Raw genomic sequence first — 70,653 nt, 5'->3', positions numbered from 1 at the left:
TGAATAACATGAAGGGCCATGCTTCCATCCAAGATGGGACGTATGTTATGAATATTGAGGGTAATATGATACATCCATAACACTGACGCTAAATGTCGCAAGACTAAAAGAATACCACACAAGTGTGGCACTACATTTGGTCACATTGGAGAAACCCGCATGGAAAATTCCATTATGATGGATTTTGAAGTCTTTTTGATTTTGAATCATCTGACACTTGCAACTTTCCTTTGAAAAGTGAAGTGACTAAAATACCGTTCACAGGCAATAAGGAACGAACAACAAACTTATTAGTGATCATACATTTGATGTGTGTAGTCCGATAAGTGTTGTTAGTGGTGGATTTATTTATCTTCAGAAATGACTCAAGTAGATATATGGATATTTACTTGATGAGACGTAAGTCTGGATCTTTTGAAATCATTCAAAAGGTTTTCAAAAATGAAGTAGAAGTTATTGTAACAAGAAAATTATGTTTCTGCAATTTGATTGCACAAAGGAATATTTGAGTTACATGTTTAGCGAATGTCTGATGAGTTGTGAAAGGGGTTTCATAACTTGCACCTCCCGGAACACCACTGCAAGTGAAAAGTCCGTGGAGATGTAATCTAACCATTTATGACATGGTAAGGTCAAAGATGACATAAATAAATTTGCCATTATCCTTTTTAAAGTGATGCTTTAGAGACTGCGGCTTTTACACTGAAAAGAGCTACATCGGGTCTATTGAAATGAAGCCATGGTATGGTACGCCCAACCATGTTATATCTTTTCTTAACATTTGGAATATGGGGCTTGTGTAAAAGGTTACAAACCTATTCCAAATCAGACAAGTGCTACTTTGTAGGTTATACCAAAATGTTGGGTATTCCTCCCTCACTATACCGAGGCAAATAGTTTTGCCACGAAACGGTGTGCTTTTAAAGAGAATGGTTCTTTCAAAAAGGTGAGTGGGAGAATAGTGCAACTCGACGAGATAAACAGTATCTAAGTCATCAGATCAAAGGAAAGAGACCTTGGAAGTAATTCCAGAGTTTCCTACTGCGACTGATACGGAAGTCTCTACAATAAAATGTATGAACTTCGGTCGAACTTGCAGCTGAACCACGTAGGCAAGGCTCGTGCAAACCTCTCAGGTGCGCAAACGAGATATTGTTGTTAGACAACATTATACCTATGATACACAAGGAAGCGTTGATGGGCCCTGACTCCGGAATTGGCTAAATGCCAATACAACCCAAGTTAGTTTCCATATAAGTGATTCAAGATTAAAACCTTGATACACCTTTCGGAAGACTTAGAGTCTAACGAATATTTATGGAACTTAAAACTGATATGGATAAAAATGTTTTATCCATAAAGCTCGACTTGTTGAAATAACAAGTTCAAGAGTTGACTACGATGAGGTTGTTTTCATCGTAGCGATGCTTAAAGTCGGTTCGGGTTGAACTAGCAATTAATACATATTTCAATCATGAGATATGAAACATGGATGATAAAAGGATTTCCATCTGATGGAAATGAAAGCTAGGACTTGTATATGATACAGTCCAAAGTAATTTGTCGATCCAGAGGATGCTAGTAGGTATGCCAACTTCAGAGTTCCAGCAATGGACAGAAGAGAGCAAAATGGAGTTGGAATCTTCGTGTTTTGATGAAATGGTCAAAGGGGTTTTGACTTCATCAATGGGTAACGAAGATGCTTGTAATTCAAGAAAGTAAGTGGGAGCGTAATAATATTTCTAAAAACCTTATGTGCTTGGCACATTGGTAATTGGAAATAAATTTCTTGACACGAATTAGGACTTCATTTGAAAATAGTTTTTCGATGAAGTGCTTAGGCTAAATAGCCTCAATATTAGGCATGATGATCTATGGAGATAGATTTACCTAATGGGGCTAAGCAATGAATACATATTGACAAGATGCTAAAACCTTTTAGCATTTAAAACGCCAAGGAGTGATTCTTGCCAAAGTCACATGGAAGGAGTTTTTGCAAGACTCGGTGTCCCAAAACACTGATGAGTAAAATACATGATGCAGATTCCACACACTTTTGTGTTTGGATTGATCATGTATTCCATGGTATGTAAAACAACCAGATATGTCCGATACTCCCAAGGTGTTGCGAGTATGGATACTAAAGTGATCAAAGTACTGATCGTGGGACAACAGTGAAAGATGTCATTGAGTACTAGAGTAAGTACTGATGATATGTTTTATTGCAAGCGGAGATCATGAAGAGTTCGTTGTAAAATGTTACATCGATAGTCTTCATCTTTTCACCGTGCGATTTTCGATTTAAGTTAAGGGTTTTGTGTAACACACAATGTGGTGGCACAGTTAGTTGGAATTTGTTCAAACTAGTTACTGTGGCGAATTCTATAACAAGGGCTAAGTATGTTGACGCTTTAGAAGCGACAAAGAAGATGTTGAATCATATAGTTCATTCATGAACTTAGTATAGTTCCAAGATGGCTTTTGACAATGGGACACTACTGCACGTAGTTGCTCCATAACTCAGTCTGAGGAATCCAGGTTCGACCTGTGATTCACATACATACAAAGCCAAGTCCACACAAAATATGAATTTTGTGAAAACGTGAAAACGCGAGGACATGCAAAGATACACACGGAACTGAAGTCGTCAGATCCGTTGGACATCAGGCTATACCACAAGCGAAGCATATTTACACCGGTGTGCCACAGGTGTAAAGTGCATTAGCATTAACTAGATTATTGACTCTAGTGCAAGTGGGAGTCTGTAAGAGATATGCCCTAGAGGCAATAATAAATGATATTATTTATCTCCGAGTTCATAATTATGTTTATGTCCCATGCTATAACTGTTATGGTTCTCGAGTCTGCAATAACCACGAGGCTCGGAGGAAGACTCATATGCACGTGTGGAATAATAAACGGTAAAATGTATTCCTAGTCTGGCCTCTAAGACTAGCTCAGGTGTTGCATGATGGTTATGTTTTCCTGATCATGGGCATGTCTATGTCAGCAACCTTGAGGGCACAATGTTAAGAGAACATTTGTGTTGAATCGACCCGGATTGATGTTATGCTATGAGATTCATTCGTCACAAGTTTATTGGTACATAACACAGAGATGGTTAACGTTTGCATGATTCCTTAGACCATGAGAGTATCGAGTTTCTTCATGCTTGCTTCATGAACTTTGGGGTTTGTTAAACGTCATCCGTAAATGGGTGGCTATTACGGCAGCTTACGGGTTCATGGAAAAGTGTGTCAAGTAACTTGATAGCTCAAAATTGGGATTTGCTCCTCCGACGATGGAGAGATATCTCTGGGCCCTCTCGGTGTTACGGTATCCATCATCGTCTGGCCAGACACTTTGTGATTTGATCACGGGGATGCCGGAACACGATAACGAGAAAAGAGAACAATACCGGTAACGAGGTAACTAGCATAGTGGACAAGTTGTTGATCCACGGGAATGCCAACATGTCTCACCTCGGGTATTTGTAACATATCGCGAAGCAACAGGAATAGCACACGGCAACTGGAGGTTCACTCGAATATTTATTCGTGTGGGTATAGGGGTCAATATGGGTGTCCACGGCTCCGATGTTGATCATTGATCGGAAGGGGTTCCGGGTCATGTCTATACTTCACCGAACCTATAGGGTCACACGCTTAAGGGTCATCTATCTGCTGAATACTAGACAGGGAGTCTGAGAGAAAATCACCGGAAAAGTTTCGGACACCGAAAAGTTTCGGACAGCGGAATCGTACCGCAGAGAGAGGTCATCGGATAAGTTTCGATGATACCGAAAAGTTGTTTCGGGATACACCATTAAGTCAAATTGGTTTCGGCACATGCCTGATAATTCTTGGAGGATGCCAGAATCATTCTGGAAGCTTTTTGGAATTTTCTGAGATAAAAACCGGAAATGTTCCGGAGCTGCCGGAGCCACTTCAGATGCGTTTCGCAGATGAAAATCACTAAGACCGGAATTGTTTCGGAACGCGTTGAAAATCATTTTAGTGGGTACTGGAAATGTTCTTAGCCCACATAAATATTTTCAGTTCGATCAGACGCTGAAAAATGTCGTCGTGAATAGTGAAAATCAGCTTTATGGTTACTTTATGGAAAGCCACCTTTTGGGGCTTTGCTCCAAAAGATCTTGGGGATGAAATGGATGGATAGGAGCCATTTTTTGGGCCCCTCATGGGGGTGTGGCCGGCCACATGGGGTATCCCCCCTTGGGGACCCTCTTGTTCCTTGGTTTCACTCCTAGGTCCTTGTGGAAGGACTTCATTCATGTGCATTTTGGGTTTTTTGTGAAACTACCCTACCCCCTTGGGATTTCCTATAAATAGATGTGGAGGGGCAGCCCTCCACACTCATCCCTTGCTCTCGTAGACATGCCATGCATTATCTGGCTTCTTCTCTCCCTCCCACGAAAAGAGTTTCGTAGAGCCGTAAGGCTGTCTGGGTTCCGGCAGGAACTAGTTCTGGACGGCGAAGCCCTGCCGGATAGATGACACCGTATGTGTGCAACTCTGTAGAGAGATCGTAGTTTCGGTCTTAGTTCGTGAGTGCCTCCCGAAGGGCTGTCCGTGTGACCGTCCGAGTTTTGAAGGTCCTCCCGAAGGGCTGTCCGAGTGACCGTTCGAGTTTCGAAGGTCCTCCCGAAGGGCTGTCCGCGACACCGTCCGGGGGGCTGTTCGACCGCCTCCTGGAGGGCTGTCTGAGGAGCAGATGAGGGTATACATCCTCGCGGTTGGGAGGTTGTAAATCCTAGCTGCGGGGATCTGCACCGCCGATCGTCATCGACTCTACTTCCCGCTGCGCTACGAGTCGGTAACGAAAAAGATCAAACCATGTATGCAGTCTACATAGTGGTCCTGGGCTGGTGCGTAGGTCGGAAAATTTTTGTTTTCTGCTGCGTTCCCCTACAACCATTACGCTGTGGTGATTCAGGAGACGTGAGTTGTGAAACAATTCTACATTGCTTTAAATGATGGCCAAACTCGTAACTCAAATATTCGCCTCCGCGATCAGATTGTAGAAACTTTATTTTCTTTTTACTATGAATCTCCACTTCACTCTGAAATTCTTTCAACTTTTCAAATGTTTCAGACTTGTGTTTCATCAAGTAGATATACCCATACCTACTCAAATCATCTGTGAAGCTCAGAAAATAACGATACATGCCGCGTGCTTCAACACTCATCGGACCACATACATCGGTATGTATTATTTTCACTAAGTCATTAGCTTGCTCCATTGTTCGGAGAACGGAGTTTTAGTCATCTTGCACATGAAGCATGGTTCGCAAGTATCAAATGATTCATAATCAATTGATTCCAAAAGTCCATCTACATGGAGTTTCTTCATGCGCTTTACACCAATATGACCTAAACGGCAGTGCCACAAATATGTTGCACTATCATTATCAACTTTGCATCTTTTGGCATCAATATTATGAATATGTGTATCACTACGATCGAGATTCAATAAACCATTCACATTGGGTGTATGACCATAGAAGGTTTTATTCATGTATACAGAACAACAATTATTCTTTGACTTAAATGAATAAACATATTGCAATAAACATGATCTAATCATATTCATGCTCAACGCAAACATCAAATAACAGTTATTTAGGTTCAACACTAATCCCGAAGGTAGAGGGAGTGTGCGATGGTGATCATATCAACCTTGGAATCATTTCCAACACACATCGTCACCTTGCTTTTAACTAGTCTCTGCAACTCCTGTTTCGAGTTACTAATCTTAGCAACTGAACCGGTACCAAATACCTAGGGGTTACTATGAACGCTAGTAAAATACACATCAATAACATGTATATCAAATATAGCTTTGTTCACTTTGCCATTCTTCTTATTTGCCAAGTATTTGGGGAAGTTCCACTTCCAGAGACCATTTCTTTTGAAGTAGAAGCACTCAGTTTCAGGCTTGGGTCCAGCTTTGGGCTTCTTCACGGGAGTGGCAACTTGCTTGCCATTCTTCTTGAAGTTCCCTTTCTTTCCCTCACCATTTTTCTTGAAACTAGTGGTCTTGTTAACCATCAACACTTGATGCTCTTTCTTGATTTCTACCTTCGCCGATTTCAGCATCACGCAGAGCTTGGGAATCATTTTTGTCATCCCTTGCATATTATAGTTCATCACGAAGTTCTAGTACACCTTGGTGATAGTGACTCGAGAACTCTGTCAATCACTATCTTATCTATAAGATTAACTCCCACTTGATTCAAGCGATTGTAGTACCCAGACATTCTGAGTATATGCTCACTGGCTGAGCTATTCTCCTCCATATTGTACGCAAAGTACTTGTCAGCGGTCTCATACCTCTCGACACGGGCATGAATCTGAAATACCAATTTTCAGCTCTTGGAACATCTCATATGCTCCGTGGCGTTCAAAACATTTTTGAAGTCCCGGTTCTAAGCCGTAAAGCATGGCACACTAAACTATCAAGTAGTCATCATATCGAGCTTGCAAAAATGTTCATAATGTCTGCATTTGCTCCTGCAATAGGTCTGTCACCTAGCGGTACATCAAGGACATAATTCTTTTGTGCAGCAATGAGGATAATCCTGAGATCATGGACCCAGTCTGCATCATTGCTACTATGATCTTTCAACTTAGTTTTCTCTATGACCATATCAAAAATATAGGGGAGCTATATCGTGAGCTATAGATCTACAACATAGATATGCAAAACTATTAAGACTAAGTTCATGATAAATTAAGTTCAATTAATCAAATTACTAAAGAACTCCCACTTAAAAAAACATCCCTCAAGTTATCTAAGTGATGCGTGATCCAAATCAACTAACCCATGTCCGATCATCACGTGAGATGGGGTAGTCACCAATGGCAAACATCTCTATGTTGATCATATCTACTATATAACTCACGTTCGACCTTTCGGTCTCCAGTGTTCCGAGACCATGTCTATACATGCTAGGCTCGTCAAGTTTAACCCAAGTATTCAGCACGTGCAAAACTGTCTTACACCCGTTGTATGTAAACGTAGAGTCTATCACACCCGATCATCATGTGGTGTCTCGAAACGATGAATTGTAGCAACGGTGCATACTCAGGGAGAACACTTTTATCTTGAAATTAAGTGAAGGGATCATCTTATAATGCTACTGCTGTTCTAAGCAAAACAAGATGCATAAAAGATAAACATCAAATGAAATCAAAATATGTGACATGATATGGCCATCATCATCTTGTGCTTTTTGATCTCCGTATCTAAATCATCATCATGATCTCCATCGTCACAGGCTCGACACCTTGATCTCCATTGTTGCGTCGTGGTCGTCTTGCCAACTATTGCTTCTACAACTATTTCTAACGCATAGCGATAAAGTAAAGCAATTACATGACGTTTGCATTTCAGACAGTAAAGAGACAACCATAAGGCTCCTGCCGGTTGCCGATAATTTACAAAACATGATCGTCTCATACAATAATGTATATCACATCATGTCTTGACCATATCACGTCACAACAAGGCCTGCAAAAACAAGTTAGACGTCCTATACTTTGTTGTTGCAAGTTTTACATGGCTGCTACGGGCTTCTAGCAAGAACCGTTCTTACCTATAGCAAAAACCACAATGGTGTTTCATCAAGTTTGTTGTTTTAACCTTCTTCAAGGACCGGCTATAGTCAAATTCGATTCAACTAAAGTAGGAGAAACAGACACCCGCCATCCGCCTTTATGCAAAACTAGTTGCATGTCAGTCGGTGGAACCGGTCTCATGTGCGTGGACATGTAAGGTTGGTCCGGGCTGCTTCATCCCAAAATACCGCCGAATCAAAATAAGACGTTGGTGGTACTTAAGCAGTATGACTATCACCGCCCACAACTCTTTGTGTTCTACTCGTGCATATCATCTACGCATAGACCTCGCTCTGATGCCACTGTTGGGAATCGTTGCATGGAAAACAAAAAAATTCTACGCACACGCAATGTTCCATCCATGGAGATGCATAGCAACAAGGGGGAGAGTGTGTCTACGTACCCTCGTAGACCGTAAGCGGAAGCGTTTCATAACGCGGTTGATGTAGTCAAACTTTTCGCGCTTCAACCGATCAAGTACCAAACGCACGGCACCTCCGCGTTCTACACACGTTTAGCTCAGTGACGTCCCTCGCCTTCTTGATCCAGCAAGACGTCGAGGTAGTAAATGAATTCCGTCAACGATGGCGTGGTGACGGTCATGGTGAAGTGATCTTCGCAGGGCTTCGCCTAAGCACTACGAAAATATGACCGGGGGTGTAAACGGTGGAGGGGGGCGCCGCACATGGCTAGGCAATTGTCTGTTGTGTGCTAGGTGGCCCCCTCCCACATATATATATAGGTGAGATGGAGAGAGGAGTAGCCAAAGGAGGCGCCCAAGTAGGAGTAATCCTACTTGGGGTCCCTCCCAGGCCGCGGCCCCCTCTATCCTTATTTGGAGTGCGGGGAAAGGCAGGGGAGGGTGGCGCCCCCCCCCCCCTTTTCCTTTGTCCCATGAGAGGGAAAGGCAAGAGGGGCTAGCCCTCCCTCTTTTCCTTCCCTAGGGCTGGCCAAACAAGGAAGCGGGCACACCAGCCCCTCTGTGGGCTGGTCTATCCCCTCCTTTGGCCCATAAGGCCCATAACTTGCCAGGGGGTGCCCGGAACCCCTTCCGGTGACCCGATTCCTTCCCGGTACATCCCGAAAGACTTCAGGTGTCCAAATACCATCGTCCTATATATCAATCTTTACCTCTCGACCATTTCAAGAATCCTCGTCATGTCCGTGATGTCATCCGGGACTCCGAACAACATTCGTTCACCAAAACATATAACTCATATAACACTATATCGTCAACGAACGTTAAGCGTGCGGACCCTACGGGTTCGAGAACTATGTAGACATGACCGAGACACCTCTCCGGTCAATAACCAATAGCGGAACCTATATGCCCATATTGGCTCCTACATATTATACGAAGATCTATATCGGTCGAACCGTTATGACAACATACGTAATTCCCTTTGTCCATCGGTATGTTACTTGCCCGAGATTCGATCGTCGGTATCTTCATACCTAGTTCAATCTCGTTACCGGCAAGTCTCTTTACTCGTTCCGTAATACATCACCTCGTGACTAACTCCTTAGTCATTTGCTTGCAAGCTTGTGATGTGTATTACCGAGAGGGCCCAGAGATACCTCTCCGATACCCGGAGTGACAAATCCTAATCTCGATATATGCCAACTCAACAAACACCTTTGGAGATACCTGTAGAGCATCTTTATAATCACCCAGTTATGTTGTGACGTTTGATAGCACACAAGGTATTCCTCCGGTATCCGGGAGTTGCATAATCTCATAGTCGAAGGAATATGTATTTGACACGAAGAAAGCAATAGCAATAAACTGAACGATCATTATGCTAAGCTAACGGATGGGTCTTGTCCATCACATCATTCTCCTAATGGTGTGATCCCGTTATAAAATGACAACACATGTCTATGGTTAGGAAACCTTAACCATCTTTGATCAACGAGCTAGTCTATTAGATGCATACTAGAGACACACTATTTGTTTATGTATTCACACATGTATTTAAGTTTCCGATCAATACAATTCTAGCATGAATAATAAATCTTTATCATGAATAAGGAATTATAATATAAAATAACAACTTTATTATTGCCTCTAGCGCATATTTCCTTCAGCAGCGCCTTTTTGCACGAACGCGCTACTGCTAGTGGCTTACCTGTAGCGCCGGTCTTAGCCACACGTTACTGTTAAGTAGCAGTAGCGCCTGTTTATAACCCGTGCTACTGATAAGCCTCCACGTATAAGTTTTCCCTAGTAATGAGCCCTAGGATATGAATTTCAATGTCCTCCATACCTAGCAGTAGCAGGTACTCCGGGACTGCTTCTCCTTCTTGGTCAATCAAGCAAGCTCTTTTAATAACGTCATGTAGACCGGGTTGCCTCCAAACTACCATCGTCCTTGCACATTCAAAGATGAAGTGTCTGATATCCACATGTAGGGCAGTGATCCTTCACCTTCACATGATTGGCAGTAAGAATGGCTCTGCCAGGAATAACACTATGTAGCTAGGGATCTCAAAATGAAAATTCTCATCTTTGCTAGGCACTGGAGATTTCAAAACGAATTCCAAATTTCATTCGAGCTTGAAGACCCCGAGGTAGTTTCGATCTTATGTCCAAATTGGCCCTCCCACTCTAATTGGCAAGCCAAGTGAAACGAGAAAATGCCAATCTTGGTAGGGTTCCAAGCAATAAATCTGTCATTTCATGCAGCGGTAGCGGAATGGCTAGTATCCTTTGGGCATCAACTTGCCAAAAAAATGATTCATCAATTGTGTGTCCCTATCTCCAGTCGAAGGTTCAATAAGATCACAAACCCGAGAGAGAAGGTTGTTACCCTAGTAGTTAACACTTTTTCGAGGGTGATTAGAATAGTTGCACATGATGAATCTAGTTTGTCGATGAGACGTCACGCTTGTCTCGCCAGGAGTGCTAGATTAAAGCAGTGAATACCCCTAAACCCCGTTCCTCCTTTCTTCTTTGTATGCACATCTTCCACTGGGCAAACCAAGGTATCTTTCTTTGAGTTGTATCATCACCCCACCAAAAACAAGACATCACATCTGTGATTATTTTGCAATTTGTATTGAAGTTTGAAGATGGACATCACATAAGTTCGTATTGCTTGCGCTACTGATTTCAAGAGCACCTCTTTCCCACTTGAAGATAAGCATCTTTCTTTCCATCCTATCAGTCTCTGAACGAGATGATCAATCAAGTATTGAAACTATCGCTTTTGTCGATACCTAAGGATGACGGTCGGCCCAAGTATATGTCATTCAAGGCTTTTGTCATAATATCCAGTGTTTAGCATACCTGAGCTTTAATATTAAGATCTATACTTGGACCAAAAAATACTTGATTTTTCAACACTCACAAGCTGACCTGAAGCAGAATAGTAAAGATCCAGAACGGATTTTTAGGCATGCCGCATTTGTAACATTGGTCTTCGTCAGAACTAAAGAATCGACTCCAAAAAGAAGATTCATCGTTGCAGCTGCGTCACGACAAAATTTAACTCCCATAAGGTCTCCAGTTTGCTCGCCTTTGAAAGTAGAGTTGTAAGCGCCCCCTCCCCCGCCCCCTACAAAGCAAAAATAGATAAGATGAAAGAGGATCCCTCTGACGCAGTCCTGTTGATGGTTTAAAAGCTTCTGTTTCTGTTGAGTTAAGCCGCACTTTGTATTCCACAAAAGAAACAGATAACATAATCATCTTAATCCAAGCTGCATGGAATCCAAGCATTATGAGAATAGCTTCCAGAAACACCCACTCAACTCGATTGTAGGATTTGTGCATATCAAGCTTGTCCGCACACCATCCTTCCTTCCCTACCTTCTTTTGTTTGATCGTATGTAATCTCGCATAAGCAATAAGTACATTTTCATTTATGTCTCCCAGGAACGAACGTGCTCTAGGTTGGGCTAATGATCTCAGGCAAAAAAACTTTAAGTCCGGCAGCCATCATTTTTTAGATTACCTTGTACACCACATTGCACGGACAGATCGGCCTAAACTGTGAAACTTTCTCTGGGGTAATAACCTTTGTAATCATGAAAATTGCAGTATCAATCCAACCTTGTGGCATAGATTTAGAATTAACAACATGTAATACATATGAAATAAGATCACCAAGCATCGACCAAAAACGCTTGTGAAAGATAGCATAGAGCCTGCCCGATTAGGGGTTTTAAAGTCACCAATGGCAAATAGGGCCCTCTTCGCCTCCTGGGACGTGTATGGGGCAATGAGGATATCATTCATGGCATACGTCACCCTTACTATGCACTTGAGCTATCACATCATATTTGGCTCATGAACTTTTGAGAGGTAAACAACTCAGTAAAGTATCCATAGATGAAACCCCATCCGTTCTTTTATGTCAAGTGTATTTTTTCGGCATGGTGACCAAGGCATAGAATTATAGAGAATTTAGGAATAAATTACCCTTGACTAATTCACTGGTCAGCAGCAAATAAATCACTTAGACCAGGAAGGGAACAGTTACAGGCAATCAGGAGAGATATACTTTCCCTTTTTTTTCTAGAAGGAGATATACAGGCAAGCGGGAGAGAGATAGTTTCCTTTATTTTGGAGGATAGGAAAAGGAATTACGGGGAATTAGAAGAAAAAATGCACCTAACGTTATGGAATTTTATCAGAAACAAACACACCATATGTGAAGGAGGAGGGAGTAGTATTGATCTCATCCATACCTTCCTTCCAAACCCCTGTGTCATCTAAAAGCCTCTTAATACAGTTCCTCTTTTTTCTGTGCTGTTGCCACTTTATGAAAGATTGATGTATTCCGGTCTCCGTGAAGCAGCCGGTTAGCACGTGCACGCTGTAGCCAGATAAGCTCCTCCTGATCCAGGAGATTTTCAATCAAAGTTTGCATGCACTTACTTGATTTTCTTCCTAGAATCACTTATCAACTTCTCACCCCGTAACTTTTCCATCTACTTTCTAAGTTTGTTGATCATTTTGTTTGGCCCCTTAAGAGTGTCCCGATCATCCATTATTAGTTGTATATAACATGTTTCCCTGAAAAATGTTGTATAAGATTCGACGATGGGAGACTGGTTCCGGGAACTACTAGAATCTAGAATGTATTACTCACATAATGCAGCACCAGAATGGCAGCAAGCCCGCAAGATCATTTCTCGCACGATTCAATAGCTTAAGAACCACTAATCCAACACTTCCATCAATCCGAGTGAAAAACATTGTACATACAGGTAGTTCACTAGTTTTGTTTCAAATATAAGTTTAGCAGCAAAACATAGTTTATCAGTAAGTAACAACCGGTTTTGTTCCAAATATCCCTTAAACGTCTGAATACTCTTCTTACCCCCACTGACTATGAGGGTCCCCAGGTTAGTTTGGGATTGCAGCGCTAAGTTCTTCTTGGTGTTGGTACTGTGCTATCAGGAGCTGAGCTCTGTAGATGTGCACCTTGATGGTGTCCTCGGCGATGAGCTCGAAGACGCAAACATCGAACTTCTCCAGATTGTTGCCGATCGAGAACTGGCTCCAGCCTCTGCTGAAAGCGCCGGCGGAACGATGGCTGCAGTAGACGTAGTCAACTTGCCAGGGCGTTGCTTGCGGATCCCACAGGGTCAACTTCTTGCTGGTGTGGGGGAGATGCTCCCTGACAAATTCAGATGGGATGACCTGCAAGACAAGGAAGTGTGTCAGGGAAATGGTAATCTGTGGTACAATGAAATTCTGCCTATTCTGGGACGAGTACTAGTTACTTTTCCCTACATAATATACTTGCGAAGGAAGCGAATTATTTTCAAAGTTGGCTATAAGGCAACATGTAATTAACCATGCAATTATGTGGCATCACTAATCACTAAAATACCAAGAGCATCTGAAAAATAATTGTTTATCTAATATGAGGTTAATTAATTCAATCTAGGTTACTGCCGCATTACTACATCAACAACGAGGTTATGTTTCCAAAAGTGCAAGGAAATGCAGCACACCTGGATTTATCACAACAATCTGATTCTCTAGTCTATTCACACATGGAACAACAAAGCGGATACTTTAGTACTTGAGTTATCACGTCATCAATGGTAATCCCATATACGAAGATCAGCAGTAATGATGCAAATGGATGTTCAAATGAAATGAATTGGCTCGTGACTTTATCAAGCAAAACAATCAAGGAAATTCTCTAACACTGAGCCAAAAACGAAAAAAGGATATTGAGAGAAATAATCATGTTCGATATGCCCAACTAAACAATCATGTTCATGCAGACAGCAAAAAGGAACAGTTGTGAACTTCGTGTAAGTAGTGAAATATGGGGGGGAAGTAATATTACCATGAAAAATGAGTTGTAGGCACTAGCCGCCTTAATTACTTGCAGAGTTGAAGGGTACTTAGATGTAAATATCTCTGCCCTTTGAAGAGCGTACTTCTTCTGCCCTTCACTTACCGGCAACCTTTGTGATACTATTGCATGTTGCCTTTGAACTTTCATGACAGCTAGATAGTGCAGTATCATTGGATTATTTACAGAACTTGATTCTGAAAACTCCAAATAAATACAATTTTTAATTAAAGGAGGTTTTACCGTCATTACTTTTAATGCTTGTTCGCGCTGATCTGCAAGCTCCAGCAACCTCCAAGCTTTCTGATGGGTCAGCTGCATTCTTGTTCCTCTTCTGTCTTGTTGCTGACACATTACAAGTACCAACCAAAGATTCAGGCATTTTTTGCTTACCCTTAACTGATGCATTAGAACACTTCTTCAACGTAGAGCCATCTGCGTAAATTTCTCCAGTCGGCTTCTTTGTGGTTCCATTATTCTCTTCTTGGGGAGCTACTCCATTGTCATCTTCATCACTCTCTTCTTTAAAATCCTTTGAAGGCTTAGCATGAAGAGCTGATGGCTTCTCAACACACATTCCATTAAATATATTAACTGAGAACTGTCCGTATCCATCATAACAGAATAATAAGAGGTTTCCTTCCCCAATGGAATGATCTATACCAAATTCCTTCCACCCACGTCTAAAGAAAAATCCTTCGGTGTCTGAAGCAAGTTCCACAAGCCATTTATTCCCACTTTGACCTCTTAGTATAACCGACCCAGTTCGTTGATTCTGAAGGTACTGACTGAATGATTGTGGAATTCTCTACACAGTGTCACATTATCAGTATATAAAGAATTGTTATCTATTTTTCTAGATTACATATGAAAGCTTGTCGGCAATGTGAAAGATATGTGCAATACAATCACAGCTCTAAGACAAAACTATCAAGCAAATATGATATTCTATTTCATGTTAAATACCAGAAGATTGGATTAAAACTTTAAAAATGTATTGATTGTTTGGGTATATATGGCTGAGAAAAATGAAAGACTTTAAACAACATAAAAATTAAAACCCTCTCCAAGAACAGCCAGTAAATTATCATTTTTATTTAAAATCAACAATTATATCAGAGCATAAGGTGCATTAAATAAAAAAATTAATACACAGAAATGTCACTTGTTCCATCCAATATATGACACAATAATAATTCTACATATGGTGTATTGACAAATGATTCTATCTTTTACCAGACAAAATAATAATGAACACCAAATGATTTCCATATACAGGTCCTTATATTTTGTGAAAATTGTTTAACACACCATTAGCACAGCCTATTTAATTATCATAAAGATTCGAATGAGTTCCGAAAAGGGTAAAATGTCGCTCGACTTGGTCCCTCTACTTTGGGATTGGTCAAGAGATTAAAGAGGCAATGATAATATAAGGAGCCAGACTATTTTTAATTCCCTGAAAACCCCTGATTTAACTTTAGGCAATTGTTTGAGATTATATGGATACCATATGATATGCATCCCATTAGCAGGTTGCCTCTTCTGGTAGCTATCGAAGTTACTGTAACTATACCCATCTCTTCTCATTATTATGAATAAAATATGAGGTGCTTCTATGTTGTACTAATTAATAACGTTAGGCTGAGTTTGTAATGAAGAAGAGAGAATATGTAATAGAAGCACATATCTGTCGATGTTGCAGAAATACTAAGCCCAAAATGAAATCGCAAAACACTAAGTGTGCAATTATTTCTACTAAACGCACACAAACTATACCACCTTTTTTTGCGCTGTCATAATTTTGGCATACCGGCCCGACGGCTTGAGGATGTTATGTGAACGAGAGTGGATTTTGTACACCTATGTCTATTGCACCCCTTATCCTACCGGCCATCACTGCGATGGGATATGTGCCAACCAACTAAATTACTATCCAAACGATCCTACTATTAAACTTTTACTCTAAAGGTTAGAGAAAATTACCAACATATGTCATTACGTGAAAACGACATGGAATCTTGTGTAACCCTAGAAAATTTTCCACACAAAACAACCAATTTTTGTCCTGGTCATTTTTTCTCATGCCGTTCATCATCGCAGTACATGCAACCGCCCTCTCTGGCCTCGAGTATGGCTGGCCGACGTGAGGTGGCATCCCCGTCTTTGTACCATGCGAGACGTCCTCGGCGTCTAGACTCTAGCGTCCTCTTCGTACAGTCGGTGTCCAGGTTAAGATATTTATATGTGCTATAATTTTTGCAGCTAATTTACATATAATAGCATTAAATTTCTTTTAAATTTGTATTTTTGGCAGTCAACTAATTTCTACCTCTTCTCAATTTACGGAGTAACAACACCAATATATGAAAATGGACAGGATTTAAAAGATAGACTACAAGATGCAAGCGCAATATTTAAAAGAGCCTGTGATGCTACCTTGAGAACTTATATTATTTGTTTCCCAGGTTCAAACAAATAAGTATACATCTTTACAGGTACAGGGATCGCAACTATGGTTTCGCCTACAAGGATCGATTACATCAAAACTGACCAACACGTACACGCATGAAAATTTGTAGTCAAGGTCACTTGTTGTACCCTTATTTTCTTTATTTATTTTTATCAAATCCCACAGTTACTGTCTCATGATCTGGCTATCCTTATATATACAAGCATTTGACGCAGCACAACCTAAACCTGCTGGTACCTGGTCTTGAAACCAAGCCAAAGTCCACTTAACCTGGACACCTATGATCCGCTAGTACTACACGAGGACTCATGACATAATTAGACTAGATTCACAAAAACATAAAAAAAAAACGTGAATCAAAGACTAGTATAAAAACTCATTTTATGACGCGGACTACACCTAACACAGCGGAAACGGCAACCTACTATTACTAACGCATGAAAGACTTCGATTCACGTTGCATGTCAACGTGCAAGGACTTTGACACTTAGCAACTAATTAGTCAAGAATGTTTCTAACAGGACACCGATCAAACTAGTGTCCTTGCCCTAAACTATTGACCATAACAGATGCTGCAGAAAAATGTTGGTAATGCTCCCTTTCTGCCGCCTCCGTCTCGGGTTAGATTTATTTCTTTATCATGCTTATAAGATGTGCTAATTTGTGTAAATAAATTACTACGTTGTTGCCAACCTTTTCTCGAAGATTCACCTGACATGTAATCCTAACATATGGAAACATAATTAGCGTGGACACGTCATGTTTGTCTATTCACTAAAATGAACATAGAAAATATTGGAGAAATGCAGGCTTTGTACCACTTAGCTTTCCTGTCCTTTCATAGCGACTAGCAAGGATCAGATCACAGAAGATAATTAAATGACATGCTAGTTTCTGGTTGATCAATTTACAAAGTTTCTAGCACAGTTCAGATGCATGTATTTTAGATTGTGCCACATGTTTTTCTTAGACCTATTGCCTTCAGTTCATTAAAATATTTTCCTTCTCCTCCAGCATCCATTCATACATGCCGTAAACAATCATGCAGGACAATTTTATATTTTTATGGTTTTCATATATGAGACAACATGGTATGTTAGCTGCTCTCCGATTGTGTACCTTTTCCTGCAATAACTACGTAAGGATAACATGGAGAATTCAAAACTCTAATTATTATTAGCTGTTACTGAGTTTGTGCATAACTAGCTCAATCAATCATTGCTATTAGTTCAGATAACCAATTTTTGGTGTCCAACCTTCTGTAAATCATACACGATGATGTTATTCCATATTTTCTTCATTTTTTGCCCTTCATTCCCAAAAAGCCAGCAAGAGGTGGTTCTATGAAGTGTTGTGCCCATTAAAATACCCTTATATGAAAAATATGAATAATTATATGTTTCAGTTTTCATCATTCTGATGTGATATCAGTCGCTTTCGAGTGGCAGGGTTTCTTTGGAGCATGAATTTCTGCCCCTTCAACAAATCCTTCACCAGATACTCAGATGCTCCTAAGCTTTGATCCACACAAGGGTCATAGTCATGAAAATTCAACTTCTGAGTGAATCAAGATTTCTAGCTCACCAGTTAAACCACTCACAGATATAAGAAGGGATTGCCTATAAGAAATATGAGTGGCATATAAGCTTCAACAGGACCGAACGTACGTAACAGCAAACACCACAGAATAGAAACTATCCTCCTTGATGTCCCCAAGGACCACAATTTCCTATATATCATTGCCACGGCTGTAATAAAAGATAATTTTTATGGGAAATAAGAGGTCTGTTTTGATCATAAACATTTGTATGTAATTAGAGCTAATTATGCATGGTCCATCCATGCATAATCTATCTATTAGTTACATACTATTTATTCAACATATTGATTCAATAAACTAGACTTATTATCTGTCAAAAAAGATAGTACTGACTTATTGTCGAGGCTTGACTTAGCTTTACGTTATCTTCAATAATATATATGCATCGACTACCAATACTTGTGCACTAGAATGGCGGCTGTCGACTGAGTGTTTTGTTGTCGAGGCTTGACTTAGCTTTATGTTATCAAGAAGTTTCAGGGGTCGGGAAAGCTGGAGCCAAACAACCCACAAATGATTATTACACATCAGTGTGGGTTGTTTGTATGATTCCTATGTATGGCAAACAATAATATGGTTTCCTTTACACACATTATTTTGAAACATACATCCGGTCGGATATTCCCGGCCATGGTCTTTAATTTCGTTTTTTTCATATAACCAGATTCAGCTTTTTGTAGTAGTGGTTCTATTGGCTTCAGTGAATTGGTGTGGTTAAAATCCGAAGGGGGTATGGTATTTTCACCTATCAGGTATACCCATAAATTATACATCTATCACTCAAATCATTTGTACATGGGGTGTATTGTTGTAACATGCCTAGAAAAAAGGGCTAGGCTGCCGCAATGCAGCTGTCCTTAGAAACTAACTCCTTGCCAAATTCGCAAAATCGTGTTAGCTTGCATAATGAAGGAATATGGTATAAAGTCGCATTAGACATGGAGACGACATCGACAAGACCTGCTATCGCTGTTAGGACTGCAACCTTGAATGATGGCAGAGACATTGCTGTGAAGGCAACATATCTGGATATGTCACACATACCAAGAAAAAAGGGCTATGCCACAATGCAGGTATTTTGAGAAACCAATTCCTTGGCAGGTTCACAAAATAGGGATAGAGATCAGACAATGAAGGAATATGCTACAAATATAGGTGAAGAATATGAACGAGAAAGATTGAGTGAAGAAATGTACTCCACGTATTGGTTAATCCAGAAATAGAGTAAATAATTATTTTCTTATATTCAGACAATGCATCAAGTCATCAACACATCGTGTTTTTTTGAACCGAAATGGCAGGAGCTCTGTCTACGCATTAAATACTAGGAATGCGACACATCGTATTGCCTTTCTTATTCATTCTAGGTACTCCAAAATTTAAATCATCTTAGAAATTACCAATGAATCTACATGGAAACTAGATGTTTGAAGTTCATATTTTCAACCTTCATAACAACACTAGTGTATTTTGAATGCTATAGGACGTATTGGTCTACAAAGCATAATATTTCTAGATGATTGAGAAACGAATAAATAGTTTCTCCTTCTAGTTTAACCAAGATGCAAGGGTCTCACCAATCGCTCCCCGTATTTGAATACCCTGATGAATTTCTGCCCAAACTTCATTACTTCCCCCTCCTCCACTTTCACGTTCACCCTCACAGCCATGTCCGTAAGGTTCCTGCATAATTAGGAGTTAAGATTCGAGCAGTGGCCAGAAAAAATTGGCGGTGGGAGACAGAAGAAGAGGATGAGGCACCCAGACGTCAGGCACAAGCCGAGCCAGGAAGCGGTATATATCCCTGGCGACTGGCGGACAAACCTGGTTTTGTGTCCGGGAATTCCAGCCAGCGGTACAAACTTTGAGGACACGTGGTTTGAGGAATGAGAATCTGTGACACGAAAAGTAAATTAGGAGGGAAATCATATAAATCCATAGTATTTCTAGTACACATACTAGGTACAACAGTAATGGACAAAAATTTAGCTGCACCAATTAATTGGTGTTTTCTACACCAATTAATTGTTTAATACAATATATGGAGGAGGCCTCTTAAATTATGACAATGCATGGCAACCAATCAAGAATACAAGTAATGTAATGTACTGCAACTGAAAGAATGGGGAAAGTTATTTATGCAACATCATATTGCCGGCTTGTCGTTAACAATTTAAATAAAGGTGTTGTACATAAACTCAATTCTGAACAAGTCCAAATATTACCAATTTTTAATTTAAAGGAGGTTTTTACCTTTAGTACTTTTAAGGTTTCCTGGCGCTGACTTGTAAGCTCCAGGACCCGCTGTGTTGCCCTTTTTTGAGCCATCTGCATCAATTTCTCTAATCCGCTTCCTTGAGGTTCCATTTTCATGAATCTCTAATTTTTCTGATGAGTCAGCTGCATTCATGTTCCTCTTCTGACTTGTTGCTGACACCTTAGAAGTGCCAACAAAAGCTTCAGGTATTTTTCTCTTAACCTTAAAAAGTACAAAATAATACCCATCTATAGACCATTATATTTTGGGGAATTTGTTCAGCAGATCACTAGTACAGTCCACTTAACACCAAGATTCAAGTAAGTTCCGAAGCCATCCCTCTACATTGGTATCGGTCAAGAGATTAAAGAGGCAATGATAAGAAAAGAACCAAACTCTTTTTATGTCCATGAAAACCTCTGATTTACTTCAGGCAATTATTGAGATTATCTGGATACCATATCACATGCATCCCATTGGCGGGCTGCCTCTTCTGGTAGGTTAATTAGTAACCCTAGCTATTCAAGTTACAGTAACTATACCCATGTCCATGTGTGCTCATTATTATGAATAAAATATGAGGTGCATCCTACCTTGTAATAAAGGGTGCCTGAGTTAATTTGGAATGAATACAAGCGAACATGTAATTAATAAACAGTTTTATATATCATCATTTTTATCTTATTTGTGAATAAAAGCACGCATCCGTTGATGTAACAAGATATTAAGCCAAAAAATGAAAGCAGAGATATAATCTATAGTTTCACACAAAACATCAAGTGTACTGTCTATATATTCACACTAAACCACTTTTTGTTGTGCTATCTAAATTTTGGCATGACGGCCCAAGGACTTGAGAGGAGGCTTAAAAACACTGCTATGGGGGACTTGCATTTTCCACAACAATCCCCACTGGTAGAACTAATGGTTGCACCGCCTGTTGGATGCACCATATCTGCGTGCCGGCGTGCATTGCACAGGCTGTACTAGCTGACTGTAATCCGGTTTGTGAGTCGCACCAGTAAAACTTAAAAATAAAAAAAATACTAGCACAACACTCCATGGGCCAAAGCACTTGCCGGCACCAACTTGCTCCGCGGCATTCAATCTAATCTTCTATTAGAGAGTGGTAGCTTCTGACATACATCGATCTCATATGAAAATCGATCGATAACTTTCTGACATGCACCAAGTTGCTATCCCGAGGTCGGCAACTCAAGCCAATAGCAGAAACTACTGTTGAGACAGACCAGACTGGATAGATATAACTCAACCCCAAGGCCACCTCTTTCTCAAGAAAAATAACAATCAAAGACGGCTGAAAATCCTGCAGAATTTAACAAAAGATTGAGCAATCCTCACCCGTCGCTCCCCGGATTCTGGTGCAAAGGTCACCCGTCGCTCATCCTTCCCCCTCCCCTTCCCCTTCACCTTCTTCATCCCTGCCGTGACCATGAGATCCCTGCAAAATTGCGGCAGTGGAGAGTCAAGTAGCGGCCAGAGAAATCAAGTGGCGGCGTCACCGGTGACGGGCGGCAAACATGGTGTCGTGCGCAGGAGGGGGGACTTACGGGGAGCTTTCTCTCGGCGGAGCACGGGCGAAGTCCTCTGTCCAGGCCGTCGCCGCAGATCGATCAGATCTTGGTCGGGCTCCGGCAGTTACTGGTTCGGCGACAATGAGCTGTGGGTTGGTTGGGGAAATCGAGAGTTAAAAAGAAGACGAATGGGAAGAAAAATCTTATTAGTGAATAGAAGCACGCATCCGTCAATGTTACAAGAATACTAAGCCAAAAATGAAAGCAAAGATATAATCTATATATATTCACAGAAAACATCAAGTGTAAAACTGTTATAATCTATATATATTCACACTAAACCACTTTTTGTTGTGCTATCCGAATTTTGGCATGACGGCCCAAGGACTTGAGGAAGCTTAAAAACACAGCTATGGGTTGCATTTTCCGCAACAATCCCCACTGGTAGAACTAATGGTTGGTCCTACTGTCGATGCACCATATCTGCGTGCCGGCGTGCATTGCACAGGCTGTACTAGCTGACTGTAATCCGGTTTGTGAGGAGTAAAACTTGCGCCCGTAAAAAAAATACTAGCGCAACATTCCACGGGCCAAAGCACTTGCCGGCACAAGTCCTGATCTGGGCCATTAGTGTTGCTCTGTGGCATTCAATCTAATCTTCTATTAGAGAGTGATAGCTTCTGACATACATCGATCTCATATGAAAATCGATTGATAACTTTCTGACATGCACCAAGTTGCTATCCCGAGGTCGGCAACTCAAGCCAATAGCAGAAACTACTGTTGAGACGGACCAGACTGGATAGATATAAATCAATCCCAAGGCCACCTCTTTCTCAAGAAAAATAACAATCAAAGACGGCTGAAAATCCTGCAGAATTTAACAAAAGATTGAGCAATCCTCACCCATCGCTCCCCGGATTCCGGTGCAAAGGTCACCCGTCGCTCCTCCTTCCCCCTCCCCTTTCCCTTCCCCTTCTTCAGCCCTGCCATGACCGTGAGATCCCTGCAAAACTGCGGCAGTGGAGAGTCAAGTAGCGGCCAGAGAAATCAAGCGGCGGCGTCACCGGTGACGGGCGGCAAACCTGGTGTCGTGCGCGGGAGGGAGGGGCTTACGGGGAGCTTCCTCCTTCCTCTCGGCGGAGCACGGGCGAACTCCTTCGTCCAGGCCGTCGCCGCAGATCGATCAGATCTTGGTCGGGCTCCGGCAGTTACTGGTTCGGGGACAATGAGCTGTGGTTGGTGGGAGAAATCGAGAGTTCAAAAGAAGACGAGTGGAAAAAAAACTAGATTTTTTTAGGGATAAAAAGAAAATCTAGAGTTCAAACGAAACGAGAGGGGATTTTTTTTTAGGGAAAGTATACTGCTACGTTTTTTTTTAGGATATCAGGTTTGCCCATCAACTAGCTCTACTAGTGTTGCAATCAGATACTGCATAGCGCAGTCCGTCTCCAACAGCACACGGTCCAGCGACACACTGCGAGCCTGTCTCTCAGGCCAAAATATAGTGCCTGAGCTTCTGATTCCTCTTCATCCTTGCAACCCTGAATGTGACAGCCTACCGAGAAAATCACGACACATATATTGTCTCTCCAATGGTGCCCACTGCAGCCAATCCCGATTGTTAGTTATGAAGAATGAGATTGCACGAATCGATAATCATTGATCGTGTGCATGGTGCACATATATAGGTATAGGGTGGACCGGCCTCTACTTGTCTCCCAAGATATACAAATATACGGGGGGAGAGAGAGATACAACGGTATAAATACAGACCCTAGTCCTATACATATGCAGTGTACAACGTACGCTCAACCCCCCCCCCCCCCCCCCCCCGCAGTCGAAGCGTCGCCCGAGACACAGAGACTGGACCGAAACTCCTCAAAGACTGGGGTCGGTAGTCCCTTAGTCATGACATCGGCAAACTGCTGAGTGGTAGGAACGTGTAGAACACGAACCTTCCAAAGAGCCACCTGCTCGCGAACGAAGTGAATGTCGAGCTCAATATGCTTCGTACGGCGATGGTGTACGGGGTTGGCGGAGAGGTAGACGGCGGAGATGTTGTCATAGTAGACGATCGTGGCCTTGGGAACCACACAGAGCAACTCCTGAAGAAGCTGACGGAGCCAAGAGCACTCAGCAACGGCGTTAGCCACCGCCCGATACTCCGCCTCGGCGCTCGAGCGAGAGACCGTTGGCTGCCGCTTGGACGACCACGATATCAGCGAAGGCCCGAGGTAGACACAATAGCCTGACGTAGAACGAAGCGTGTCTGGGCAGCCAGCCCAATCAGCATCGGAGTAGGCGACCATGTCGATGGAGGAGGAAGCCGTCAGGGTGAGCCCCATGGTCATAGTGCCGCGTATATACCGAAGGATACGCTTCACCAGAGTCCAATGGGAATAACGCGGGGAGTGCATATGGAGGCACACCTGCTGAACTGCATACTGCAGGTCAGGCCGAGTGAGGGTGAGATACTGCAGGGCGCCAATGATGGAGCGATAGAACGCCGCATCTGGCGCAGAGGAACCCTCCAAAGCAGAAACCTTCGCCTTGGTGTCAACAGGCGTGGATGCGGTCTTGCAATTAAGCATGCCCGCGCGCTCAAGAAGCTCATGAGCGTACTTCTGCTAATGCAGAAAGAACCTGTCGGCACGACGAACGACCTCAATGCCAAGGAAGTAGTGCAGCGCTCCAAAATCCTTGAGGGCAAACTCATCACGTAGACGAGCCGTGAGCTGCTGAAGAAGCCCAGGCGAGGATGCCGTCAGGATAATGTCGTCCACATAGAGCAACAGATAGGCAGTGGCACTGCCCTGATGATAGACGAACAACGACGCGTCGGAGCGGGTTGTATGAAACCCAAGCTGCTGTAGGAACCCGGCCATACGCTGGTACCATGCCCTGGGGGCCTGCTTCAGTCCATAGAGGGACCGAGAGAGCAGGCAGACATGGTCGGGATGCTCGGCGTCAACAAAACCAGTCGGCTGCTCGCAGAAGACCCGCTCCGTGAGATGGCCGTGCAGAAACGCGTTGGAAACATCCAACTGATGCACTGGCCAGGCCCGGGAGACCGCTAGCTGAAGCACCGTATGGATCGTGCCCAGTTTAACAACCGGAGCGAAGGTGTCGGTGAAGTCCACACCGGCGCGCTGGCGGAAACCGCGCACCACCCAACGAGCCTTGTAGCGCTGGAGAGAACCGTCGGGGTTGGTCTTGTGGCGGAACACCCATTTGCCACTGATGACGTTGGCGTGAGGGGGTCGCGGCACAAGATGCCATGTGCGGTTGCGCTGCAACGCGTCAAACTTCTCGCGCATCGCGGCGAGCCAATGTGGATCGCGGAGAGCGGCACGTGCGGACGAGGGTATGGGCGACGGTGGAGAGGATGATGTCGACACCGCGCACGCGTACTCGTCAGCAGCATAGCGCGTGCTGGGGCGGTGGATGCCGGCGCGGGACCGTGTCACCATGCCGGTGGAAGGCGGGTCGGCTGCGGCGGGGGTGACGGACGGGGGTGATGAAGAGTCCGTCACGCCCGGCGTCACAGCGGGACCGAAGCCGGCTGCAGGAGCGGGGCCAGCCGAGGTGGAGCCGGCCGGGGCTGGGCCAGGTACGTCGTCCGGCGGGGTGGAAGCCGAAGGGCCACCCGGGGCCATGCAGGGCCGCGCCGGGGGCGTGCAGCCGGGGCCGCGGCAGAGGGGCCCGCGGGGGGGGGGGCGCCGAGGCCGCACCAGGAGGAGCCGGCAGGAGCCGCGCCGGGGCCAGGAGAGGCCGCGCCGGGGGCATCACTGAGTCCGCATCCGGGACACCATCAGGGAGCGCCGAGTCTGCTGCAGAGGGTGGAACCTGGTGAAAAGGAAAAACTCGCTCGTCAAAGTACACGTGTCGAGAGGTGTACACACGGTGGGAGACGGGGTCGTAGCACCGGTAATCTTTGGTGTTAGGAGGGTAGCCTAGGAAGATACATGCTACGGAGCGAGGAGCGAGTTTGTGTGGTGAGGTGGAGGCGGTGCTGGGATAACACAAACATCCGAAGATGCGAAGACCATCGTAGGAGGGAGGGGAACCAAAAAGAAGGTGGTGGGGTGTGTAGTTCCAGCGTGGACGACAAGGCCTAATGTTAACTAGGAGAGTGGCGGTGGCGAGAGCGTCAGGCCAGAACCGAGGGGGCACGTTGGAGTGAAACAACAACGTGCGGACGCAGTCGTTAAGAGTGCGGAGGATCCGCTCGGCGCAGCCGTTCTGCTGAGATGTGTAGGGGCATGTGAGACGAAAAGTGGTACCGTGAGAGGTGAGAAGATGGCGAGTGGCAGCATTGTCAAACTCTTTGCCGTTGTCAGTCTGAAGGGCGAGGATAGGGCGCCCGAACTGGGTAGTGACGTAGGAGTAAAAGGCCGTGAGAGTGGCGAGAACATCGGATTTGCGACGGAGCGGAAACGTCCACGCAAAGTGAGAGAAATCATCAAGTAAAACAAGATAATATATGAAACCGGTGTTGCTCGCAACGGGAGATGTCCAAACATCACTATGGATTAACTGAAACGGAAAAGAAGAAATAGTGTTTGACTCGCTAAACGGTCGACGAACGTGCTTGCCGAGACGGCAAGCATGACAAGTGTGCTCGTCAAATTTATTACATGAAAATAAAAAACTCTTGAGAATCTGGCGAAGGACGGTGGAGTTGGGGTGACCCAAGCGTGCGTGCCAGAGGTCGACACCGGCGGCGAGGGCGACTGGTGAGGCGGTGGCGGTGGAGGCGGAGTGCATCGGGTATAAGTCGTCGGGGCTGTCACATCGGTGGAGCACCATCCGCGTACGGGCGTCCTTCACAGAGAAACCAAGGCCATCAAATTCAACGGTGAGAGGATTGTCACGTGCAAGACGACGAACGGAGACAAGATTTTTAACTAGGTTAGGTGAGACAAGAACATTAGTCATGTTAATAGGCATAGAATTAGATGGAAAGAAACTATGACCGACATGAGTAATGGGTACGGAGGAACCATCACCAAAGGTGATGCGGTTCGAAGTGGTGACTGGGAAGGAAGATGCAAGGTTACCGGGGTGCGACGTCATGTGGGCGGTAGCCCCCGTGTCCATGTACCAATCACCGCCACCTCCGTAATTGGAGGGAGACGGCGCCGAGTGAAGTGCAGCGAGCAGAGCGGGATCCCATGGAGCCGGAGGGAGCGAGTAGCTACCGGGCAGAGCTGGTGCAGGCGGCGGCGCATAGCCGAAGGACGCCGGCGGAGGCGCGTAGCCGCCCGGCGCGAAGCCCGGCGCGTAGCCACCAGGGGCGTGGACGCCCCCACCCGCCTGGTAGGGTGCAGCGGCGAGGTGTGCCTGCGGCCCGGCCGGGTGCGGCCCAAGGGTGCCCGGGGCCCGTGGGACCGGCATGTGGTAAGCGTGGACCACGCCGGTCCACGGGTTAGGGCCGACGGCCCAGGGCGGGGAGGGCTGATGTTGGCGCTGGGCCCCCCCGTACCCTGGCGGCTGGTGCTGCTGCTGCTGGGAACGACCGCCGCCCCCTCCCCCACGATGCCTGTTGCGGCGGCCGCCGCCCCCGCCCTGCTGCTGCTGAGGAGCGGGAGGTGCGGGCGGAGTGGGCGGGAGGGGGTAGTACCCCGGTGGCGCCGGCGGACGCGGTTGGGGCGGGGCGGGCTGCGGCTGCCCGTGAGATGTCCCGGCGGCGAGGGCGGTGTGGTGGACGCGGGCCTTGACCTTCTTCATCCGCTGTTCCTCCAAGCGTAAGTACGCGGTGATGGACTAGAAAGTCGGGTTCGGCAGCAGGGAGAGGTTCGAAGCCACGTTGCCGAAGTCCTCATTGAGGCCGGCGGTGAGGGTGCTAAGCATGAGCGCGTCCGACACCTTGGCGCCGATATCACGGAGCTCATCGGCGAGGCGCTTGAGACGCATGCAGTAGTCATCGATGGAGGAATCGTCTTGGTGGCACCCGAAAAATTCCTGCTGCAAAAACACAAGACGTTGAAGCTTGTTATCGGTGAAGAGGTTGTTGATCTTGGTCCATACGGCACACGCGTCGTCATCCTCCGAGACGACCGTGTGGAAGATGTCCGGGGAGACGGTGAGGTAGAACCACCGGATGAGAGAGGCCTCAATGGCCGCCCAGTCCGGATCATCCACCATGAGATCGCCATCCACGGTCCCGTCGACGTGCTCGAGGAGGTGGTACTCGCGGAAGACGAGGTTGAAGTAGGTCTTCCATGCGTAGTACGAGGAGTTGGACTGATCAAGCTTGATGGGAACACGGGTGTGGATGTCGAGATCACGGACGGCGGTGGCGTCGGGTACGAGTCCGGCGAATGGATTGGAGTTGCTGGATTGAGGGGACGCCATGGGAGCGGCGGCAAGGGGAGGGGTGCGGCGGCTCGGGTGGGAGGGGGAGAGTGGCGGCGGCGCGGGGTAGGGTTAGGGTTTGGGGGGCGCGGCGGCAACTTGGGGAGGAGGGCAGCGGCGGTAGAGGGGAAAGCGGCGGCTGCGAGGGAAAGGGAGGGCGCGGCAGCGGCGGTGGACAGCGGCGGCGGCGGCGCAAGGGAGGCGGCGGCTACTGCTGTAGGGCGCGGCGGCGGCTAGTGCGGAAGGTGGGAAAGGGATCGGCGTGCTAAACTGATACCATGTTAGTTAGGAAGAATGAGATTGCACGAATCGATAATCATTGATCGTGTGCATGGTGCACATATATAGGTACAGGGTGGACCGGCCTCTACTTATCTCCCAAGATATACAAATATACGGGGGGAGAGAGAGCGATACAACGGTATAAATACAGACCCTAGTCCTATACATATGCAGTGTACAACGTACGCTCAACACCGATGAAGGTACGAAGGACGCATCAGCATTCTCGGTGAGCTCGGCATACCACGCGCTATGCCATAGGCCCATCATTCTGTGGACGGCTCCTTTGCGGAAGGCCCCGTTGCCCCTGAAAGTCAAGATCTTTGTGTGGCAATTGCCGCAGGACCGCCTCCCCTCTGGGACGGAGGTCCTTAAACGGCATGGGCTGGGTAATGGCTTGTGCCCCCTTTGTGATGTCCCGGAGACCGGGTCCCACATTCTATTCTCGTGCACTGCAACGCGTGCCCTCTGAAGCTTTGTTCGCGAGGCTCTCGGGCCTGATTGGGAGGCCCTAGACCTTCTGGAGTTGCTAGAAGCCAGAGCTAACCAGATCAGGCGGCATCGCTGTCTATTCTGGCTTATATTTGTGGCGATATCATGGACTCTGTGGATAACTTGTAATAAAAGGGTGATTGAGAGGGTTTTCCAGTTCCAGCGGCATGCCTCTGACTCTGTTCCTCAAATTCCTTGCTTTCTTACAACACTAGCACCAGTTATCTAGATGTCGGGACTGTGATCCACTACTAGGGAAAGCATATAGGCAGATGCTTAATAGTAGCGCGGGGTAGGGATCCCACGCTACTATTAAATAGTAACAGCGCAGGGACAAGACCAGCGGTACTGGTACCGCGTAGTAGCAGCGCGGGTCTAGCTACCCAGCACCACTACTAAGTGGTCCCCACCGTGCGCCTCGGGGCTGGCTAGAGTAGACGCGCGGGGTGTAAAACCCGCGCCGCAACTAATACCATAACAGTAGCACGGGCTTGTACCCCGCGCTGCTACTATGGATACACGGGCCCAGCTCCCAGGCCCCGCCTAGCAACAGCGTGGGGGTAAGTACCCGGCGCTACAGCTAGTGGGATCCAGAAACAAGAACGGAGAGGGGCTACTGAAGGAAATATGCCCTAGAGGCAATAATAAAGTTGTTATTTATAATTCCTTATATCATGATAAATATTTATTATTCATGCTAGAATTGTATTAACCGGAAACTTAGTACATGTGTGAATACATAGACAAATATGAGCAACCGCACCGGTATCAAATACCCAGGAGCTACTACGAGCGCTGGTTAGGTACACATCAATAACATGTATATCACATATACCTTTGGTATTGCCGGCCTTCTTATCCGCTAAGTACTTGGGGCAGTTCTACTTCCAGTGACCGTTTCCCTTGCAATAAAAGCACTTAGTCTCGGGTTTGGGTCCATTCTTTGTCTTCTTCCTGGCAGCTTGCTTACCGGGCGCGGCAACTCCCTTGCCGTCTTTCTTGAAGTTCTTCTTACCCTTGCCTTTCTTGAACTTAGTGGTTTTATTCACCATCAACACTTGATGTTCCTTTTTGATCTCCACCTCCACTGATTTCAGCATTGAATATACCTCAGGAATGGTCTTTTCCATCCCCTGCATATTGAAGTTCATCACAAAGCTCTTGTAGCTAGGTGGAAGCGACTGAAGGATTCTGTCAACGACCGCGTCATCCGGGAGATTAACTCCCAGCTGAGACAAGCGGTTGTGCAACCCAGACATTTTGAGTATGTGTTCGCTGACGGAACTATTCTCCTCCATCTTACAGCTGTTGAACTTGTCGGAGACTTCATATCTCTCGACCCGGGCATGAGCTTGGAAAACCATTTTCAGCTCTTGGAACATCTCATATGCCCCGAGCTGCTCGAAACACTTTTGGAGCCCCGATTCTAAGCTGTAAAGCATGCCGCACTGAACCAGGGAGTAATCATCAACACGTGTTTGCCAAGCGTTCATAACGTCTTGGTTTGCTGGGACGGGTGCTTCACCTAGCGATGCTTCAAGGACATATGCTTTCTTGGCAGCTATGAGGATAATCCTCAAGTTCCGGACCCAGTCCGTATAGTTGCTACCATCGTCTTTCAGCTTGGTTTTCTCTAGGAACGCGTTGAAGTTGAGGTTGACATTAGCGTGGGCCATTTGATCTACAAAACATATTGTAAAGATTTTAGACTAAGTTCATGATAATTAAGTTCATCTAATCAAATTATTAATGAACTCCCACTCAGACAGGCATCCCTCTAGTCATCTAAGTGATACATGATCCGAGTCAACTAGGTCGTGTCCGATCATCACGTGAGACGGACTAGTCATCGTCGGTGAACATCTTCATGTTGATCGTATCTGCTATACGACTCGTGTTCGACCTTTCGGTCTCTTGTGTTCCGAGGCCATGTCTGTACATGCTAGGCTCGTCAAGTCAACCTAAGTGTATTGCGTGTGTAAATCTGGCTTACACCCGTTGTATGCGAACGTTAGAACCTATCACACCCGATCATCACGTGGTGCTTCGGAACAACGGACTTTAGCAACGGTGCACAGTTAGGGGGAACACAATTCTTGAAATTTTAACGAGAGATCATCTTATTTATGCTACCGTCGTTCTAAGCAAATAAGATGTAAAACATGATAAACATCACATGCAATCAAATAGTGACATGATATGGCCAATATCATTTTGCTCCTTTTGATCTCCATCTTCGGGGCGCCATGATCATCATCGTCACCGGCATGACACCATGATCTCCATCACCATGATCTTCATCATCGTGTCTTCATGAAGTTGTCTCGCCAACTATTACTTCTACTACTATAGCTAACAGTTAGCAATAAAGTAAAGTAATTACATGACGTTTCAGTTGACACGCAGGTCATAAATAAATTAAGACAACTCCTATGGCTCCTGCCGGTTGTCATACTCATCGACATGCAAGTCGTGATTCCTATTACAAGAACATGATCAATCTCATACATCACATATATCATTCATCACATCCTTCTGGCCATATCACATCACATGACACTTGCTGCAAAAACAAGTTAGACGTCCTCTAATTGTTGTTACAAATTTTTTACGTGGCTGCTATAGGTTTCTAGTAAGAACGTTTCTTACCTACGCCAAAACCACAACGTGATATGCCAATTTCTATTTACCCTTCATAAGGACCCTTTTCATCGAATCCGATCCGACTAAAGTGGGAGAGACAGACACCCGCTAGCCACCTTATGCAACTAGTGCATGTCAGTCGGTGGAACCTGTCTCACGTAAGCGTACGTGTAAGGTCTGTCCGGGCCGCTTCATCCCACGATGCCGCCGAATCAAGATAAGACTAGTAACGGCAAGTAAATTGACAGAATCGACGCCCTCAACAACTTGTGTTCTACTCGTGCATAGAAACTACGCATAGACCTAGCTCATGATGCCACTGTTGGGGATCGTTGCAGAAATTTAAAATTTTCTACGCATCACCAAGATCAATCTATGGAGTCATCTAGCAACGAGAGAGAGAGAGGAGTGCATCTACATACCCTTGTAGATCGCGAGCGGAAGCGTTCAAGAGAACGGGGTTGATGGAGTCGTACTTGTCGTGATCCAAATCACCGATGATCCTAGCGCCGAACGGACGGCACCTCCGCGTTCAACACACGTACGGAGCGGAGACGTCTCCTCCTTCTTGATCCAGCAAGGGGGAAGGAGAAGTTGATGGAGATCCAGCAGCACGACGGCGTGGTGGTGGAAGCAGCGAGATTCCAGCAGGGCTTCGCCAAGCGCTACTGAAGGAGGAAGAGGTGTCACGGGAGGGAGAGGGAGGCGCCAGGGCTTAGGGTGCGGCTGCCCTCCCTCCCCTCCACTATACATAGGGGCTAGGGGGGGCGCATGCCCCCCTTGGAGATCCCATCTAGAGAGGGGGGGGCCGCGGCCCCCGGGGCGGCGGCCCCTCGGGGGGCAACGACCCCCATAGGGTTTCCCCCCTCGGGGGGCAACGGCCCCCTAGGGTTTCCAACCCTAGGCGCCTTGGGCCCTTGGGTGGGGCGCACCAGCCCACCAGGGGCTGGTTCCCATGCCACTTCAGCCCATGGGGCCCTCCGAGATAGGTGGCCCCACCCGGTGGACCCCCGGGACCCTTCCGGTGGTCCCGGTACAACACCGGTGACCCCCGAAACTCTCCCGGTGGCCGAAACTGGACTTCCTATATATAAATATTTACCTCCGGACCATTCCGGAACTCCTCGTGACGTCCGGGATCTCATCCGGGACTCCGAACAACTTTCGATTAACCGCATACTAATATCTATACAACTCTAGCGTCACCGAACCTTAAGTGTGTAGACCCTACGGGTTCGGGAGACACGTAGACATGACCGAGACAACTCTCCGGTCAATAACCAATAGCGGGATCTGGATACCCATGTTGGCTCCCACATGCTCCACGATAATCTAATCGGATGAACCACGATGTCGAGGATCCAATCAATCCCGTATACAATTCCCTTTGTCAATCGGTATGTTACTTGCCCGAGATTCGATCGTCGGTATCCCAATACCTCGTTCAATCTCGTTACCGGCAAGTCACTTTACTCGTTCCGTAATGCATGATCCCGTGACTAACTACTTAGTCACATTGAGCTCATTATGATGATGCATTACCGAGTGGGCCCAGAGATACCTCTCCGTCATACGGAGTGACAAATCCCAGTCTCAATCTGTGCCAACCCAACAGACACTTTCGGAGATACCTGTAGTACACCTTTATAGTCACCCAGTTATGTTGTGACGTTTGGTACACCCAAAGCATCCTTACGGTATCCGGGAGTTGCACGATCTCATGGTCTAAGGAAATGATACTTGACATTAGAAAAGCTTTAGCAAACAAACTACACGATCTAGTGCTATGCTTAGGATTGGGTCTTGTCCATCACATCATTCTCCTAATGATGTGATCCCGTTATCAATGACATCCAATGTCCATGGTCAGGAAACCGTAACCATCTATTGATCAACGAGCTAGTCAACTAGATGCTCACTAGGGACATGTTATGGTCTATGTGTTCACACATGTATTACGATTTCCGGATAACACAATTATAGCATGAACAATAGACAATTATCATGAACAAGGAAATATAATAATAACCATTTTATTATTGCCTCTAGGGCATATTTGTTGGAAATATGCCCTAGAGGCAATAATAAATAGGTTATTATTATATTTCCTTGTTCATGATAATCGTTTATTATCCATGCTAGAATTGTATTGATAGGAAACTCAGATACATGTGTGGATACATAGACAACACCATGTCCCTAGTAAGCCTCTAGGAGACTAGCTCGTTGATCAATAGATGGTTACGGTTTCCTGACCATGGACATTGGATGTCGTTGATAACGGGATCACATCATTAGGAGAATGATTTGATGGACAAGACCCAATCCTAAGCCTAGCACAAGATCGTGTAGTTCGTTTGCTCAGAGCTTTTCTAATGTCAAGTATCACTTCCTTAGACCATGAGATTGTGCAACTCCCGGATACCGTAGGAATGCTTTGGGTGTACCAAACGTCACAACGTAACTGGGTGGCTATAAAGGTGCACTACGGGTATCTCCGAAAGTGTCTGTTGGGTTGGCACGAATCGAGACTGGGATTTGTCACTCCGTGTAAACGGAGAGGTATCTCTGGGCCCACTCGGTAGGACATCATCATAATGTGCACAGTGTGACCAAGGAGTTGATCACGGGATGATGTGAGTTACGGAACGAGTAAAGAGACTTGCCGGTAACGAGATTGAACAAGGTATAGGGATACCGACGATCGAATCTCGGGCAAGTAACATACCGTTAGACAAAGGGAATTGAATACGGGATTGATTGAATCCCCGACATCGTGGTTCATCCGATGAGATCATCGTGGAACATGTGGGAGCCAACATGGGTATCCAGATCCCGCTGTTGGTTATTGACCGGAGAACGTCTCGGTCATGTCTGCATGGTTCCCGAACCCGTAGGGTCTACACGCTTAAGGTTCGATGACGCTAGGGTTATAGGGAAAGTATGTACGTGGTTACCGAATGTTGTTCGGAGTCCCGGATGAGATCCCGGACGTCACGAGGAGTTCCGGAATGGTCCGGAGGTAAAGATTTATATATGGGGAGTCCTGTTTTGGTCACCGGAAAAGTTTCGGGTGAAATCGGTACTGTACCGGGACCACCGGGAGGGTCCCGGGGGTCCACCAAGTGGGGCCACCAGCCCCAGAAGGCTGCGTGGGCCAAGTGTGGGAGGGGACCAGCCCCAGGTGGGCTGGTGCGCCCCCCCACCAAGGCCCAAGGCGCATGGGAGAGTGGGAGGGGGCAAACCCTAGGTCCAGATGGGCCTTAGGGCCCATCTAGTGGGGCGCCCCCCTCTCCTCCCCTTGGCCGCCCCCCCTTGATGGGATCTAGGGCTGGCCGCCTCCTCTTGGGGGTGGAAACCCTAAAGGGGGCGCAGCCCCCTTCCCCCCTATATATACTTGAGGTTTGGGCTGCCATACAAACATGAGAACGTCTCTCTTTCGGTGCAGCCCTACCCCTCTCCCTCCTCCTCCTCTCCCGCGGTGCTTGGCGAAGCCCTGCGGGATTGCCACGCTCCTCCACCACCACCATGCCGTCGTGTTGCTGCTGGATGGAGTCTTCCCCAACCTCTCCCTCTCTCCTTGCTGGATCAAGGCGTGGGAGACGTCACCGGGCTGCACGTGTGTTGAACGCGGAGGCACCGTTCTTTCGGTGCTTAGATCGGAATCAACCGCGATCTGAATCGCTACGAGTACGACTCCCTCATCCGCGTTCTTGCAACGCTTCCGCATCGCGATCTACAAGGGTATGTAGATTCACTCCCCTTCCCCTCGTTGCTAGATTACTCCATAGATTGATCTTGGTGATGCGTAGAAAATTTTGAATTTCTGCTACGTTCCCCAACAATATTTCCAACAGGAGGTACCAAAAAAAACCATGGGAAGTGGGACGAAAAAAACCTGGAAGCGAGACTACCAACTACTTTATTAAGAGTAGAGATATATGCAAGTCGATGCAAAGGACGTGTGGAGTTGATGCATATGTGCGACCCCCACATGATCGATGTGTCATCTAGTAGAAATCATAATTGCATGGTGCTTGCAACATCCGGGATGATGTTCCATCGTCGTGTTTCCTCTTTTTCATGATCCAACAAAGTAGGATGTAAATAAGTGGGGCTAACGGAGCTGTTGATGGAGGCGGGTCGGTCCCCGGAATGAAAGGAATCTATTTGAGTTCTACGCTCGGCTTGGGGGGGGGGGGGGTTGACAGCAGCAGGGGTAGACGATGGTCCACCTTCGGGTTTAGGAGTTGAGCCCAACCGTAGTGCCCTCGCGTATCAAGGTTGCTACGACATAGGGTGTAGTCTTTGTATAACTAGTCAATGTTTACGTGCAATGCACGTTAATTTGGAAGTATATTAAGTGCATGCGGATATTAAGTAGGATATTATTTACGTGTTATTATGTGATTAGCATTATATTTGGCATAAAATTAACTGCACGCTAAACGTGTTGAGCGCTCGACATTGAAGCAGTTTAGGTCGTTGGATTGACATGATTTGATGACCAAGATTAATTGGATCAGCTGGTTGGGTCTTTTTATATTGGTATATAGATATATAGATAAGGGAAGAGAAAGATAGAAATGAATAATTAAGAAGGAAAGCATATGTAAAGAAAGGAAGGTGTTGCTGATAGATTAGGAATGAAGATGAGATGCCTTGTGATTGCAGCTTGTGTGAGGTTTCTACATGCTTTATCGTTACCACTTACCAATGAAAGTATTATGTTGGGCTTCCTTTCCTCTTCTTGATTTTGTTTTTCCACGGTTTGTTAACTTTGTTCTGTTGCCACCATTGCACGTGAAAAAGTAAGTAATATATATTAGCTGGCTTGGCTTGGTTGTCTTGGTTATTTACAGAACTATCATTATTTGCTGGCCACGTACTGGATCATTTGTTATTATTGCCTTTCCACGTCTGCTATACGAAAATCCTGTCGGAATTCCGAAGACTTAGTTTCATTGGGAAGTTTCGCCCTGAATGCATTTTGGGCTGTATGAATCGTGATGGTCCGTTCCATTGGAAAGTTCCGTTCGCATGTACGTACATTCTAGAGAAAATAAAAAAAATTGGCCGAAACCCTCATGTGCTCGCGAAGACACATGCGAAGCGCCGGCTTTAAATTATATCCATGTACTCCCTCCGTTTGGAATTACTCATTTAAAAAATGAATGTATCTAGATATATTTTAGTTGTAAATACATCCATTTTTGTGACAAATAATTCCGAACGGAGGGAGTACATATAAGCGGATAAACTTCAGTTTTTTTTTTGAGAGAGAGGGCAGATAAACTTGAGCTAAACCCTTGTGTGAGTGTATCCGTGCACCTTTTTTTAATTTTTTTCTTCTATAGTAAGTCCATTCGTGCAGCTAGCTGAAAGCCTGCTCAAACCCCGTGCTATCCATGGGCCGGCCGGCCCGTTCGCGTGGCCTCCTGCGCCGGCCGCCTGCGCGGTCTCGCAGCGAAGAACCAACCGGCGGCAAGCGTAGCGGCGCCCACCAGTTTCGAAGTTTCGAAAGGCGCACGCGCGCTCGGCCCCCCGCCCGCGAAAACCCCGAAACACCCGAGAAACCAACGGCGGCCGGGCAGCGGATTATTTGGGATCTCATTATTTTTTTCCCATTTTTTAGTATCGTTCCCCTCTGCGAGTCCCTGCCGGCGGGCCCCCACTTTCCCCGCGCCGGGTCGGATCCCCGGGCCCAGGGGCCGGGAGCCCGTGGACCGTGGTGGACGCTGACGCGCGGGCCCGTCCCGCGTCGCCGCGGAGGCGATAAAGACTCGTGTCGCTCGCCCGCCCGTCGGTCTCCTGCTAGTCCTCGGGCTCGAGTTCGACTTGGCTACTCCGGCTCAGACCCAGACACCGACCCGAGAAGCCCAACCCATCTCCCTCCACCTCTCCGCCGACCCCTCCGATTCCGGCTGCCGGCCGCCGGGGAGCAGCAGCAGCATGCCGCCCAAGCGCGGGCGGGGCCGCGGAAGGGGCCGGGGGCGCGGGAGGCCGCGCAGGGAGGCCCCGGCCGCGGACGAGGCGAGCGGCGGGGGCACCGACGACGACCTAGGTCTCGCGGCCATCCCCTCCGCCTCCACCGCCGAGGAGCCCAGGCGAGGGCGCGGGCGGGGTAGGCGCGGCCGGGGGAGCCGCGGGCGCGGGCGAACGCCCGCCGTCAAAGCAGAGGTAACCTAGTGCCGTACTCCGCTAGCTAGGTCTCCCCTCCCCTCCGAGCTCGACGAGAGCGGACGGCCGCCTCTCGCTCCTCCGCCGCGGCGGGGAGCGTCCCGGGGCCCCGTCACCGGGACCCGCTGCCGTCTCGTTGGGTTGGGTTGTGCTTCGTTTCGCTCCTGCCTTATTTTCGCCTGCTTCCGAGAGGAGCGCTGGCTGCGGGATTCTAACCCGGGCCGCCGCCGTAATCTAACCTAGGGTTTGGTGGTCGAAGCCTGTTCGCCTAGTGCATTCACGAACTAGGGTTTTAAGCGCGCCACCACTCACAATATCCAACACATACCAGCGGATTTTAGCAGCTCCCCCTAAATAAACGCTTAATGGTTGCCTGGTCGTGTTGGCAGGAGGACGACGATATGGAGGCCAGCGAGGAGTTGCCGCTGAATTCTACCTTGGTGAGTATATTTACCCGCAAACAAGGAGCCGCCGTCGCCTTTCACTGTGTTCAATATAGGAGTACATAAGTACCAATGAATTTGAGCAGCTCCCCTGCTAATAAATGCATAATGTTTGCTTGGTCGTGGTGGCAGGACGGCGACGCAAAGGAGGTTGACGAGGAGTTGCCGCCTCCTTCTACCGCGGTCAGTATATTTCCCCGCCAACTTTTCCTTGTGGAAGAGCTTCGGTGGAGCTTCCTGAAATCCTCAACAGCTGCTTGTTGTTTGTCCTGTGTTGCAGGAGAACGGTGTGGACAAGGGCAACGAAGAGATGCCACCACAGGATTCTGCCGAGGTCATTGTTTTTCCTTATAGCATGCAAATTTCATGGATTGGATTATTTTAGAACGCAGTAATACTTGCATTGTTTCATCCTCATGATGGGTTTCTCTATTACAGGAGAAAGACGCACAAGGGGGAACGCAGAACTTGAGACCAGCAAGAAAACGCAAGTGGGATCCTGTTGCTGACCCCTCTTCTCTCGAGCCTCGCCCTGCGCGAGTTAGGAAGACGCTGAATCCTCCAGTAGTAGATGATTCACCTAAGGTGAAAGCTGAGGTGCAAGCTAAGGTGAAAGCTAAGGTGCAAGCTAAGGTGAAAGCTAAGGTGCAAATTTTTACCTATCTGTTGATACTAGTCCCATCTTAGGTTTCAGGACTAACGGGTGGTGGATGAATGATTAGGACGGTATGCGCTTACGTAGCTTGTGCATTATTCGTAAGAGACTGTTTAGTTGTTTGTATGTTCCCCTATATTGGACACACATGAATATTCCAATTTCTATTCACCTTGTATATATGTGCACCAGAAGCACAGCTGGCAATTCATATATTCCCTAAGCAACGGTTCAGCTACCAAAGAAATATATGTGAAATACTTTATATAATAACGCCTACATTACCGGGTACCTGCTCACATTGTAGCCTTTACCTTTCCCAGTATGGACATAGTACATGATATGTGTTTGTTTGTGTCTGGAATTTGCAGAATACAAAAAGGTCAGATGGAACTTCAACCATGTGTCATCAGTGCCAGAGGAGGGACAAAGGGAGAGTTGTGCAGTGTCTTGGCTGCAAAGACAAAGACTACACGAGGAGATACTGCATGAAGTGCATAGATCGCTGGTTTGTGCCCTTTAAAAGCATTCATTCATGTTGGTCACTTGATTTTGTTGCATTTGCCCTCCCTGTTTTCGTAGAGCTATAGCACTTGTGTTTGTTTGATCTCTTGTTTTATACTCCCTCTGTCCCATATTAATTGTCGCTCAAATGGATGTATCTAGCACAAGTAGACAGGTCTAGCAGTTCATACGACAATTAATATGGGACTGAGGGAGTAGTACTTTGTTCAGTCACCATCATGTGTTTGTTAACAAAATGACCTGGCTTGTGTTTGTGGCGTGATCTGAACAGGTATCCACATTTAACAGAAGATGACTTTGTGAATAGTTGTCCATCTTGTCGCAATAACTGCAACTGCAAAACCTGTCTACGGAAAAACATAATAAAGAAGGTATGCCTTCAGCCTTGTTTCAGGCTTTGTTTCAGATGTTTTTTTTCATGTCTGCAGTTTGTTTGATACTCCCACGCATCTATAGACTTGAATAATCCCTGAAGCAACATGAATGGGCCAATGACATGGTTGCTTTAAATTTGTGTTTTCCACTGTAGTGCAGTGTATAGTAAAACAAAAAACTGCCAACGCTTTTGTAGCGTAACGGTAAGCTCTCCACGTGAGCTGCTGGTAGGGCTCAAACCCTGATGGCACCAAAAATGGTCCCTCACTGCCCCCCCTGCTAGTGGCTGTGCGCCGGCCTGTAGTTAGTTGTAACAGCGTGGCCCATGGCGGGAGGGGCAGTGGTCAAGGGCCCAGGTGACGGTGGCCTTTTCTTGGTTGGTTGACTGGGTCCCTTGGTGAAATACTGTGGGGTGGTTTGCCCTGCGGGCCGAGTTTTCTTTATAGTAAAAGAGCTTCCTTTTTATGGTGACAAGGCTGGCAGGAGTTGTGCCCATTAATTGTGTTTCAAAATCATTAGTCACTCAGAATAAGGACACAAAATTAAATTGCTCGTTTCTTCCTCTTTTTTGTTCCACAGGTTGACAAATGGGAAGTATCCAAAGAAGATATAATCAAATTCTCTCATCGAAATCTTCACTTCTTGCTCCCATGGTTGAAAGACTTTCACCATGAGCAGATGCAAGAGAAAAGTATTGAGGCAATGATTAAAGGTATTGCTGTTGGCTTGTTGAAATGCCAGTTTTTGGATTTCTAGCTTAAGAACATGATTGTTAACTATTTATTGCTATCCTGCCCCTTTGTCGTTTCAGGCATTGACTTTCTCCAATGCAACCCATTCCTCAGTACTTCTTTTTCTATCGATGTGAACTTTATACTATGGAAATATACCAGTACCATATACATGAGGCAAATCAAAATATTTCCATGTTCACTAGTTACCAAAATTTCAGAATTTTGAACGCATGCATTCTAGGATGGCTTTGTCATCTACTCCTAAGTTGTTTTGAATATTTCAATGTGGACTACATACAGACTGAAATGAGTGAACAAACACAATAAAATGTGTCTATATACATCCGAAACAGTAAAAAGTTACAACATCTTATATTTGTGAACGGAGGGGGTATTTAGCAATAAAATCAGTCAGTTCTCCATTGGCTCTGCTGTTTCTAATGTTGCTTTCATAACAGGTGTTGATGCATCTGAAGTGAAGGTTACTCAAGCGGACTGTAAAGAAGATGAGCGGATATACTGGTTAGTCTTGCTTCAATTTTGAAATGTGCAAATTTGTTGCTTCCGGGTGTCTAAGTCATACTTTTCTTTGGGACAGTAACAACTGCAGAACATCTATAGTTGACCTCCACAGAAGCTGTGATAAATGTTCCTATGATCTCTGCCTCAGCTGCTGCCGGGAGCTTCGTGATGGACTTAGTCCTGGTGCTGCTGCTGCAAATAGCATGGTCCTTACGCAACCTGGGGTAGAAGGCACAGAAGATCTGCAACAGAGTAGTCACGATAACATTGCAAGTCCAAAGCCTTCTGATGGACAGAATAACGTTTTGATGGACAATGCAGTTCCTGTTAACATTGCAAGTCCAAAGCCTTCTGATGGACAGAATGATGTTTTGATGGACAATGCAGTTCCTGTTGAGGATAATGTTCCTGGTTTGAAACTATGGAGGGTGAATAGCAATGGAAGCATATCTTGCCCGCCAAACGCTTTTGGTGGCTGTGGAGATTCTGTTCTTGAACTTAAGTCATTGTTGGAGGAGAATATTATTTCTGACTTATTGGAGAAAGCTGATTTAGTTGTCAAGGATGAAAGAATGCTGGAAGCGGGTGGTTCAAAATGTTCCTGCTTTACCGACTCTAGTGAGATGACCAATGGAACCTCATATAAATTGGCTTGTAGAGATAACTCAAGTGACAATTACATATATTGCCCAAATGCTAGAGATGTTCAAAATGGAGCTTTAGATCATTTCCAGGAGCACTGGTTGAAGGGTGAGCCTGTTATTGTTCGTGACGTGCTTGAGTTAACTTCCGGGTTAAGCTGGGAACCTATGGTTATGTGGCGGGCTTTACGAGAAAAGAAAGACAAGAGCGAACATGAGCGACTCTCAGTTACAGCTCTTGAGTGTCTGGCGTGGTCTGAGGTAACTGGCATTTTATTGTTCTTAGAATATCATTTGCTGTAATTGCCAGTGGGAAAGCTGATATCAAGGATGATCGATGCATAGATCTTGAAATTCATTAGATTACTAGATGCTGAGTATCTTCTGCATCCATTAGCTTTGTGCTCCTGTTCTATCTGAATTAGTATTAATGATTTTTTTTTGCTATTTGTGTCTATATCTGTGAATATATAGTCAGTTAATTTGCTTGCTAGAACATAAGAATTCAGGTTAACAGAGTTTCTACAAATATAACTTCTGTTTGTTCCTGCATACCATCTAGTATTCTCATGTCATGTACTACCAGGATGTGTTTTTGGTGGTGGGCAGGTCCCAGTTGTTTGATCTACCAGAATGTGTTCCTTACGAATATAAGAATGTGTTCTATGGTTACCTCTTCTGGGATTGATTTCCTGTGTTGCACTTAGCCTCTAGATCATTTTTATTTTGACATTGAAATATTCTTAACACTGCTGTTGCTTCTGTTGAATTGCAATGCAGGTTGAAATAAACACTAGCTTCTTTTTTAATGGGTATTCCCGTGGAGCTGTTGGTCCAGACGGTTTGCCTGTGTTACTCAAGCTTAAAGATTGGCCACAACACAGCTCATTCGAGGATCGACTGCCACGACATCTTGCTGAGTTCATATCTGCCTTGCCATTTCGTGAATATACAGATCATAAATCTGGTCCTCTTAATCTGGCAGTGAAGCTTCCAAAGAAAGTCATAAAGCCAGATCTTGGTCCAAAGACTTACATTGCGTATGGTGTTGCCCAGGAATTAGGAGTTGGTGATTCAGTCACTAAGATTCATTGTGACATGTCAGATGCGGTAGATAAATTAACATTTCTTATGCTTCCTATTATGCATACATGTACAATTTATTGATTTGCATCTGCTTCATTCTGAATCTGAAATTGTTATGCTTAAAGTTATCCTTGCATGGTCTTTCCAAAATGATGTGTGGTAGAATTAAGGTAGAAGTGAGAACTCAAACCTTGTGGTGTTTGTTTGCAACCTTGTGTTTCCACCACTACATGCTAGGAGATTTGACTATCTATACATCCAGTTGAGTTAACACTGCATGAAGATTAAGATCACATATGGATATTGTAGGTGTAACTGCTTGTAGGTTCAAGTTTGCTCTTGTTGCTTTCAGTTAAATCTGCATGCTTTGGTTTTACTTTAATGGTCTCCATAACAGTTCACATTGTTGGACTCTTTGTTATTGACCATGGATCAGAGTAATTACTTGTTCAAGAACTGTAAAAACATTAATCTACATTGTGAAGATTGCCACATACTTCACCGAGCTGCCACATTGATCTTTCCCCTGTTCTGATTTATTTGTTCCATTTTATGAATGATATCCTGTTTCATGTTGTATGAACAGGTGAATATCTTAACACATACTGATGAAATAAAGCTCAAAGCACAAAGGATTGCAGCGATTGAGAAAAAGAAGAAGAGTTTGGCAAGAAAGGAAGACAACAGAAATCTTCAAGCTTCACATCCTGACTGTGACATGTCGATAGCTCGCAGTGAATTAATGAAGGGGCCGAGACCTGAAGGATCTGGGCATGTCTCAGTCATTAAGCAGCCATTATCAGATGCTGTTTTAGACGAGCATAAAGATGTGGCAGCTGATGAAGCTGAACAAAACATCACTTCGAATGGGCGAGCGCCCATTGAAGGTGATGTGGGTCATATGGATCTTTCCATTTCCAAGGAGGCAGCAGAAGCCACAGTTAATGAGAGAGAGAATGTGGGTTGTGGTTTAAGCAGTGAAGATAAAAGTGAATCTCCAGATAATTCAGAAGGATCTTCTGAACCTAATGGTCGTCAAACACACGGCGTGCGACGTAGCGGTCGTTCTTCTAATGCATCAAAGAGAAAAGTGGAAGAAAGCTCAGAAGATGAGGTGAATGGATCCATAACTCTTGAGAAAAGAAAAAAGGAAGCACCAAAGAGAAAAAAGGGAGCGCCAAAGAGAAAGAAAGAAGTGCCAGAGGGAAACCAAACAGGGGGTGGTGCATTGTGGGATATATTCCGACGGGAAGATGTCAGCAAACTACAGGAGTATCTAATAAAGCATTCAGAGGAGTTTAGGCATTACAATTATGAACCAGTGAAGCAGGTGATTAGCTCTGTAACTATTTGACCATGGAATTCTTTATGGCATCTTATTCTCATGCTACATAACTGTTCATCTTGGCAGGTTATTCATCCTATACATGACCAGTGCTTTTACCTAACAAATGAGCACAAGAGAAAACTCAAGGAAGAATATGGTTAGTTAAGAATAATGATGTCTTTTGGAAGAGTAGTATTACCTCAGTGTTTTACTTCTTGTTTTTTGCCCATTGCATATGCAGGAGTTGAGCCTTGGACATTTGAACAGAAACTTGGTGATGCAGTCTTTATCCCTGCAGGATGTCCTCACCAAGTCAGAAATTTGAAGGTATGATATGCCACACATGGAAACAGTTGCTGATTTGCTCTGCCATCAATGTCATACTTCTGAATAAAAATGACTGCTTGTTAACTGCTTTTGTTCTTGGGGCAGTCATGTATAAAGGTTGCACTGGACTTTGTTTCTCCGGAAAATGTAAAAGAGTGCATCAAGTTGACAGAAGAATTCCGTCTGCTTCCAAACTGGCATAGGGTGAATGAAGATAAGCTAGAGGTCTGCCGTTTTTCCGTACTCATGTTGTGTGTATACATATTTATCTTATTGTTTATCTGTATGGCAATCTTGATCATGAATTCAATATCATATATAGACGTTCTTGTTCATACATATTATGTCAGTCTTGATATCTCATAACTGTTATGTGCTCTCTTCTTTCTGCACTCTTCTCTAATTCTGAATTTCTTTGGCAAACTAAACTGCCAGGTTAAGAAGATAGCTTTTCATGCAATCAAACGAGCCATTCGTGATATTACCAAAAAAGATGGCGATCGAAGGTTAGTGGCCCCAACTCCCAGCATTGTCTCAACTTGCTTTTGCTAGGACATAAAAAGTACTAAATCCGTATATGTGTAAATAATGCTACATTAGTGTTCCTGTGTACCTCTGCCTAGTGCTATGCTACACACGAGCACTTTAGTTGGGCCTCTTTATCTGTAATCTGATTATACAAGTAACGGTGCATTGGTTATCTTATATGTGCTGCTGAGGGTCTTTTTGAAAATGGATTAAATGAACTCCATTTGCATGTTCACCATTCCCCAAACAAAACTGTGCCACATGGATTGGTGCTGTTGCCATGCAAATTTAGTGTAGGTAACTGGGTAGTTGATTTACAAACTTTAAAATTCCCATATTGTTATCTGAGAGCCCTTTAGGCACTGATGGTTAAGTAGATTAAGTGCTCTAGTAGGATGTATGATTTACTCTGTTGTGAACAATGAAGATATTGTTTTCTTTCACCAGCTCTGATGATGAAGGTCAAGATAAACCTGGACGTGGTTCGAGAAAAGTAAAATCTGGTCGTCTGAAAAAAGTAAAATCTGGTCGTCCGAAAAGAGGAAGACCTGGTCCAAGTGAATCAGCAGAAGCAGAGGAGCAAGAAGAACAATCAGCTCATGGAATGTCTCCAGTTGAAGACAAAGGTCTAGAAATGGAGGCGGACCAAGGAGAATCAGCTCTGGATATGTGTGAAGCGAAAGATGGACCAAGTGTCCGGCGTGGTTTGAGAAAAAGAAAACCTGGTGGTCTGAAAAAAGGAAAACCTGGTTGTCCGAAAAAAGGGAAACGTGGTCCAAGTGAACCTGCAGTTCCAGAGGAGCATGAAGAGCCATCAGCTCAGGAAATGTCTCCAGTTGAAGATGAAGGTGCAGAAATGGAGGCGGACCAAGGACAATCAGCTCCGGGCTTGTCTGAAGCGAAAGATGGACCTGAAGAAATGGAGGAGCAACAAGAAGAGTCAGCTCAGGACATGTCTGAAGCTGAAGAAATGAAGGAGCGCCAGGAACATTCAGGTCAGGACATGTCTGAAGCTGAAGATGAGCCTGCAGAAGTGGAGGAGCACCAGGAACATTCAGCTGTGGAGATGAGTGAAGCTGAAGACGAACCTGCAGGAGTGGAGGAGCAGCAAGAAGAGTCAGGTCTAGGCATGTCTGAAGATGCAGGCGATCCTGCAGAAATGAAGGGGCACCAAGGACAGTCAGCTGAGGACATGCCTGAAGTTAAAGATGGAGCTGCAGAAATGGGGGAGCGCCAAGATGAGTCAGCTGAGGACATGTGTGAAGCCGAAGACGAGCCTGCAGAAACGGGGGAGAGGCAGAAGCAATCAGCTGGCGGCATCCCTGAAGCTAAAGGCGATCCTGCAGAGGCGCAGGAGGAGCACCAGAGACAGCAGGTTGAGGCTACCCTGCCTACAACAGCATGAGCGGCCTCTCCTGCCTGACTTTGCGCCCGTCGATCTCTCCGCGGCGTCCTACTTTGACTTGGACAATGTTTCACCCGTAAGGCTATGTATGTCCGATGTAGCATTTTGAAGGGAGCGCAGCGACAAGAGACTGCCGAGCTCCCTGACCCCGAGCTTGTCACCCACCCTGCGCCTCCCTAGTGTTGGTCGCCTGTGGGCTGGGGAATTGAGGGTGCTCCGTTGGCTGTCTTTCTGTGGGCTGTGAAAGACTGGATGAAGAGCCCTAATTATTTTGGTGGTAGTAGTGCTGAGTGCTGACTGTATACCTTGTAAGCTGGGACTTACATATGAAGCATGCATGATATCGACCTCTAGCTACCATATTACTTACTGGTGGTTTCATATACTTTGTCTTCAAATCCATATGAAAGAGCTGCTGCTCGTGGCTCGCGTGCTGCCAAGACCCATGCTCATCATCGCGTACCACCACGGACGCACCCACTGGCCCGGACACCACACCACACCACACCGTCGTTTAAAAAAAGAGACAAATATAACAAACAAGCACGGGGCGTTCCACTTCCACAGGAGATGCCAAGGGAGCAATGGATACGTGGGCTCAAACATGGATTTTAATCCAGCCAAGCAGATTGTTCGTTCCTCTTCGTAAGTGACGGTCTCATGGACCATGAGGCGAGAGTGGTCATGGCTCGCCTTAGTGTAAGGCTTCTTAGGGCGATGCGTGTTGCGTCTAACTTCAAATACAAATACAAATAAAGAGGGAATTCATTAGCAAGCGAAACACACTAGAAAAGCACACACAACCAACAAGGAAGCAAGAATGTTCACGTTGGGATAAACTTGGCGCAGATACTCCATTGTTGCATCCAGGCTCGTGTCCGTGCTAGGCATGAAACCATATCAGAGCAAATGCGCCTTCATAGTGCCAGTATAGGTGGAAATCCAATTAAGCTCTTGGGAGCATATGCCCACGAATTTTTTTTTTTTTTTTGCAAATGTCAATTTTTTTTGAAAAGAATAGACGTGTTCATTGTCACACCAAAACACTGCCTGTAAGGTTTTAGGAGGAAAGCCTAAGTATTTTAATCTGTGCAACAAAAAAAAAGTCAGCGACAAATGTTACTTATTATTGTTTTTTCACCGACGAAGCAAAATCACCGTTATCCCGTTTCGCATGAAAATTGGCAAGCACGCTTGTTCCACTAACTAAAACATGTACAAAAGATTCAGTATTTATAAATTTTATTTGGTATTTATTGTTAATTAGGTACACAAAAATTCAGAATTTTTAAATTTTATAAAATACATATGTTTTTTTTCTGAAAACATTAATTTTTATACGCAAAATATACATTAATTTTTATACCCAAAATACATATGTACATATCTATGCATGTGCGCGTGCGGTCTTTCATGGATATACACGTTTATATGCGCTGTATACAAAAACACAAACACATGAACCAAAATGGCCTCGTATATTGTTGTTCTCGCTCCGGATTTTCGTGCTTTTTTTTCTGTAGCGTATAATCTGTAATGTCACTTCACGAAATTTTTACAGGTAATTAGAGAACACTCATATGTAAATTTCTTTTCTTTTTGAAACTTTTAACCAACACTTTTGAACGTATATTTTTTTTAAAAAAAATACCGGTCTCCATAGAGCCCGGGTGCCAAAACCCCCGCACTCCGTTCTGCTTGTCCACCCAGCTGAGGGGATAATGAAAAGAGATAGATAGATTCGATGGCCATGGGCATGGGCATGGCAGCCTCCCCCTCTTGCTCCTCCCCTCCATGGCCAGCCTCCTCCTCCGCACGCAGCCGCAGCAGCAGCTGTTCCCTCCTCTACACAGCCACCACCACTCGCCCTTCCGCTTCTCCGAACGCGCGCCGCCTTGGCCGCCCGCGCGCGCTGCCGGAGACGGCGCTGGTGGCGGCCGGGGTGGCGGCGGCGGGGGTCGCGGCCGCCGTGCTCCTCCGGGGCGACCGGAAGACGGAGCGGCCGGCGCCCGGGGAGCAAGGCGAGAAGCAGGCGGCGGCGGTGGAGGAGTGCCCCGCCTGCGGCGGGAGCGGCCTCTGCCCGCGGTGCAAGGGGGAGGGCTTCGTGTTCAAGGAGGTCGGCGAGGAGGCGGCGGGCCGGGCGCGGCGGGCCGCCAAGAACATGGCCACCCGCTACACCGCCGGCCTCCCCACCAAGTGGACCTACTGCAACCGCTGCTCCTCCACCCGCTCCTGCACCGCCTGCGACGGCTCCGGCGCCGTCCCCGTCCGCGCTAAAACCACCACCACCAATTAGCAAAGCTGCCTCTTTTTCAGTAGTAATTTCTGCAGTCAGTCAATCTAGCAAGTATCCAACTGTTCTTCTGCCATGAATCAATCAATCAAGGGGAATTCTTCATGTTCATTTTGCTACTACTCATGTATATGTATATATAATTATGTGTCCATCCATGATCCATCCTGTCAGGGAGGGAAGGATAGTCTGCTCCTCTCCCCTGATCTACTTCAGAAACTAATACAACAGCATATGATGGGATGCTACTTGCTACCATCTTACAACAAGAACAACAACACAGCTACAGTAGATAGCTAGCTATCTATCTAGCTTAACTCCATCTCAGGTGAATATGATGGGATCCAGCAGCACCTACTGGATCATGGGAACTTCAGGCCCCACTCCACAACCACACTGCTGATTCGCAACCGACATGGCGGCACCGGTTCTACAACAGCCCTTCCGGGCCGAGTGCGCATCGTCGCCTCACCTTGGCGTCGCAGCCACGGTTCCCGCTGTTCATTGTCAGAGGGTGGGCGCATGGCATCTCTGCGCCGCCGTCGTTTCCCATCTCCAGCAACTGGTTCAGGTTGTTGTCAGCCTTCTTCATGGCATTGTTATCATCATCTTCACCGCCTCCTGCGCCCGGGGCCGGGGGCTGCTTCATCAGGGTGGTCTGCTGCTCATCGTCGGACCAGTAGCCGTTTTCTCTCATGGCCAGGTCTAGGTACTCCTCGTCCGACTTGGTCGACTGCTCGTCCACCGACCCTGCTTCCTCCATCTGCTTCGTGTTTTTTCATCAAGGACAGAAGAATGGACAATCAGTTATAGGTACCCTGAACTTTCCTATTCGACTCAATGGTGTCTCTCTAGGTAGAATGCAGCACCGCAACAGTTGGTATGTTGATAAAACTGCAGCACAGCATACTCATTTTATTCATCTACAGCAAAGAATGAGGCTGACTTCAAATTTTTGTACCACTAGCACAAACCACTACAAACTTTACCTCATTATAGTTTTCTTTATTATCGTAGCAGCAGCTTTCGTAAGATTTTCCCAGAAGCAAGTTAACGTATTTCTTCATGCCAGACATTATTGTCATGACATTACCGTGCAGAGAAAAGGAGCAGGAAGGATGAAGAATAATACGTGTTTTTTTCACACTACCTCCTGAATTTCCTTTTCTTTGTCAGTTAGATCATCGTCATCTGTCTCTGCATCACCAGCATCGACTTCCTCTGCTTCTTCTTCGCTGTCGAACACTGAATACTCATCTACAAGCTGTATCTGTATGAGATGAAGCAGTGTCAGGCCAAGTACAGAATTAGCATTTTACCAACTAATACTAGGCAACATATAAGTGCCGTATACAAGAAATCTGAAGCTTTCATAATCTATCAATGCACATAACTGCCTTGACTTGTGAGCCATGACAAACATTAAATTCTTACCATAGCGTAACTCATTTTCTATGCACAAAGCCAATTGCGAAATATACGTAATAACATAAAGGATTACTTTAAGATGCAAACCTCTTTGGAATTATCATCTGACATCTTTGGTGTGCTGCAACACGAGGATAAATACCTACTCCCTGTGTCTGTGCCATCAGCCTTGGAGTCATCGGCACTCCCAGCATGACTGGTGCATCCGGTATCACTTGGCCACGCACTAATCCCAAAAGAGCCAAACTGAAGATTGACAGGCTCTGCCTTCCCGATTTGCAGCGGGCCATACATAGGATTTCCGACAGACTTCTCACTGCCCGTGCCATCATTTCCGTTTCCACTGCCGTCGCCGGCATCGACAGGCCACGCCTTCGCAACGGAACCGTCGGTGTTAAGCAGCGCCATCAGATTCCTAGACGACCCCTTCCTCTGAATCAGCTGAAACATCCCCTTGGAGCTCGACGAGTTTGCGGCGCACTGGCTCCTGTACTCTTCATCCACCATAGCTGCTGTGTTTGTATGTGGGTCATAAAACTGCTCCCCCGCCTCCCGCCGGCGAAGGCAGCTGAAAACCGTGGCGTGTATGGCCGCCACGCTCCGGTCTACGTTGGTGTTGTTGACCTTCGGCACTCGATGCTTGTCGGCCCGGTTGCAGAGGTATTCCTGGATTGCTCTGATGTTCTGTATGTATTTGACGTACCTGTTCTTTGCTGGATCAAGCGTCATGTACTTTGCACGGACCGCAAACCGTTCCATGTGCTTCTCCTCGTTCGTGATGTATACCATAAATGGTATCACGGAGGGATGTTTCTTCATCAGCCCCATCTATCATATATTAGACAATTATTAAGAGAAAGACAAGAATGCAATCACTAAGGAAACAAAATAGTACAGGTAAACAACATGATTCTTTTTTTGTGTGTGTGAGGAGAATAGCATATAGTTCTTGACCATACATACCACAAAATTCAGGCTTAAATGAACCCCTTCTACAATTAAAGATTCTTTCCGCTCCTCCCACGTCGTAATTAATCTGTCAAGGCTGCCAATGATCATCTCACTCTGTGCCTTGTATCCTTCTATCGCCATCTGCTTTTTGCTGGGAACTTCAGTTCTACTAGGAGGCGAGTCCGAGGAGGATGTGCAATTATGGCACTTCTCATCTGATGAAGTGCCAGCATCTTTGTCTGCATCAGCATTTGAATGAGAAATAACAGAGAGTTTCTTGGCCTTGTTTTTTGCCTTAGCTTGGGCAACCGCAACGGGGTCTAGACAATCTCCGGCGTGGTAGGTTGACGCATAGAGCAGAGGGTTTTCTTTCTCTTCTACGAAACTCCTCATCATGTGCCGTATAGAGTCGGTAGAAACCACGGTTGTGATACCCAACCTGTTACCCTGGGAGAAAACAAAAAAGACAGGAGTAAGGAATTGCAGAATTATCACCCAATTCACCTGTAGCAAGCAACATGGTTTTCCATGGATATACACTGTATAGTAAGCGTGAGCGCAAGGGGTTCATCAACTTTTATCCACCAACGAAGGGTTTCCCTAACTAGAAGATCAACACTTACCAACAAGGATGATAGAGTGGACTTGCCGCATCCACTTGTGCCACACAAGAGTACTGTCACTGATTCTTTCCTCTCCTTTATCCTGATGTAGAACACATGGAACACATAAAAGTAAAGGTCATTGATGGAACGAATTCCTATCAGAAGAACATTTCACAGAAGCCATTCAACTTGTTGAAGTTTGGTGTCAGAGTTCAGTTGCATATCTTGAAATGATCTTGGAAAATATACAAGGTTGGCGAAAGGTGCTATGCAGTTACCTGCAGGCAAGGAGCAGGTCGGCTCTCTGATTGGGCCCGACATACTTGTACAAGGTGAGGGCGTCGCACACGACATCCAGGAACTCCTCCCTGGAAACAACAGCAGTGGTCTGGGTCTTGTACAGCTCGAACGGTATGTTGGCCATGTTTTCCGCGTCCAGGAGCTCGGCAACCTTCATGCCATCCTCCTGTGTGGATCCATCCAGTTTTGACGAGTCTACGAAGTCGCTCCTGGTCACATCGAAAACTCTCTTGCTGATCTGGTGGCATGAACAAATAAGTAGTGGGTGAGACGTGGCTGTCGTTTTCTTTTTCAGTTTATAGGTAGTCTAGGAAAGCTAGTTAAGGTGTCAGGATGGGGAAATACCCAATGGTTCCTGGGTACATATGTACCCTATATGGGGATTTTTTTAATGATTAAACAAAAAGTCAAAATAGTTAAGAAACTATTTTTAGAATAAACTTGACTTACCTGCGCACTAGTATATGAATTTTCACAAAAAAAGAAATTACGTTGACTTCACAGCGAAAAAGACAAAATTTATTTGCTATTATAGGTCACTGTTCACGCTATTTTGACTGAAAATTCGTCTTTTTTGAAAAGAAGTCAAAGAGGAATTTTATTTTGTTGGAACTTTTCTTACTAGTACAATGGAAGGTCAAGTTTTTTTCAAAAATATTTTTAGAAATTTTCGACTTTTTATTGAATTACTAATTTTTTTTTTCATATAGGGTACGTATGTACCCAGGAACCAAACGTTCCCCTCCGTCAGGATGTTGCATCTAGAATGGTAACAGTGACTGTATGATATATAAGTAAACAGATAGTGTACTGAAACTGGAATAGACAAGGCAGATAACATTATATTCCTGAACAAAACCATGATGGCATGGACAGAGATGCTATGATTGTGATGTGGAGTCCAATCTATATCTATCATTAATCATTCAGTAGTAGTACTTGGCAGTTGGCACCACCACTAAATTGGGGGTCTGAACTGAGGAGAACAGATTACAAAAGTGACTGTAGGATGTATAGGAAGAAATCACATGGTGTAAGAATGTGAATTCATTTTAGATAAAGCGGATAATATTATACCAGGGAACACAAATCAACCAACTTGATTCAGATATAAGAATTAATGTTGCATGCTGGACATTCTTTAACTGAATCATGGTGACAACGACAGAGATGGTAGGATGCTGAGTCTAATCTAAAAGATTCAGACTGAACCCAGGGAAAAAATGTCAGTAATATGTAAACTGTGTCATGAAACTATCCATCTACTATATATCTAGAATAAAACTGGTAGTATTTGGCACCATTATTAGTTGGGGGATTGAGCACAGAAATTCGGACTACAAAAGTGAGATGAGGAAGACAAGCAGGAGGGGGGAAGACGACGGACCTTGAAGGCGTGGCGTGGCTTGCAGCCCATGAGCTGGAGCGCGCTCTGCAGGACGGGGCGCGTGTACCGGAAGCCGCTCCGCCCCCGGCGGTCGTCGGCGACGGCAATGTACAGCGGCGGCTGCTTGGCGGCGGCGGCCATGTCCCCTGCCCGGACTTCTTTTCTACGACCAAGCGGCGAGCGGAGGAGAGAAGGACAGCCCCTCTGGATGGATCGAGAGAGCGGCGAGTCGAGGCGGACCTCGTAGGGGAGGGGGGGTTTGAGCCCGGGCGGCCATTGTCGCGGCGTGGGGATGCGACGAGGTGGCGGGGGGCGGTGCGGCGGCAGATGTCGCGGCGGACACGCCGCGGCCGCCCGTGGCCTCCACCTGTCCCCCGCCCCGCCACGCCCACACTCTCGCTCGGCCTCCTTCGTTTACTTACTCCCGACCTGGTCCTATGTGTTGTATTATTCTATATCTTCAGGACGGAGCATCGACCCGTTGGCTGGGCAGCTGAGGTTGCTGCCAGTTCACCCGAATTCAAATTCTGGCTTGGACGTGTGATGCTCGTGGAGTTTCTCCTATAAAAAAATTGCCGATAAAGGTTAGCCCTTGGATTGGTCTCATTTTTTTTATTCTATATCTTTTAACCTTTTTATTATTTTATTATTTTATTTGGTATCCAATTGGTTGAACACGCGCGATGAACTTGCTCGCGGTTTGTTGTTGTCTTTTACATGCCTCAAATGCAAATGAGTGCCGACGTTTTGAAGAAATGTTGATTCACTTTCATTTCGTCGAATTTCTGGCACGTACGTCCCAAATGAGTACCGACCCACTTACGTCCTCTCTGGCTTACGCTTCCGTACCTTTTTCTCTAATATATATTTTCACGTCTCAAAACTTCTGAAGTTTCTCATATTCGCGGTATGTTTCACCTGTTTTGCGTAGGAACCAGTGGGTGCTCCTAGTGGTAAGACCGCAAAGCTGCAATTGTTATTTGATGGATTTTAGTAAGAGCCCGGGAAAAGATTGGCCGCTCCTAAAAAACTTTCTGGATGAATGTATCTTCGAATGGAGTGTTATAGGAGGGCACACAGTAAAAAGAACTACAAAGGTAGTGAAAGGAGAAAAAATTGTTTCACACGGCACAATGTATGTTGCAGGCAACAACCATGTACTAGTCTGACATGTGGCTTCTATGCCTGTCTTTACATGGAAGATTTCATATGGCCAGCGAAAACGTTAGAGCTGCACAAACAGATCATCAAATGGGGTCAGGAACTACAAAACAAGTTGTCCGAAGTGGGCTTAGTGCTCGAACAAATCCAAGCCACATTCAGAACTATCATAAATAAGGAGGTCCGCTCGTCGTCCGGCCTATTCTATAATAACATCGAAGGAGATGATTTGAACAAACAAAATAGGCTAACCTAGCTAGTTTATTGAAGCGATCACTGCTATTGCATGCGTGACTAAACATATTTTGCCTATTATGTTGTTTAACTTGACTAACACACTAAATTTGCAGGAGTGGCGCCGCGCCCGTGGGTCTTCCTCCGCGGCTGCGAGGGGACGGGCGGAGGAAGAGCGGCGGACGTCCTCCAGGAGGCGAGGACGAGCGGGTGGTGGCGCGCGGGCGCGGGCGCGGGCGGCGGGGTCGGATCTGAATCGGGAGGGATGGGATCGGCGGGGTGGCGGCGGCGATGTGGGAGACGAGGGGGAGCGCGTGAGGTGGGTTGGCGGATCTGGAGCGCTAGGGTTCGTGGGGTGAGAGGGTGAGGGAGTTTTCTTTTTTTCTTTTTCTTTTTTTTGAGACAAAGAGGGGGAGGGGGTGAGGGAGAAAGGGCTGCCGTCAGATCCGAGAGCATCCGACGGCGTTTGAGCACGATCCGCGTGACATGTCCATGGACCAATCAGAAACCCAGTACACGTTATGACCTTCTAAATTGGTCGCAATCGACTACAAATAAGGTGTTGAACCATATTTTTTCAAAAAAGGTGTTGAATCATATAAACAGTTTTATGATATGAGAAATTCAAAAAGAAACATTCTCATTGTGTCACCAAATGTGACATAGTTTTTAGGAAAACTAACAAACTTGGAATTGGAATAAGACAAATATCTTTTAAAAATTGTTATGAGAAATGAGTTTTTAAGGGGGGGGGGGGGGGGTCATTTTCTATTTTCGGAGTGCCAAAAATGTTTACGGCACCACTCCATTTTCCAAAACTATAAGACAACATTTTATGTACAGTTGACCAAATCTTTAGATGTAAAATGCTTTCGATCCACCTCTCATCAAAAAGACAAATTATGTTTCAAAAAATAATCTACCTCGGCATTCTTTTGTTTTTCTTCTACTTTTTCACATGAAAAATTCAAAGAAATGATCTCATATAGTGCACAATGGTGCATCTTGGAATGGCAAACAATGTTACCTAAGGAAGTTTTCATTTTCTTTGCTCGAAAATTTCATTTTCCATTTTTTGAGTGCCTAAAATGAGTTTTTTGTGTAGGACCTACCATATATTTGTTGCAAAATTGTACCAAATCAATTTTATAAAATACTAGACCATATTTAATGCACAATTGACCAAATGGTTGGGTATCAAAAGCCTTGATCCACCTCTGGTGAAAAAGACAAATTTCCGCCGTTTCAGCAGGAAGCGAGTCAAATTTGAACTGCGGCTGCCTCATAGTTTGCTATTTATTTTTTCAGAAAATCATTTCTAGGTACAAAAGTATCTATTTAATCAGGAAGCAGAGGCACCAAAGATATATTGTGACCAACAAACAAAGAAACCGAGACAACTCGGAAGTGCCCATGAGAAATCTTGTGCTTGGAAGTTCCAGATAGAGTGCTTCAAAGTGGATTGGCTCGGTACTTGCAGAACAAAATGAATAGCGGTTCCGAACCATTGAAACTAGTTTTGTTATCTGAGTATGAATATCCCTAAGTTGCTCGGGTATCGGAAGATAAATCTTTGGAAGTACCCGGGCTTAAAGAAACTCACACAAAGTGAAAGGCTAGGGAGTGGACTTTAGAGGACTTTGGCTTAGGGTCTATTCTTGGATTTTATCCAAAGTACTACCTCCGTCATGGTTTATTGGTCCCCATTGTATTTCGTGCCAAATTTTGATCATAGATTGAACTAATAAAATGTTCATGCATGTCACAAAAAATATATCATTAAAAACTATGTTCAAATACGAATCCAAAGATATAATTTTTGTTGACATGCATTAACATTTTGTTAGTTAAATCTTTGGTCAAAATTTGACACAGATTACAAAGGGGACCTATAAACGAGGACGGAGGTAGTACTTCGCTTGTGCTCGTCTTTATAGTATGGTTGTCCTACACGCAATATTAACCTTGGATTCACTAAAAGCCTAAAAAGATACACTTAAGAGCTTGAAGAGAACAACAACTAGAAAAGTTAGTCGTGGGGTCACCAATGATATTCCACGTGTAGCCAAAGACCGCGTAATAAAATTAGTCCTAGTCCCTAAATAAACTCATTAAATTCATTAGTCCTCTCAAGTGTATTTGAAATAAATCATCAAAACCAACGAGGCTATTCTGGAGATGCACTTTCTGATGGCGAGGTCGAGCTCTGCCACTTGGAATCAGATCATGACATCCACAACAACAGAGGGAGATGTAAGGGAGTTATTTACCCAAACCACCACACTTGGGGCTAGGGTAACAGGTCAGTACCAGATTTGAGCCAGGTCACAAAAAACCACCAACTATGTGCCTAATGACTAACGAAGAGCACTGATTGTCTGATAAGCTCATGAAAACAGTGAAACTGACAAGTTGGGCCCACCTGCCAGGCTGACGTGGCGTGCTTGTGTGGACAATATGCTGAGTCGGATGAGGGTCCCACCTGTAAATGACTCAAGTGTTTATCTTTTTTCCATTTTCCTTTTTCTCCTAGGCATTTTCCTCCTGGACCTTTCAACAAACAGGTAATGTGCGTGTACCGACATCCGTGCACTGCCCACCGCCAGCGCCGCTCGCCGCCCTTGCTAGCCGGCGGTCACCCGAGACCTGACCTCACTCGTGCTCGCGGCGCCTGCCCGGAGGCCCTAGCCGTGCTCGTGCTCGCGGCGCCCGCCCATTGGCCTTGGCCGTGCCCGTGCTCGCGTGCACCATGGAGGAGCGCCATGGCCGCGCCCGTGCTCGCGGTGACAACCAAAGGCCCTGGTCGGGGTGCTCCGTGGTGGAGCGTGCTGGTCACGCCCGTGCTCGCGGCGCGGCCCTTGCCGCGCGCGCCGTCAAGGAGCGCCATGGCCACGGCCACGTTCACGGCGGTGCCCCGTGGTGGCTTCCCAGACCGAAGCGCGCCGACGACCTTTGGACCTAGAGAGGTGCTCGGCATCGAGACGCCTCCCAGCACGCGCGACCGCACCTTTAACTCTGACGCAGGTGAAGCCCTCCGCGTGGCGGCGTGGCCCTGGACGGCTAGCCGCAGCGGCTCGGCAGTGGTCTGGGTGGCGGGGCGGACAAGAGCTGGAGGTGCGGCTGGGGTTGGATCCCGCCCGGGGCAGTGGCTTGTGGCGGCGGGTTGTAGGTGGCTGGGGCGGCGGACGGTAGGTCGCTAGGGCGGCGGGGAGGCTCTCTGGTGGTGGCGTGGCTCGCCGGGGTAAGGCTCCGGCGGCGGCGCTGGATATGGCTGGGTTGGTGGGGAAGAAGGTGCTTGGGGGAGAGAGAGAGAGGCCGACAGGTGGGCCTTTGGCCACCTCAGCAAATTTATCCATGTAGGCATGCCACATCGGCCCGACAGGTGGGTCCCACATGTCGGTTTCGCTGTTTTCGCGGCCAAATCAGCCCGTCAGTGCTCCACGTTACGTATTAGGCTCAGAACCGGTGGTTTTTTGTGACCTGACTCAAATCTGATACTGATCTGTTACCCTAGCCCCAAGTGTGATGGTTTTGGATAAATAACTCGATGCAAGGAGTAGATTTCCATCACAACCAACACCAAAACGGAAGCCATCGAGAGGCGCTGCATCGCCACAAACACCAATGTTGAGGCCGCCGATGCTCTTCGTGTTGTCCTCCATCTCGATTTGGCTGGAAAATTGGCACTGCCATCAACTAGTCATAGCATCACTGGTTGGGGGAGCGGCGTCGTTGTCGACTAGTCATAGCACTGATTATTGAGCTTGCGTGCCCGGGGTCTTGCCTGTAGTGGCCACCGACCGGCTCTTATCCAGTGTGTGTGCCGCATGCATCACCGAGCATCTCTACTAGATTCAAACCACATCATGGTACGACTCACAACACAAAGGTAGCCCGCCTCCGGCGAGCACACCGTGTTCTAGTGGGTTGAAACAGTGTGGTGGTCCGGAGTTTTACCAACACAACACTGCCCTTGTAGTAGCCTATAGCCTAGGGATTAGTGGGCGGTGGTAGTCCGCTAGCATCGAGATGGAGGATGTGATCGGCGCGAGCAATGTTTGGCAGGTGGCGATGGAGTAGAGCGGGAGGTAGGAGGGATGAGCGAAAGGGGTGAGTCGGGAAAGATGAAGAGATAAAGATAAGACAAGGGGAAGCACTTCACATGTGGCTGATGTCTACTACGCAACCTTCTTCTTGTAGACGTTGGGACTCCAAGTGCAGAGGTTTGTAGGACAGTAACAAATTTTCCTCAAGTGGATGACCTAAGGATTGTCAATCCGTGGGAGGCATAGGATGAAGATGGTCTCTCTCAAACAACCCTGCAACCAAATAACAAAGAGTCTCTTGTGTCCCCAACACACCCAATACAATGGTAAATTATATAGGCGCACTAGATCGGCGAAGAGATGGTGATAGAAGTGCAATATGGATGGTAGATATAGGTTTTTGTAATCTGAAATTATAAAAACAGCAAGGTAACATGCGATAAAAGTGACCGAAAACGGTATTGCAATGCTAGAAAACAAGGCCTAGGGTTCATACTTTCATTAGTGCAAGTTCTATCAACAATAATAATATAATTGGATCATATAAATATCCCTCAACATGCAACAAAGAGTCACTCCAAAGTCACTAATAGCGGAGAACAAACGAAGAGATTATTATAGGGTACGAAACCACCTCAAAGTTATCCTTTCTGATCAATCTATTCAAGAGTCCGTAGTAAAATAACACGAAGCTATTCTTTCCGTTCGATCTATTCTAGAGTTCGTACTAGAATAACACCTTAAGACACAAATCAATCAAAACCCTAATGTCACCTGGATACTCCAATGTCACCTCAAGTATCCGTGGGTATGATTATACGATATGCATCACACAATCTCATATTCATCTATTCAACCAACACAAAGAACTTCAAAAAGTGCCCCAAAGTTTCTACCGGAGAGTCAAGACGAAAACGTGTGCCAACACCTATGCATAAGTTCACATGGTCACTGAACCCGCAAGTTGATCACCAAAACATACATCAAGTAGATCACGTGAATATCCCATTGTCACCACAGATAAGCACATAAGACATACATCAAGTGTGCTCAAATCATTAAAGACTCAATCCAATAAGATAACTTCGAAGGAAAAAATCAATCCATTACAAGAGAGTAGAGGGGGAGAAACATCATAAGATCCAACTATAATAGCAAAGCTCGCGATACATCAAGATCGTGCCATATCAAGAACACGAGAGAGAGAGAGAGAGAGATCAAACACATAGCTACTGGTACATATCCTCAGCCCCGAGGGTGAACTACTCCCTCCTCGTCATGAAGAGCGCCAGGATGATGAAGATGGCAACCAGTGAGGGATCCCCCTCCGACAGGGTGCCGGAACAGGGCCCCGATTGGTTTTTGGTGGCTACAGAGGCTTGCGGCAGCGGAACTCCCGATCTAGGTTATGTTCTGGAGGTTTATGTATTTATAGGAATTTTTGGCGTAGGTCTCATGTCAGGGGGGTCTCCGAGTCGTCCACGAGATAGGGGGACGCGCCCAGGGTGGTAGGGCGCGCCCCCCACCCTCGTGGACGGCTCAGGACTCTTCTGGCCCAACTCTTTTACTCCGGGTGCTTCTTTTGGTTCATAAAAAATCATAAAAAATTGGCACGTCAATTGGACTCCGTTTGATATTCCTTTTCTGTAAAACTCAAAAACAAGGAAAAAACAGAAAGTGACACTGGGCTCTAGATTAATAGGTTAGTCCCCAAAATTATATAAAATAGCATATAAATGCATATAAAACATTCTAGATGGATAATATAATAGCATGGAACAATACAAAATTATAGATACGTTGGAGACGTATCAGTGGCACCTGGCGAGTAGTTGAGGCGGTCGGCGCGAGCGCTCTATCGACCACCCGATGGAGTCATACCTTCAATGTGCCACATTAGGGAGGAGGGTGGGATGTACAATATTAATTAAGGCAAGCTTGATTGAAATCATAAATTAATTAGAATTTCTACGAGGGGAGAAGAAGGAGTCCTCCTCTTCGACGCCTTAAGTGCCACTTGGCGAACCCGCGCTCAAGGCATCGCCTACATGGGCTTGGCCTAGTAATGCTCACTAACCCCGCGCTTAAGTTCATGAAAAATTTCATGAATATAAAAAAAGTTTGTGGATTTGAAAAAAAAAATCCGACTTTGGAAAAAGTTCATTGATTTGGAGAAAAAGTTTTTGAATTTGAAAAATAATCATGGATTTTGAAAAAAAAAACTTTGGAAATTCGAGTAAAGTTTGTGGATTTGAGTATATTTATGCACTTGAAAAAGGTTCAGGGATTTGGAAAAAAGTTCATGAATTTGAAAAAAAGTTCATGGGTTTTGAAAATAAGTTTATGAATTTGCAAAAAAGTCCGCAAGTTTGACAAAATGTTAATATATTTGGAAAATGTTCGCAAATTTGATTTGTATTTAAATTTGGAAAAAGTTCACGAGTTTGGAAAAAAGAAAAGAAAAGATAAAATAAAAAAGGAAAAAGAAAAATTCATAAAATAAATAGAAGAACCGAAGAAACAAGATGGTCGAGAAATACCAGAAAACCCGAAAAAACAGCAGGAAGCTTCCAAAACTTTCCCAAAACCGGCCCTGGAAGCTTCTTGGAGCTTCCCAAAAACGGGGAATGGAGAATCCCTACTCGTTCCCTACACGGGCTGGCCCATAAAGAAATGTAGTGACTGTGGGAGGATGCCATGGTTTTTTGCAGCAATCCTTATATGGCGCGTACTTATGTTGAACTTATGTACTTTTTCACTTTTCATTTTTTTGCGAATTTTATTTTTAACTTCGCGAAAACTTTTTAGTTCACCGAATTCAAAAAATTTCATCAATGGAAAAAGTGTTCAACAATTCAAAAAATGTTCATCCACTCAATTTTTTCACTGGATTTAAAAATGTTCATCAAAATTAAAAATTTGTTCACCGAATTGCAAAAATGTTTGTCAAATTCCAAATTGGTTCATAGATTTTTTCAAAAAATGTTCATAAAATTCAAAAAAATTCATTTAATTCAAAATTGATTCATTCATTTTTTTCAATTTATTTTTTGTTGTATACAGTTTTGTTCATCAAGTTCAAAAAATGTTCATCAAATTCAAAATTTGTTTCATTAAATACAAAACATTGTTCGACATTATTAGAAAATTCTCTTCAAAATTGTTCATCAAAATATATTTTCATACTTTAGAAACCATGATCATTTTTTGAGTTTGGTGAACATTTATTTAATCAGTGAGCATTTATCATTTCCTGAAATTGTTTTTTTAATGATGAACAATTTTTGAATGCACGAGCATTCACGATTTGCCAAATTTTTTTGAAATCCCGGATTATTTTTAAAAAGCAAAAATATGAAAATAGAGGAAAGAAAAAAAAACAACATAAGGTGCTTCCCGCCCCGCACATGGGCCGCCCGCAGAGGGGCACAGGGGTGCGCGCTCCCTGGTTCGTAGCGCGTACAACGCGGAATAGGAGCTCTCGTTTTCTGCGATCCAGGCGGCCATCCAAAACTAAGGCTGGAGAGGCCGACAGAGGTTCCCAGCAAAGACAAATGATCTGCCCTCAAAAAAAAAAAGCAAAGACAAGTGATAGTCAAGTCCCACACTAACAGAGTACTAAAAAAACAATGGACCGAAAATCCACTGGCGTGGACGAGCTCGCCTGCTCACTTTATCGCCAGGCGTCGACTGGCTCTGGGATGTGTGATGCGTGCGGTATTCACGCATGTTATTTAATACGGGAGACTTGCCGGATGTACGGTGTGTGCCGTAGGAGAAAACGGCATCGTAACGGTGGGAGCAGGGGGAAGAGACGGCATGTGGGTCGACCCACCAACTACATTTACTCTGCCACCCTCAAAAAAAAAATACATTTACTCTGCCCGGGGCACGCGTGGAGCTGGCTTCTAATGTCTCTTTGATTCTCAAAGCAAACTTAGAAGCTGGCTTCTAATGTGGCTGGGCAGAGCAGGAACTGAATAACGGGCTGTCGTCCTGCGAAGCTTGTATGAATTGCGGCTGGCAAAGAACAAGGCGAGAGATTAGCAGAGAATGGAGGATCAGGTACAGGTACAGGTGGTTGAAAGGGCTGTCATTCTTTTACGCATGTCGATAGAGTGCAGGTGTGCATGCCTGCTCGCCGCCACGCCGACAGAGTCTCACTTGTTAATTAAGAATGGAGGGAGTATATACATGCGGATGCTTGCACGTTACAAGTGAAATCTTCAAAGAGCAACCAGAAACTGATCAATCGAAACTGATTAATCGTGTAGAAACAGATAATATATTACGCTGCCACAAAAAAAGCAACCAAACATGGTGGAGGTAGAAAAGATGGTTGACCATCCGTTAGAAAGATATCTGACGTCCTTCCATTTCATTGGAGCCCTGCTGGTTGCCATTGGAGCGCCCCTCGTCAAGGCCGTCCACTTCTGATCCCCTTTCCCTGACATGGAACCAGATCATGCATATTTCTTGGTAGCGCAACGACTTTTTCAGGAAGCACCAGACACCTTCATCGATTGTCCTCATCACCATCTTCTTGGTATCGCCGACCGAGAACACTGCAGCATGCAGGGTTACAGATCTATATAAGAATGTATTGTCACTAACCTAATAGTAACCATGCATTATCTATGCGACATGCAGAGGACTCACTGATGATTGGGTAACCCTCCTCGACTTGACGTAAATCCTCGATTAAGGCGGCTACAAAGGTACCTGGGTGGCCATGTTGGATATCCTCGCCGCGGTTTAGTATGTCTGCTCTACATGTTCTTGCAAGAACTGGATCCCCTTGTACTACGTGTTTGTATCATGCAGAGACCACGATGGCATCGCCGGAAGAAGCACTAAGAGAGGTGGAGAATAACTGACAGGTCTTAGACTTCGGCATCTTCATGACCGTCGTGTACGCCGGCGGTGGTGGAAGAAGAAGAAGAAGAAGAAGAAGAAGAAGTGACACTCTAGTCTTCTTCTTCTAGTTTTCTTCTTCTTCTTTTTCTCCAAAATGAAGTAAGCTCTAAGTTATATCTCATAATATGCTTAGTTAGGTCAAAAATGGCATAATTAGCTAGGTAAGCTCAAAAATGGCATTTTTCTTCTTATTTAGCCTATTTAGTCCATTTATGACATAATTTAGCCTATTTAGTCCACAAATGACATAATAAGATGAAGAAAATCCAGGAAGAGGAAGAAAAGAAGGAATAGAAAGAAAAGAAGAAGAAGAAGACTAGAAGATGACATAGTAAGTAAAAAAATGGCATTTTTCTTCTTCTTCTTCTTCTTCTTCTTCTTCTTCTTCTTCTAGTTTTCTTCTTCTTCTCCAAAATGAAGTTAGCTCTAAGTTATATCAAAAATGGCATAATATGCTTAGTTCACTCAAAAATGGCACAATTAGCTAGGTTAGCTCCATTTTACCTAAGTATGCTTACTTCTTCTTCTTCTTCTTCTTCTTCTTCTTCTTCTTCTTCTTCTTCATTTTCTTCTTCTTCTTCTGATTCTAGTCTTCTTCTAACTTTCTTGTTTCCCATTTTGCAGAAGCTTGCATGGATGGAGTGCTTGTTTTCCTTTCCTTTTATTCGTTTGTACCGATGAAAAATGTGGAACTTGTTATATGGATGCATGGAACAATGTGTTGGATGAACATTGTGATGTTACTGTAATATGTATGGATGGAACTCTGTTTCTTATTATGTATGTATGTTGTCATGGATGGAGCTATGTGTTGGATACATCATATGTCTGCTGTGCATGTGAAAAAAAATATGTATATCTGTGTGTGAATTCCTGTGAAATTAAATGAATTCAAATAAAAACAGGGGATATGTAGCCTGTTTGCCGTCCGCTAGAAGACGGTGAAGCTAGCAGATGGCAAAGAGCTTCGCTGTCCGCTAGCAGACGGCAAAGAGGACACGTGGCAGCTACCTGTAAAACCTGGGAACACTGGCTGCCTATTTGGTCACTTTGCCGTCTGCGAGCAGACGGTAAATATTCAAATCACGTTGCCGTCCGCTGGCGGACGGCATAGCTGGCCACGTGGCAGCTTCGCAGTACTGCCTAACTAAGCTCTTTGCCGTCTGTCAGCGGACGACAAAGAGCTTTGACTCTTTGCCGTCCGCTGGCAGACTGCAAAGAGCGCCGTTAACCCCCTAACGGCTCTCACGCCACCGCACTGCCGTCCGTTGTCTTTGCCGTCTGCTGGCCTCGGATGGCGTACGGCACAATCCTTTGCCGTCCGTTGCCAGGAAGCGGACGGCAAAGAAGGCCTTTGTTGGCACGTGTTCAGACGGACAGTTTGTCGTCTGCTGACGGACGACAAAGAAGTTTGCCGTCCGTGATCCATGCCTTTGCCGTCTGCCATGGCGGACGGCAAAGAAGCTGATTCCAGTAGTGCCAAGTTCTTTTACTATTGAATTTTATTACTTTATTTTCAACAATCTTGCAATATTTTAAACTTCCCTTTGTGCTTTACTTTGGATTGTATCTAAATTGCAGACACAATATTATTATCACTTCAACAGACAAAGTCCATTTTCTGTGATCCCCTGTAGAATTGATTATCATACCTTAAAAAGGCTACAACTCAACTCTATGTACTTGCAAGACATCAATCAGCGCCCGCGAGTACCCTCTGTGTTGTCTGTTGCACGTGCGTCTCATGACAATGCCTCCCTGGAGCGCGCCAATCCGATGATGGATTCTGGCTTCGGGGTGCAAACACTTATCCAGCAAAAGCTCATACCAATCATTTAACATTTATGGAAAGCCAAAATTTAAAACCTAATTGTGGCTCAGCTTATCTCACATGATGCAATTGACACAAAAGGTAATATGTTGATAGTGAGGTGCATGGATGATGAAAACTATCACAACTGTGACCAAGAGTTAGACACCATGCATCATCTTTTTTGTCTGATAGATGACAAAGGGAATTACGTATGTCGTCATTCACTAGTAGAAAAAGGGGCTTTCGTTCGGGCCTGGCCAGCCCATTAGTCCCGGTTCTTATACGAACCGGGACCAACGGGTGCATTCGTCCCGGTTCGTGAGCCCAGGTGGCCGGCCGGGGCCTCGCGGGCTTTGGTCCCGGTTCGTCTGGACCCATTTGTCCCGGTTCTAGGAACGAACCGGGACCAATGGGCCTCGCTCCTGGCCCATAACCATTGGTCCCGGTTCCAGCCACGAACCGGGACAAATGATTTGCCTATATATATCCCATCGCCAGCGAGCAGAGCACTTCACCGTGCTCTATTTTTTGCTGGCCGGCGAGGGGAGGGCATTTGGGTGCTCTAGCTCACCTCCTATGCACATGAGGTGTTCGATGAAATGTCCGAGCCACACTAGTTAATATTTCTTCTCTCGAAACTCGACCTCCGAGCTCCATTTTCCCCGAGATTTTTCTAGGTTTAGTGGTCCGTCACGTCCCGTCCCCGTCTTCACCGCCGTCGATCGCCCGCGCCGGGACCACCGTGGTGAGCCTCTTGTTCTTATCTTCTTTTTGAAAGAAAAAAAAATTCTTACTTGAGATGGATACTTGTCTAATTTTCTTACTTTTATTATTCCTTGTTATTATATAGTGCGATGGTTCTGGTGTCCACCCCCGTCGGCCCTCGTCTTGTCTATGATTCGGATGTGGTATATATTATCTTTTTATAACTATTTGGTTCATTTATTGTTTATGACAATTATGCCGACCAACGTGACATAGATTTTTTTTTATGTAGGAGGTGGTTGAACCGGAAATTCCAACCGACCCTATTGTTGAGAGGTTAAATTTAGTCGAAGAAGAAAACAATTACTTGAAGGAAAAAATAAAAAAAATTGAGGAGGAGAAGATGATATTGGAGTTGCATGTTGCGGATGTCGTCGATGATCACAAGATCAAGATGGATGCAATGCGGTTGAAGATTAGAAAGATTAGAAAATATGCCATTCATACCGAGGCTTGGTATCATTATGCCGTTGGATCAATTGTTACCTTAGTTGTGATTATGATCGCATTTGTTGTTGCATTGAAAAGTTTTACATAGTTTCAATGTATGATTGAACTAGATGCTCTGGAGAGCTATATGTTGTTCAATTTGAACTATGTATGTACTTTGGTTTTAATGTGATGATGAACTACTATTAATTTGGTCACTTATCTCTATCCAGCTGAAAAAATCAGTAAATGCATGAAAAATAACGAATGAAGTCAGAAAGGGTTGAAAATTGATGATGTGGCTTTGAATGGTGCATTTTGAACACAGAAAAACTATGGAGTTCAAATAAGTTCAAAAAAAATGAAATCCCTTTGTAACAGACGAGTTTCCGTATGAAACCCTGATACTTCGAAAGAGATTGTCCGTTTTGTACACGAAGTGCATCCAGTTTTTGCCGTAAGCCTCTCTACTTTCTTGCACATGCTATGTGGGTGAAATGATGATACCATGCCAACTTTCAACCTTTTCAGATTTCATTTGTAGTGCTTTTCAATTTGAGGGTCTTATAGCTGAAAAAAATCAGTAAATGCATGAAAAATAACAAATGAAGTCAGAAGGGGTTGAAAATTGATGATGTGGCTTTGAATGGTGCATTTTGAACACAGAAAAACTATGGAGTTCAAATAAGTTCAAAAAATGAAATCCCTTTGTAACCGGGACCAAAGGTCCTCCTGCCTGGGCTCGCAGCACCGGCCACGTGGAGGCCCATCTGTCCCGGTTTGTATAAGAACCGGGACTAAAGTCCTAGGGCATTAGTAACGACCCTTTAGTCCCGGTTCCCCAACCGGGACAGATGGGCCTTACGAACCGGGACAAATGGCCCTTTTTCTACTAGTGATTGCGGTACGACCGATAAAGATCTTCGTAGAATATGTAGGAACCAATATGAGCATCCAGGTTCCGCTATTGGTTATTGACCGGAGAGGTGTCTCGGTCATGTCTACATAGTTCTCGAACCCGTAGGGTCCGCACGCTTAACATTCGATGATGATTTTGTATTATATGAGTTATGTGATTTGGTGACCGAATGTTGTTCGGAGTCCCGGATGAGATCACGGACATGACGAGGAGTCTCGAAATGGTCGAGAGGTAAAGATTCATATATAGGACGATAGTATTCGGACACCGAAAGTGTTCCGGGGGTACCAGGTATGTATCAGGTCACCGGAAGGGGTTCCGGGCATCCCCCCGACAACTACATGGGCCTAATGGGCCAAGAAGGGGACAGACCAGCCCCTAGGGGGCTGGTGCGCCCCATGTAGGCCGAAATAAGGGGGGAGGAAAGAGGAGAGGAGGGAAAGGAAGGGGAGGGATTCGGCCTCCCCCTTCCTTGTCTCCTCCCTCCTCCTTCCTTCCCCCTCCGGATGAATATGGAAGGGGGGAGGACGAATTGGGAGGCACCCAAATAGGATTCCTCCTACTTGGGGCGCCCCCTTGGCTGCCTCTCCTCCCCTCCAACCTGTATATATGAGGGGGGGGGCACCGCTAGAACACACAACATTGATTCCTAGCCCTGTGCGACGCCCTCTTCCACAGTTTACGCCTCCGACCATATTGTCGTAGTGCTTAGGCGAAGCCCTGCACGGATCACTTCACCATCACCGTCACCACGCTGTCATGCTGATGAAACTCTCCCTCGACACTTTGCTGGATCAAGAGTTCGAGGGACGTCATCGAGCTGAACGTGTGCAGAACTCGGAGCTTCCGTACGTTCGGTGCTTGATCGGTCGGAACGAGAAGAAGTTCGACTACATCAACCGCGTTGTCAAATGCTTCCGCTTTCGGACTACGAGGGTACGTGGACACACTCTCCTCCTATCGTTGCTATGCATCTCCTAGATAGATCTTGCGTGAGCGTAGGATTTTTTTTGAAATTGCATGCTACGTTTCCCAACATTTCATTCTCTCTATATATTCTGCCGTGGTCGGGTTTTGAGTCTTACTCAACTTCACACCTTGTAACACAGGCATGAACCCTTTCTTTGACTGACCCATTTTGAACTCCTTCAAAATCTTGTCAAGGTATGTACTCATTAAAAATCCTATCAAGCGTCTTGATCTATCTCTATAGATCTTGATGCCTAATATGTAAGCAGCTTCACCAAGGTCTTTCATTGAAAACTTCTTATTCAAGTATTCTTTTATGCTATTCAGAAATTCTATATCATTTCCAATCAACAATATGTCATCCACATATAATATCAGAAACGCTACAGAGCTCCCACTCACTTTCTTGTAAATACAGACTTCACCGAAAATCTGTATAAAACCATATGCTTTGATCACCTCATCAAAGCGTATATTCCAACTCCGAGATGCTTGCACCATTCCATAGATGGATTGCTGGAGCTTGCACACTTTGTTAGCACCTTTAGGATCGATAAAACCTTCTGGTTGCATCATATACAACTCTTTTTTAAGAAATCCATTAAGGAATGCAGATTTGACGTCCATTTGCCAAATTTCATAATTATAAAATGCGGCAACTGCTAACATGATTCAGACTGACTTAAACATCGCTATGGGTGAGAAGGTCTCATCGTAGTCAACCCCTTGAACTTGTCGAAAACCTTTCACGACAAGTCGAGCTTTGTAGATGGTGACATTACCATCAGCGTCTGTCTTCTTCTTCAAGATCCATTTATTCTCAATGGCTTGCCGATCATCGGGCAAGTCCACCAAAGTCCACACTTTGTTCTCATACATGGATCCTATCTCAGATTTCATGGCTTCAAGCCATCTTTAGAATCTGGGCTCATCACAACTTCTTCATAGTTCGTAGGTTCGCCATGGTCTAGTAACATGACTTCCAGGATAGGATTACCGTACCACTCTGTGCGGAACATGCTCTGTTCGACCTACGAGGTCCAGTAGTAACTTGATCTGAAGTTTCATGATCATCATCATTAGCTTCCTCTCTAGTTGGTGTAGGCATCACGGGAACGGATTTCTCCGATGTGCTACTTTCCAATTCGAGAGAAGGTACAATTACCTCATCAAGTTCTACTTTCCACCCACTCACTTCTTTCGAGAGAAACTCCTTCTCTAGAAAGGACCCATTCTTAGCAACAAAGATTTTGCCTTCGGATCTGTGGTAGAAGGTATACCCAATAGTTTCTTTCGGGTATCTTGTGAAGACGCATTTCTCCGCTTTGGGTTCGAGCTTTATGAGGCTGAAGCCTTTTGACATAAGCCTCGCATCCCCAAACTTTTAAGAAACGACAGCTTAGGTTTCTTGCCAAACCACAATTCATACGGTGTCATCTCAACAGATTTAGACGATGCCCTATTTAACGTGAATGCGGCCGTCTCTAATGCATAACCCCAAAGCGATAGTGCTAAATCGGTAAGAGACATCATAGAACGCACCGTATCCAATAAAGTACGGTTACAACGTTCAGACACACCATTACGCTGTTTGTGTTGCAGGTGGCGTGAGTTGTAAAACAGTTCCACATTGTTTTAAATGAAGGCCAAACTCGTAACTCAAATATTCGCCTCTGCGATCAGATCGTAGAAACTTTATTTTCTTTTTACGATGATTCTCCACTTCACTCTGAAATTCTTTGAACTTTTCAAATGTTTCAGACTTGTGTTTCATCAAGTAGATATACCCATACCTACTCAAATCATCTGTGAAGGTCAGAAAATAATGATACCCGCCGCGTGCTTCAACACTCATAGGACCGCATACATCGGTATGTATTATTTCCAATAAGTCATTAGCTTGCTCCATTGTTTCAAAGAACGGATTTTAGTCATCTTGCCCATGAGGCATGGTTCGCAAGTATCAAATAGATTCATAATCAAGTGATTCCAAAAGTCCATCTGCATGGAGTTTCTTCATGCGCTTTACACCAATATGACCTAAACGGCAGTGCCACAAATATGTTGCACTATCATTATCAACTTTGCA

General features: G+C 45.3%; 6 protein-coding genes across 9 annotated transcripts; 2 read left to right on the top strand and 4 right to left on the bottom strand.

Moving 5' to 3' along the window:
* Positions 1-12,769: 12,769 nt before the first annotated feature.
* LOC109762881 (B3 domain-containing protein Os11g0197600) lies at positions 12,770-23,434 on the bottom strand. 2 transcript variants are annotated; one of them, XM_045229531.2, is made up of 10 exons: positions 22,908-23,434; positions 22,729-22,836; positions 21,859-21,968; positions 21,650-21,749; positions 20,284-20,467; positions 19,855-19,924; positions 19,608-19,713; positions 14,201-14,765; positions 13,949-14,112; positions 12,770-13,287 (listed from the first exon to the last, which is right to left on the bottom strand). In XM_045229531.2, exons 2-10 carry the CDS (start codon positions 22,813-22,815, stop codon positions 12,991-12,993), a joined length of 1,683 nt encoding a protein of 560 aa, XP_045085466.2. In that variant the 5' UTR covers positions 22,816-22,836; positions 22,908-23,434; the 3' UTR covers positions 12,770-12,990. The 2 variants fall into 2 exon arrangements, with proteins under 2 accessions (XP_045085466.2, XP_020177349.3); XM_020321760.4 differs by having other exon boundaries at positions 14,210-14,765; positions 22,908-23,148.
* LOC141025689 (secreted RxLR effector protein 161-like) lies at positions 23,209-24,416 on the bottom strand. Its single transcript, XM_073501599.1, has 2 exons — positions 23,781-24,416; positions 23,209-23,307 (listed from the first exon to the last, which is right to left on the bottom strand). Exons 1-2 carry the CDS (start codon positions 24,414-24,416, stop codon positions 23,209-23,211), a joined length of 735 nt encoding a protein of 244 aa, XP_073357700.1.
* A 3,175-nt stretch (positions 24,417-27,591) lies between these two features.
* On the bottom strand, positions 27,592-28,182 carry LOC141025687 (uncharacterized). The gene has a single exon (XM_073501598.1). The coding sequence runs from the start codon at positions 28,180-28,182 to the stop codon at positions 27,592-27,594; it is 591 nt and encodes a 196-aa protein (XP_073357699.1).
* Positions 28,183-37,417: 9,235 nt separating this feature from the next.
* LOC109762874 (lysine-specific demethylase JMJ27) lies at positions 37,418-46,728 on the top strand. Of its 3 annotated transcripts, none has more exons than XM_020321753.4 (17): positions 37,418-37,779; positions 38,169-38,219; positions 38,355-38,405; positions 38,503-38,556; positions 38,661-38,843; positions 39,249-39,385; positions 39,674-39,773; positions 40,357-40,489; positions 40,970-41,033; positions 41,110-41,935; positions 42,455-42,784; positions 43,347-44,090; positions 44,172-44,244; positions 44,329-44,414; positions 44,520-44,639; positions 44,850-44,920; positions 45,390-46,728. In XM_020321753.4, exons 1-17 carry the CDS (start codon positions 37,552-37,554, stop codon positions 46,345-46,347), a joined length of 4,209 nt encoding a protein of 1,402 aa, XP_020177342.1. In that variant the 5' UTR covers positions 37,418-37,551; the 3' UTR covers positions 46,348-46,728. The 3 variants fall into 3 exon arrangements, with proteins under 3 accessions (XP_020177342.1, XP_020177341.1, XP_020177340.1); XM_020321752.4 differs by having other exon boundaries at positions 38,661-38,855; XM_020321751.4 differs by having other exon boundaries at positions 38,661-38,867.
* Positions 46,729-48,026: 1,298 nt separating this feature from the next.
* Positions 48,027-48,759, top strand: LOC109762884 (uncharacterized). Its single transcript, XM_020321765.4, has one exon. It carries the CDS (start codon positions 48,092-48,094, stop codon positions 48,641-48,643), a length of 552 nt encoding a protein of 183 aa, XP_020177354.1. The 5' UTR covers positions 48,027-48,091; the 3' UTR covers positions 48,644-48,759.
* Positions 48,729-53,724, bottom strand: LOC109762883 (P-loop NTPase domain-containing protein LPA1). The gene is made up of 7 exons (XM_020321764.4): positions 53,312-53,724; positions 51,903-52,162; positions 51,643-51,724; positions 51,032-51,466; positions 50,156-50,896; positions 49,791-49,910; positions 48,729-49,403 (listed from the first exon to the last, which is right to left on the bottom strand). The coding sequence occupies exons 1-7, from the start codon at positions 53,450-53,452 to the stop codon at positions 49,071-49,073; spliced, it is 2,112 nt and encodes a 703-aa protein (XP_020177353.1). The 5' UTR covers positions 53,453-53,724; the 3' UTR covers positions 48,729-49,070.
* Positions 53,725-70,653: the final 16,929 nt, after the last annotated feature.

This window comes from Aegilops tauschii, chromosome 6 (assembly GCF_002575655.3).
Source record: "Aegilops tauschii subsp. strangulata cultivar AL8/78 chromosome 6, Aet v6.0, whole genome shotgun sequence".
Taxonomy (NCBI): domain Eukaryota; kingdom Viridiplantae; phylum Streptophyta; class Magnoliopsida; order Poales; family Poaceae; genus Aegilops; species Aegilops tauschii.
Note: the sequence above shows the minus strand (reverse complement) of the source record. Positions and strands in the feature narration are given on the sequence as shown.

Bases quoted from the DNA above. Each gene is read 5' to 3' on its own strand.
- LOC141025687 (XM_073501598.1), bottom strand. From the start codon at position 28,182: ATGGCGTCCCCTCAATCCAGCAACTCCAATCCATTCGCCGGACTCGTA.
- LOC109762881 (XM_045229531.2), bottom strand. From the start codon at position 22,815: ATGGCAGGGCTGAAGAAGGGGAAGGGAAAGGGGAGGGGGAAGGAGGAG. The intron at 19,714-19,854 runs GTTTGTCCGCCA...CTAATTATGCAG, and splicing joins ATTCCCGGACACAAAACCAG to GAACCTTACGGACATGGCTG. The intron at 14,113-14,200 runs GTAAAACCTCCT...TGCACTATCTAG, and splicing joins AAGCATTAAAAGTAATGACG to CTGTCATGAAAGTTCAAAGG.
- LOC109762883 (XM_020321764.4), bottom strand. From the start codon at position 53,452: ATGGCCGCCGCCGCCAAGCAGCCGCCGCTGTACATTGCCGTCGCCGAC. The intron at 51,467-51,642 runs GTAAGTGTTGAT...GTTTTCTCCCAG, and splicing joins CCACTCTATCATCCTTGTTG to GGTAACAGGTTGGGTATCAC. The intron at 49,911-50,155 runs GTTTGCATCTTA...CATCTCATACAG, and splicing joins CAGATGATAATTCCAAAGAG to ATACAGCTTGTAGATGAGTA.
- LOC141025689 (XM_073501599.1), bottom strand. From the start codon at position 24,416: ATGCTTAATTGCAAGACCGCATCCACGCCTGTTGACACCAAGGCGAAG. The intron at 23,308-23,780 runs GTTCGTGTTCTA...CCTGAGAGACAG, and splicing joins AGCAGGTGGCTCTTTGGAAG to GCTCGCAGTGTGTCGCTGGA.
- LOC109762874 (XM_020321751.4), top strand. From the start codon at position 37,552: ATGCCGCCCAAGCGCGGGCGGGGCCGCGGAAGGGGCCGGGGGCGCGGG. The intron at 42,785-43,346 runs GTAGATAAATTA...TTGTATGAACAG, and splicing joins ATTGTGACATGTCAGATGCG to GTGAATATCTTAACACATAC. The intron at 44,921-45,389 runs GTTAGTGGCCCC...TTCTTTCACCAG, and splicing joins AAAAAAGATGGCGATCGAAG to CTCTGATGATGAAGGTCAAG.
- LOC109762884 (XM_020321765.4), top strand. From the start codon at position 48,092: ATGGCCATGGGCATGGGCATGGCAGCCTCCCCCTCTTGCTCCTCCCCT.